Source organism: Myotis myotis, unplaced genomic scaffold (genome assembly GCF_014108235.1).
Source record: "Myotis myotis isolate mMyoMyo1 unplaced genomic scaffold, mMyoMyo1.p scaffold_m19_p_24, whole genome shotgun sequence".
Classification (NCBI taxonomy): domain Eukaryota; kingdom Metazoa; phylum Chordata; class Mammalia; order Chiroptera; family Vespertilionidae; genus Myotis; species Myotis myotis.
In genome coordinates, this window is record NW_023416329.1 from 4,649,247 (window position 1) to 4,716,427 (window position 67,181).

The 67,181-nt window shown below is 53.6% G+C and overlaps 1 protein-coding gene and 1 non-coding gene across 2 annotated transcripts; one reads left to right on the forward strand and one right to left on the reverse strand.

The window, feature by feature from the left end:
- Nucleotides 1-7,583: 7,583 nt before the first annotated feature.
- Nucleotides 7,584-7,716, reverse strand: LOC118679389. Its single transcript, XR_004975227.1, has one exon. It is a non-coding gene; the product is annotated as a small nucleolar RNA SNORA66 (small nucleolar RNA).
- A 9,564-nt stretch (nucleotides 7,717-17,280) lies between these two features.
- Nucleotides 17,281-37,311, forward strand: CUNH10orf71 (chromosome unknown C10orf71 homolog). Its single transcript, XM_036356002.1, has 3 exons — nucleotides 17,281-17,517; nucleotides 29,049-29,150; nucleotides 31,737-37,311. Exon 3 carries the CDS (start codon nucleotides 31,864-31,866, stop codon nucleotides 36,094-36,096), a length of 4,233 nt encoding a protein of 1,410 aa, XP_036211895.1. The 5' UTR covers nucleotides 17,281-17,517; nucleotides 29,049-29,150; nucleotides 31,737-31,863; the 3' UTR covers nucleotides 36,097-37,311.
- Nucleotides 37,312-67,181: the final 29,870 nt, after the last annotated feature.

Genomic DNA, 67,181 nt, shown 5'->3' on the forward strand with positions numbered 1-67,181 from the left:
TAGTCTTTAGGAGGGGAGTGTTTATGTGTTTACTGGCCAAATATTTTCTAAGTTATGTGAAAGGCATATCCATATGGCATATGTTTCATTCCATCCATTCTTGACTTTCCACATCGCTTGCAGTGAAGTTAGAATCAGGGATAAGAACCTCCTGAATACCAAGGCTGCAGGCGTGTCTTTACCTCCCCCTACGCCCTCTGGGGAAGAAGCCCCTGTGGGTGGGAATTTGGGGAGGGATCCTGGATCCAGCCCTGCCCTTGTCCACTGTCTGACTTTGGAAAGTCATGCTGTTCCTCTGGGCCCTGGCTTCCCACCTGGTGAACACGCTGTGAGGAGCAGAGGCTGCAGAGAAGCCCCGCAGGGCTTGTGAACACAGCTTTCCGGGCCCACCCCAGGCCCTGCTTGCATGGAGCCTAGGGATATGCCTTTCCAACAAGCCCCAGGATGCTGGCGCCATTGGTCAGGGGCCAGGCTTGAAGGGCATCTGGCTAAGAGCAAAGTGGCCATGATGAGAGGTGCTATCATGATGCAGAGTAGGGTCTACAGCCCTGAGGGCTCCCCTCGTCACCCTCACACTTCAAGACAGTGTTGCCTAACTCCAGACAAGTATCATCTGGGTGTTTGTTTAAAAAATAATACAAAGCAGATGCTTGGGCACCAACCCAGACTTACCAAATTAGAAGTTCCAAGGGAGAGACCTGGGAGTCTGTATTGGAACAGCCTCCAGACCTGGTCTACCATCAGAGATTGTTGGGAAGCATTGCAGCTTAACCACTAGTTCCAGATCACAAAAATTTTAGGTGAAAGCAAACGGTCCATGTCTCCTCCGAGAGGGGACATGGATAATAAGTGGCATCATCTTTTCTGTATCCTCCAGCCTGGTCCTGAGGACCTCATGTGGCCGGAGAGCCAGCCCTGGGGGAACTCTGGTGGCATCAGACCATTGTCCAAGAAGAAAGGAGCCTGTGGCGGACGTCGTGTGATCCCACCAGCAGCAGGAGGAGCCTTCCGAAGCAGCGTGCGCCTCCACTCTTACCTAGACCATGTCCCACCTTCAGCCCCAAAGATCCCCTGCATCCAGGAAACACTAGCAACAGCTGAAGGCAGTGGTTCCCAACCTACCTGCACATCAGATTCACCTGGGAGGCTTAGTAGCCTCCCTGTGCACGGCTCAGCGTCACCTCAGACGAATTAAATCAGAAACGTAAGGAATGGGACAAAGCATGGTGATGTGTGATGCTCCACATGGCCACAGGGCACAGCTGGCCTGCCTTAAAGGGAAGGGCATAGCTGGCAACCCTTCGCCATCTGCATGCCCATCCAAAACTGTAGTTACAAGCCTCCTGGCATGTTCAATACAAAGACTTTCATTTAAAATGAAACCTCATTGAGTGATGTTTGGGTAACTTTTTAAAAACTGATATTTTTAAAAAGATGCTCAACAGCATTAATCATGAGGGAAATATATGCATAATCCATGGACACAGACAATAGTGTGGTGAAGGCCTGGGGGGGCGGGGGGGCAGGAAGATCAGTGGGGGGGGGGGAAGAAGACATTGGTAATACTTTTAACAAAAGGTAATTTTTTAAAAGGGAAATATAAATCAAAACTACATAAATACTACCTCACATTCATTAAAATGGCCACTATTATTTTAAAAAAAGAATTAAAGAAAAGAACAAGTTGTGATTGGGATGTGGGAAATTGGAACCTTAAATCGGCGCAGGCACTGTGGGAAACAGGGTGGCACTTCCTCAGAAGTTAAAACCAGAACTCCCACATGGCCCAGCAATCCCACCTCTCATACATTCCCAAGAGAACTGAAAGCAGGATCTTGAACAGATGTTTGTCCAGCCATGTCCGTAGCAGTTCTATGCATATCGCCAGGAGGGGGAGCAGCCCAAGTGTCCAGGCTGGATGGAAGGATACATCGAATGGGGTAGTATTCAGCCTCAAAAGGGAAAGAAATTCCGACACCTCACACAGCGTGGATGAACCTTGAGGATATTATGTTAAGTGCCACAAGCCAGTCATACAAAGACAAATACTATGGTTCCACTATCACATTCATGGAGGTAGAAAATAGAATGTTGGTTGCCAGGGGCAGAGGGAGGAGGGTGGGGAGTTATGTTTAATGTGCACAGTTTCAGTTTGGAAGATGACAAGGTCTGAAGATGATGGTGGAGATGGTTGCTGACAATATGAATGTACTTAATGCCATGGAATTGTACACTTAAAAATGGTTAAAATGGTACATCTTACGTACTATGGACTTGCCGGCGATTTTTGAAAATTTCAATGTTAATAAACACTGATATTCTGTGGGAACGCATAGGGTCCCTCCCTCACAAACCAGATTTTATGGGAACCAGCGTAGGAGCCGGTTCGCGCTGAGAGAAGCATGGCATGCAGGTGTCCGTTTTCCAAACACCTCCCGCAGCCGCACCAGGGAACCCAGGGACCTTCCGCTCTCTCTCAAAACACAGAAATGGTGCGCTGGGGGGTGGTAACTGAGGAAAGCTGGTCACGGAAGTTCATGTGCCCACGCCGGGCACACACTCACGACTGGTTCACCCACGACCCCTTCGGGTTCCCACTCACTGCGTTCCTCTCACTGTACGAGCAGCTGCCAGGCCTGGGGCGGGAAGAGCGGGCTGGCGTGCGGGCTCCACCTGCTGAGCTCAGGCCCAGCGGGTCCTTTCCGGGAGGAGCAGCCCGGTGGCAGCGAAGGAAGAGGCCTGGCCCAGAGCCAGCGGGAGAGAAGCCGGCGCTATCCCAGGTGTTGGGAGCCCTGGAGCCGGCAGAAGGAGGCTCCCTGCGGGGTCTGGTCTGGGCCGGTGCCTGAAGGAGGCTGTGTGCGCCCAGCGCAGCCCCCGCCCTGGCCCACAGCAGGGACCCAGCAAGTCTGGGCTTGCGACCTGTCAGAGCAGCACCAGTTTTCTGAGACGTACAAAGGAACCACCATGGGGGCCTGGGGGTGAGTTCACACAGCAGAGCAAGCTGCCCGCGCCTTTTGCCCGGGGGACCCGAGGGGTCGTGGCCCTGTCCACCTGGCTTCTGGGAGGCCTGGCTCCCCCCCGCCCTCCCCATGGCAGGCATTTGCGGACACCGGCCTCCGCACGCCCATCTCCGTCTCAGCCTGGGATGGATTGTTTTCATTTTATTCGGATTGAACAGCGACACTAAACTGGGTCCAATTTTTGATCAGTGTCATTTCTCAGGCTTGCTCAGGGAAGACAGAACCCATTAAACTCCCCCCGCTCCCGTGAGGGGCACTGAGCTCCCCATGGCATCGAGATGGGAGCTCTTGAGGGTAAAGACTCATTTTATGTGGATCAGTGACTGGCTTATTGTAGGTGCTTAATAAATATTCAATCATAACAGTCTTAATTACTGGATTACATCATGTCTGTCCTAGGCTGGGATATAAATAAATAATGCCATCGTAACAACGAGGCTCTAATGGAGAGCTGCTCGGCTTGAGTTCCCACTGTGCCAGCGGTTTTAATAAATTTGGGTGGATTTCATATTTCACGAAGACGTATCTGCTCACAGCAGGTAATGCTTCTGAAGATAAGCCCGATGTAGGATTGATGCCAGCACAGCGCCTCCTGGTTTATGCCCCTCCATGCTCGGCTCAGCTCCACGTGGCACCCACTTCCCCAAGCGTCTGAGGGTGTCCAATGGCACGGAGGGTGGCGGGGCCACGGGTTCAGGGCGAAGCCCTCCCACTGGCTTGCGGGAGACATTGAGGCGGGTCAGCTATGCATCTTTAACAGCCTCACCACCCCGCTTAGAATGAACTGCAAATCCGAAGTCCGAAGTCCTGGCAGCTTATGCACAGAGTGAAATAGCTGGTGGCCAGCAAAAGGGTGCGCCCTGTCTGAAGCCCCCGCTCCATCCCCAAGCAGGATGCCACCCCGTGGTATCCCACCTTCTATTAGCAGAGCCAGAAATGCTATTACACAAAATATCTTGGTTTTTGCACTGCTACCCAATCCAGGTTATTTTAGAACAAAACCGTCCTGCAGCCTTTTGGGCCTCCTCTGGTGTGGGCTGCACTGGGCAAATCCAAGGCCCTGAGCAGAGAGCCAGGGATGTGTAAGCAAAAGTATGTGCTGGCCCCTCCAGGGAGGCCAGGAACCCGCCAGAAAGCCCTGCTCTCGTGCTTGGGCACCTCGGTGAGGCTGGCACTGGCTCTCTGATGGGCTGTGACTCCTTGAGTCCCCAGGCCCTGCTCCCTCTGCTGGGAAGTGGAGGATGGCGAGGCTGCCGCGCCCTCCTCAGAGGCTCCATGAAAGGAGTGCCCCCAAGGCGATGAGGAGCCCTCTGCCAACCAGACAGCACCCTTCATGCCACTGGCACGGTGCTCTCGGGTTCCAGGGGGCATGTGACAGTCTCGGCTCCCTGAAGTCTGGCCCCGGGAGCAGAGCTGATCTTGGGGCTTTGGGATTGGACGTCAGAGAGCAAACCTGGTGAGAAGGTGACTTGCAAAGCTCCTCATCTGAGAACACGCTGGCTCTCTTCCAACCTGGGCAGGCCCTGAGCCGGCCGCAGGCCCACTGGGCGCCTGTCCCACTCTGTGCCCTGACACTGGACCAGGGAGCTAGATGGAGCCCCCTCTAGGGGAGCCGATATGCAGGGAGGTGTCTGGAGATCCCGTTTCCCCACCAGAGGCCAGAGCTCTGATGGGACTGTGGGGGGCAGGTAGACAGATGTGAGCAGAGCAAGGACCACGGGCCAGGTACAGTCACCAGGGCAGAAAGCCCGGGCGCCTGGCAACAGGCAAAACTGGGAAAACAGGACCTCGCGCCCAGCGAGACCTCTCCTCCCCAGGGTATCGCTGCTCCTGCAGTGCAGACCCCTGACCTTTCATATCACTGGTCATGCAATTCGGACCCCCAACCTTTCCTCCCTGGAGATCACTTCTAGGCCTCAGCTGTCTTCAGCTCCAGGCCCAGAGAAGCAGCAAAACCAACAAGCCACACCTGGCTGAGCTCAGGACCCGCCCCACTGACCAATCCGACCACTCAGTGACCAGCAGCCTGGACGGCACCCTGGACGCTGATGAATCTTCTATTAAGGTGCACCCCTGGGACCGCCCTAACTCCCCACTCTTAAAGGCCCTAGGACTTAGGAGGACCCAGCAAGCTCTCCCTCCCAGGAGCGCCCCAGCTCCCCTGCTTCCCCCCCACAGACACGTTTTCCTGGCCTCGCTCTTCCTCCTAAGCACCGGGCCTTCTTTTGCCTCTGTGACGTGTTTCCATTTCTGCTGCTGCTCACTTCTCTGTGACTTTCTAAATCAACTTCTCTCACAGTGTGAGTCTTGGCTCTGACTTCTTTCCCAGCCAGAACTCAAGTACCGAGGTTGCGGACCCCGCAGATCTAACTCCCGGTGGGGATCTCCCCACCCCACCCCCCTAGGATGAGAGGGATGTGGTTGGGCAGCCCATCCAGAGCGGCGAGCACCGCCTTCCCGGGGGCCTAGGTGGCTGCGCTCTGGTGCAGAGACAGTGCCTCTCCAGGGGCCTGGGGTGTGCGGGGTTTCCAGGGAGCACTGCCCCTGACACAGTCCCCATGTCAGCGCTGGCCGGGGGCGTGACCCCGGCCCTGGGGAGAAAGTGGACACCTCTCGGTTTTCTGGAGAAACTCCAGTCCACCGGGTATTTTTAGCCCCACCAACCCACAGCCATGCCAAGGTGTTAGCGTCACGGCTAAACCAGCGCGCACCTTCGCCCAGCCCGGCGGGAGGCAGGGCAGGAGCACCGCCACTGCTCGGGGCTCGGGTTTCTCTGCGAGTTGGTCCAACTGTAACCTCCTGTCGGAGAGGAGCCGCTCTGCTCCACCTGCCACCAGTCATCTCAGTGGGAAATGCTTTACCGTTTCCCCAAACGGCAAAACCAACACGCACACGCGCGCGCGCGCGCACACACGCACATGCGCACACACAGTCACACACGCACACACATGCATGCACACACACACATGTGCGCGCATGCGCGTGCACACAGGCACACACGGACACACACAGACACACATGCCCACACAGAAACACACACATGCACACTGCTTACAAAACAGTATCTGTTGAGTTTAGGTATGCTTTTACCTAATGTTTGGTGATATATTTAAGGCCTTTTTCCCCCCCACAAAACTGCATTTTACTTTTTTATCTTTCCATGAATGGACACATTTTTCCATCAATATATAAACTCCATTTTTACATGGTTCCTCTGCTGTAGATGTTTTCTTCTGTTCTCATTTTTTGTTAAGCATAGCCTCAGAAATTAGACGTTGTTTCTGATGTTTTGCGTTCCTGCCAATATTCATAGAGATGTTGGCCTCCTTGAAACCACTTTATATCAAATAACCCCAAGTGAGGTCACCAGACAGACTGGAGTCTCAGGGACAGGCAGACAGGCCAGACCCCGCCTCTCCCTCACAGGCCCCCTCCCTGTCCCTCTCCTTCGCTGGGACTCCCAGCCCTCGGTCACTCTCACCCGCCTTTCCCTCCATCGTGCCCCAAGGAGCGCTCTGTCACAATCATGGAGCATTTCTAATCTATACAAAAGTTCAGAAGATAGTGTAACAAATGCCCAATTTTAGAAATCTTGTTTCATATACTCCAACCCTTTCCCCACACGCTGCATTACTTAGAAGTAAGTCCCAGATATCATGTTATTCCATTCCTAACTAGTGGTGTAGGTCTTTCTAAATAGCAAGCTCCCTTTGTCAGCATACGACTAGCACACCTAAGACCTAGGCGGTGATTCCCAACTATCTTCCCAGGCCCAGGAAGATATGAGTCACCTTATAAGGGTTTGCCACAGGTGGGCGTTGGCATCAGAATGCAGAGAGTATAGTGGCTGTGAGTTGAGGTGCCTCTTCAGTGTCTTCAGATGAGGCAGGTCCTCGGCCTCCATGTGAGCACCGTGGTGGTTGAAGACATCGCTTGCTGGTGCTGCCGAGTTGCCGGGCCTCGCGGAGTCATTCCCGTCCCGTCTTCCTGGCTCTTCCTGAGATCTGGGAGTGCGACCCAAGGCCAGAAGCACATTGTCAGGCATTTGAAAAAAGACAATATTCTAGTTTTACCCTTTATCCGAGAAATCTGCCTCCTCCTTGTCTCGGCTCCTGGTGCGGTGCGCGCAGGACAGCCGGGTGAGCTACGGCCCTGCGCCTCTTCCACCGGGAGCACCTGGTCCGCCGCGGACACGAGGGCTGTTCCGCTGTGCGTTTTCCCAGCATCATTACGGGCTCGTGGATGTCAGCCCTCCAGGGTTCATTCCTGCTGATGGACACACTGCTCCTTCGCTCTCTGGTGGGAAATTCAGGCTGGCTCCTCAGTTCTCGGTTTCCATGCGGTTCTTCTTAGTCGGCCTCCCTTTGGCTGTGGCAGGGCTTCTAAACTCTCCTCCGGGTCAGGAAGAGAAATTGGGCTCAGAGACAAAATCTAGGTGCAAAGGAGGGTCATTGCTATTACATTGGTTATTGTTGCAAGAACTTCCAGTAGGAAATACTTTTCTTTTTCTAAGATAAAGTATATCTTATACTTGTCTCTTATATTTGATTTTTTTTTATTTTACACTGTCCTGGGATAGAAGAAACCGCCTCAGTAGCTTCTGAGGCTAATAAATTTCTATCACCACAATTACTTTAGCAAGCCTCGTTCCCTTCACGTCTGCAACATCAAGCAGAGCTAGTGATCGAGTTTGCACTATATTTGATATTTTTATGTTTGATTTTATACACTACCTTTACCTTACATATTGATATTAAAATATAAGTATATTGATATTCAAATATACAAGGAACAGGTTTTACTTACCATTTGGATGGTCTATTTGCATCTCTTTAACACTTGCTAATGGTATCCACATACTTACTAATGTGCTATATCTGTATCTATCTATTTCTGAGAACAGCTTCCTTTATAGTTAATTGTGTGTTAGGGTAGATGTCCTTATAGAAGTTGAGTCAAATTAGTAAGTCCCCTCTGTGCAATCATGCCACCTACATATTAAGTTCATTTGTTTCATTTTGCTCTTAACTTTCAGGGCCCTCTATTTAAATTGTTTTATTTAATTCCGTGGGGCACTGACATGGCTCCACATCAAACTACCAAACCAGGACAATGCAGAGAAGAGGGGCTCCTCCCCAGCCCCTGTGCTTTCCTGTCCCCATGGGCTACAGCTTCTGGTTTTCGCTTTTTTCTTCTATTATTTCCCTTTAATATAAGCCAGTACACCCGAGTGCACACGTGACTCACTGTGAGGATGGGGAAGACCCCTTTCTCGTGCCGGCGCGCCACCCCGAGGAGCAGCCCCGCTTCCGGTCCTCTGCTCGCCGCCTCACCCCAAACTCCGGTTTCCCGTCACTGCAGACCTGCTTTGCCTCCTCCCAGTGCCGAGGCAGCACAGCAGCCAGGGGCCTGGCAGATAGCTCGCTGGCCTCTCGTACTGTCTGGGTGCAGCTACCTGTGCTAAGCACTTGCATCATCTCATTTCAGCATCTACAACAGTCACTTGAAGGGACTACCAAACTGAAGTTCAGGAAATCAGGTCACATGCTGAAGGCATCACCGCGGTGTGTGGTAGGTCTGGGAATGGAGACCTTACATCTCTGAGGCCAAAACCCACAATCTTAGCCACTCGGCTACACAGACTCTCCTGGCTGTGCCTCCTGGTGTTCTGGGCGGCTCCACCAAGCATCACACAGACACAAGTGGAAATAGATGCTGGGTCTACCTGGCACCCATGGCCCATATCTGAGGGCTTCTGCTCCCAGGAGCTCAGAGGGCAGCGGGGAGCGCTCCTCCTGCTGGGCTGCGTGCCATGTCCCTAAATCCAGGCCCAGCCTTACTTTCTCCCTGTTCCTTGACCTTGCTCAGCCCCTTGACTGTAAATGCACCTCGGAGACGCAGGAAGCACGGCGGGCGGTGCCTGAGCCGCAGAGAGTGCAGGAAACACGTGTTGTATCAACGTGAGGAGGAAGCGCCCCTGAGCAGCGCCTCCCAGTAAGTGATCTGCAGCGAGAGCGGGAGGATGGAGTCAGCCCGCTGTCCAGTCGCAGCTCTTTCTTCTCTCTGTGCGGTCCTTGCACTGCAGCATAAGCCCCGCCGGGGACCGCGTCAGAAACGCACCGTCTGAGGGCCCAGCCATCTGTCGGCACCAGTCCCCCGACGGCTCCAGGACCGCTGCTCTGAGCCAGCCCAACACTCTGAGTCCATGATGGCAGGGAGAGATGCAGGGCAGTAAGGCACCCCCCACCTGGAGGACTCCCCACCACTCATTGGCATACACTAGGTGCAGGGGAGAGCAGGGCAGACAAAGCAGAGCCCGCTTGAGCTTGCATTCGGGGAGCATCAACCCGTGATCAAAGGAGTGAGATGGTTCCTGTAGTGTCAGTGTCAGGAGGGATGTAAGCAGGATGGCGTGTTAGCTGACACCTGGGAGGTGGGGTGAGGGTCTTTAGATGGGATGGGCAGGAAAGGCCTCCCTGAGGAAGTGACACTGGTGCTAATGGTTGAATGGGGTGAAGGGAGCAGCCGGGTAACGATCAGGGTCAGAGTGCTCCAAGCAGAGTGCCAGCATGCGCAAAGGCCCTGGGGCAGGCCAGAGCTGCTGCATGAAAAGGAGCGAGGAGGGCCTCCAGTGCAGCTGGAGCCCTTGTGAGAAATGTGGCTGTTACCTTGGTGCGTCTCTGAGCTCAAAACAATCCTGCTCCGCCCGTGTCAGAGGCGGGTGTGGGGCAGGTAAACACTAGCCTCCTCTCCAGCTGCTGCTGGGTGCGGGCAGCAAAGGGCACACTTGGGCTCTGCACTCCAGCCCTGCATCAAGATCCCCGCTGCACACAGCCAGGCTGCTGTGCGTGGTGCCCCCACCCCCACCTGCGCTCTGGAGGGAGAAGCAGTTCTCCCAAGAAGGCCTTGTTTCCATGGGCAACTTAGCGATTATGGCACTCCCGGTCTAGGGAGGCAGGGAGACCTGACTTTGAAAGCAACTCTGCCGCCAATGACATAATTTTGGACAAGGGATTTCACCTCTTTGACCTTGTTCTGCAAGAAAGTGAAGATAGGAATGGCTCCCTCCCAGGACAGTTGTGAGACTCAAAGTCCACACTGCGTGTAAGACAGCTAGCCCAGCATCTTCTAGATGGTGCTTGAAAAATGGTAGCTGTCACCAATTTTACTTCATTAGCAGACGGCCTGATTTCTTAAGGTCCGACGTTTTATAGATAAAGGCAGCAGCAAGTAAGAGCGTCAGTGCTGGTGATCTAGGAACACAAGTCCCTGCTTAACATCTGAACTCCGCGCAGCTGGCAGTGGAGAAGCTGAGCCATTTCGCCACGAGCACATCGGCCTCCTGGACTCAGTGGGAGTGAGGGAGGGTCCGTGTCCGGGAGAAGAGCCAGTCTTGTGCTGTCCAATAGAAATACAGTGAGAGCCACGTGCCATTTTAAATTTGATGGTAGCCACATTAAAAAGTAAAAAGAAACATGTGAAAACAATCTTAGTCATATATTTTATTTAAATATCCAAAGCATTATCATGTCAACACAGATTCAATGTAATATTCAACACGGAATACTGGGAGATGTTTTACCTTCTTTATCTCCGTACTACCTAAAAACCCTGGCTGTGTGTGACCCGTACAGCACAGTCCAATCCAGACTAGACAGGGTTCAAGTGCTCACTATCCACATGGGCTCGGTGGTGATGGGAGTGGGCAGGGTGACTTAGAGGCAGGCACACTAGGGTCCCTGAGCTAAGTCCATCCTACCTGCTGTTTCTGTACAGCCTCCTAAGTTAAGAATGTTTTTCACATAGTTGGGGGTAAATCAAACCGGTCCCAGACGATTTGGCTCAGTAGATAGAGCTTCGGCCTGCAGACTGAAGGATCCGGGTTCGATTCTGGTCAGGGGCACATACCTCGGTTGCAGGCTCCTCCCCATCCCAGACCCTGGTCAGGCGCGTGCAAGAGGCAACCAATCACATCGATGTTTCTCTCTGTCTTTCCCTCTCTTTCACTCTCACTAAAATCAATGGAAAAATATCCTCAGGTGAGGATCCTATCTAATAAAAGAGAAACATGGTAATAAGCGTACAACCGCTACCCTTCCCATTGGCTAATCAGGGCGATATGCAAATTAACTGCCAGCCAAGATGGCGGCCGGCAGCCAGGCAGCTTGAAACTAACATGAGGCTTGCTTGCTTCAGTGACGGAGAAAACCAATGTTCCCTGCCTGCCTTGCCGGCCTCTAAGCCTGCAGTTTGAGACATAGTTACAAATATAGAAGCTAAACAAAATCCCAGAAACCTGCTTTCAGTGAGCCGGGATCTCAGAGCTGGAGTTATACATTGTTTTGATTATAGAACCCAAACAAACCAGATACCTGCTTTCAGCAGCTGAGGCCTCAGAGCTGGAGCCAAGCCTCAGAGCTAAAGCTGGCCCAGAATAAAAAAAAAAAGAAAAGAAAAAAAGGAGCAGTTGGGAGCTTCAGTCACCCACAGCCTGAAAACAGCCCTCAGCCCCTCACCCAGACTGGCCAGGCACCCCAGTGGGGACCCCCACCCTGAAGGGTGTGTGACCAGCTGCAAACAGCCATCATCCCCTCATCCAGGCTGTCCAGGCACCCCAGTGGGGACCCCCACCCTGATCCAGGACACCCTTCAGGGCAAACCAGCCGGCACCCACCCCTGCACCAGGCCTCTAGCCTATATAGTAAAAGGGTAATATGCCTCCCAGCACCGGGATCAGCGGAGCCGCGAGGCCTCCCGGCACCGCCATCAGCGTGACAGGGGGCAGCGCCCAAACCCCCTGATCGCCCTGCGGCTCTGTGTGTGACAGGGGGTGGGGCCACAACCTCCCTATCGGCCCTGCTCTGTTCGTGACAGGGGAAGGTACCCCAACCCCCTGATCGGCTCTGCTCTGTGCCTGATAGGGGGGAGCTCCCCAACCTCCTGATCATCCTGCGGCTCTGTGTGTGACAGGCTGCGGCGCCCCAACCCCCCCACCCCACGGGCCCTGCTCTGTGTGTGATGGGGTAGAGCCATAACCTCCCCATCGGCCCTGCCCTGAGTGTGAGAGTGGCGGCGCCCCAACCCCCTGATCGGCCCTGCTCTGTGGGTGATAGAGGGTGGTGCCCCAACCCCCTGATCTGCCCTGCTCTGTGCGTGACAGGGGGGAGCTCCCCAACCCCTGATGCGCCCTGCTCTGTGTGTGACAGGGTGGAGCTCCCCAACCCCCTGATGGGTCCTGCTCTGTGCATGACAGGGGGGAGCTCCCCAACCCCCTGATGGGCCCTGCTCTGTGCGTGACAGGGGGGAGCTCCCCAACCCCCCTGATTGGCCCTGCTCTGTGCGTGACAGGGGGTGGCGCCACAACCTCCCCATTGACCCTGCCTTGAGTGTGACAGGGGGCGGTGCCCCAACCCCCCAATTGGCCCTATGCTGAGCGTGACTGAGGGTGGCATCGCAACCTCCCAATCCGCCCTGCTCTGTGCATGACAGGGGGCGGAGTCCCAACTCCCCAATCGGCCCTGCTCTGAGCCCGACCAGGAGCTGCACCTAGGGATTGGGCCTGCCCTCTGCCACCCGGGAGCAGGCCTAAGCCAGCAGGGCGTTATCTCCCAAGGGGTCCCAGACTGCGAGAGGGCACAGGCCAGGCTGAGGGAGCCCCCCCTTCCCCCCGAGTGCACAAATTTTTGTGCACCGGGCCTCTAGTTAAATAAATAAATAAACAAATAGTTGGGAGTAAATCAAAAGAAGGCTATTTTGTGAATGTGAAAATTATGAAATGCGAATGTGTCCATAAACAGAATTTGATTGGAACACACCACACCCATTGGTCCTAAATCTTCTGACCACTTTCCATGGCCCAGCTGCTACGCTGTGAAACAGATGGTCTCAACTGCAAAGCTGAAACTGACCCCAGCCTTTTACAGGAAACAGTGCTGACCTGAGTCTAGAGAGCAGAGCACACCTCCAGATCCTCCTGACTCAGGAGTCTAGATCCCTCCTCCTGACTCAGGGTTCTAAATCTCTCCTCCTGGCTCAGGGTCCTAGATCCCTCCTCCTGGCCCAGGATCCTGGATCTCTCCTCCTGGCTTGGGGTTCTAGACCCCTCCTCCTGGCTCAGGATCCTGGATCTCGCCTCCTGGCTCAGGGTTCTAGACCCCTCCTCCTGGCTCAGGATCCTGGATCTCGCCTCCTGGCTCAGGGTTCTAGATCCCTCCTCCTGGCTTGGAGTTCTAGATCCCTCCTCCTGGCTTGGGGTTCTAGGTCCCTCCTCCTGGCTTGGGGTTCTAGACCCCTCCTCCTGGTTTGGGGTTCTAGGTCCCTCCCTTCTTCAGGGCTGACTTAAGTAGACACTGGACCAGCTGGTGCTCAACCTCCCAGCTGGCCGCCTTGATTTTGTTAGTGCTCAGCAGCGTTTTAATAAACGGGGTTTACTTCCTTTCACAGCACAGGCTCTGTTTTTTTCATTTAAATTAAACTTCTAAGCAAAGACTCCTGACAGGACGCCTTAAGGAGAGCCACTGGTCTGGGTGACCCTCTGTTGACTGGATAGCGGCCTCCTGGCGCCAGGCTGGTCAGACGGGGAGAGCAGCAGCCTAGAAAAGGCACCGTAACCTAGGCTGGTGGGCTGCTCTCTAACATGAGCTGCAAACAGGAACCACCATCACCACCACCACACCTAAATCCAGCCCCTCTGAGCTCAGCACTGGACACACATTGTCCTGCAGCCAAGGGGCCAAACCACCTGAAGGAGGAGCGCAATGGCTCCGGCCCCTCAGCAGGTGGCCCAGTGGGGCCTGAGCTTCAGAAGCACCTGCAGCGGCGCCATCCTGCCAGCCCTGAGTCCGGGCTCACTGTGCTGACACCCAGCTGCAGAAGGGCCTCGGTTCCCACAACAAAGCAGTCGCTAAGGAGCTGCCCTGGCCTGACTCTGTTCTCTCGCCAGAGGGAGGCAAAGAGAACAGGCGGGAGACAGGAGGTTGTGTTCCCTGGGCCTGGGCTGGAGAGTGGTTAGCGAGGGGCGGGGTGGGGGGGGGGGCGCAACAGGCCAGACGGGCAGGCAGACAAACCCCGGCCTACACCCTCAGTGCCACTGTGGCCTCCAGGACCTCCGCCAGCCTCAGTTTCCTCATCTGTAAAGAGGGGGCACAAGTAGCCAGTCTGCAAGGGCACTTGAGGCTTTGGTGAAAGAAAGCGCAGGTGGTGCCGGCACAAAGCCCGGCTGCCTGTGCGGAGGGATCGCGGGGCTGGAGTGAAATGGCCCCGGCGGGAGGTACCGTGTGCGGCGTGAGGGCTCATTAAAGGAACGCTCCGAGCAGTTCGGCACAGAACACCGGTTTCCATGTCAGCTACAGCCTTGTCAGGATGTCGTCGTCATTGTTGTTAAGCTCGGGAAACGCGCCAGCCTCGGGAGGAGGTTTACGGAACTCTCCGAAGGAGGCGGAGCACCAGTGACAGCCTCCGGGCTCCTGGCAAGCAGGCCCGAGGACCCGTCCCCAGCGGGACTCCGCAGGGGCCCCGGGGTCTGTGCAGGGACGTGAGCTTCAGGCGCCCAGGACCAGGACCTGGCCTTGCCCTCGCTGCCGGCGTCTGAGCGTGTGTAAGATCCACGCGCGGAACAGAGAGACGCTGCGGTGGCGCTGGCACGCATCCCGGCGTCCGGGGGCGGCAGCCCCTGTCATCCACAGCGAGGCCGGGCAGCGCCCACTGCGATCCCGCTGCTCCGGGAGCGGGCGGCGAGGTCACGGCCGGCGGGAGGCGCAGCACGCCGCCTGAGGACAGCTTTATTTATGCTCCTGCAGAATGTCCACGGCCTTGTTCTGGATGTGGGGAACGGCTCACATAGCGTCCGTGGTTCCACATTTAGAATCGTGTCTTCATTCACATTCTTTCCGCGCGGCTCACGGCTCCTGGGCTGGAGACAGCGGCTGCTCCGCCCGGCCGTCCCCTGGAGAGATGTCAGCTCAGGCCCACAGGCACGCTGAGCTCCTGGTCCGGAGCTTGGGCTGAGTTCTCAGGCTTTGCTTTTGCTGGAGTGGTCAGCACCAGTGCACCCACCACGACCCAACCGCACGTGGGGTCCAGGCCGAGGGCAGGAGGGGGCCCAGGGCAGGAGGGGGCCCGGGGCAGGAGGGGGCCCAGGGCAGGAGGGGGCCCGCTCCCGGAGGCTCCAGGCTGTGCAGCAGTCAGTTGTAGGACGGGCGGGCGGAGCTGCGCTCTGAGAACTCCTGAGCCCAGGACAAACCTTTGCCAGGTCACCTGTGTTTCGCTGCTCTCAACCCCTCCTCTGGGGTCCCTGACAAAGCTGCTCAGCTCCTGAATGCCCCCAGGTCATCCTCAGGGCTTTCTCTGCTCCGTCAGCTTCATGCAAAAGCCATCAGTCCTGCTGCACAGCAGAGCTCGCGGCTCCTAGGATCCTACACGGACACGAGGCCATGCTCTCCACGTGCCAGAACGAAAAGTAAGCTGGGAAGGACGGTGCTGAGGAGTGGGAGGGGACAGCTAATGCTACTCCTGCCCCAAAGCAAACTCCCCCATAAAATGAGATTGAGTAATGCAGCATTTCCCAGAGTCTCAACAACATGACTGGCTCAAATCAGACAGCATATGAGCTGCCTATAAATTTGTTTTCACATGTAATATGGAAAAATTCGACTAGAACATCAAATCCATGGTTTCGCAGGTACTGTTGTTTGCCATGAAGCTGTGTTTGTAAAATTTCTTACTTAAACAAAATAGTAAGCAGGCATTGGTTCAGATGATTGAAGATGTGACAAAAACCATGAAAAAAAATAGCAAACAACTGCCGTTGGAGCAGCTTTGTAATATACACACATATCAGTGTACGCGAACCCATTTGCACTTCAACCCTACAGAGCACAAGCAGTCTGTCCATCTTAGAGATGAGTGACTGGGCACAGAGAGGTGGAGTGATTTTGCTCGTGTCAAGCAGCTAAAAGTACCAGGGGCCAGGGCTCCAAATCCTACGCTCTGTTGTGCGTTCCTACTGCTGGCTTGTCTCAAGCTGATGCTCGTCATCTGCCAGGTTGGCTAGTGTTAGTTTTGACAAACAAAGGGGTTGGAGGAGTGGGTAACATCAAGGGGTTTATGCTGGGCGTCCCTCAGACCGTCTCTGAGTGCTGATCAGTGAGCAGGTGGTCCTAAGTTCTCAGGGCAAAAGGCAAGTTGTGAGGCTCCAAGAAAGGGGCGGGGTGGTGGTGGTGAGTACTCCTGCTGGTGGGATCTGATACTCCCTCTGCGTGGCAACAAGGAGCTCCTCTTTCTGACTGTTCTAAGTGAAGTACATAGACCCAGTCCCTGTGACCCTAACCACTAGCAGGTTCAAGGCTGGGGGTGGTGCCAGGCTGGGACTTGGACAGGGGTGGCTGGCCATGAGGGGCCCGAGGGCAGTCACGGGGACTGGGCACCTCGCCGTTCCCAGGCCAGGGGACCAGGCAGTGTCAGAAAGGGCTCTTGGAAAGAAAGAAACTCTCACTTTAACTCCTGGCAGTAAGCAGACTTTCACAGGCCAGTTTGGGGAGGGTGAGAAGGACAGATGGCACCACATGAGCAAAGACACAGAGGCTGAAAGATCTGGGGGCTGCAGGCAGCCTGTGGGCACATAACCCCCCACCAAGACAAAAATGGCCACGGGGCCAGCTCCTCCCGGGGATGGAGAGAGAGGACTCACCAGGTAGAGGGGACCTGTCACCCCACTTGGACCTTGCAAACAGCTGGGCCTGCCAGGGCCGGGCTGGCCGGGTGGGAGCCGACCTTGCCTCTTTCCTGACTGTATTTCACACTCTTCTGCGGCTCTGCCCCTGACACCCGGCCCCGCCTTCCCCAGCCTACAGCTGGGCATGTTATGTTATTTTGCTCCAAAAGCACAACAGAGCGCAGCTCCTAACTCGAGGAATGCGGCCCGTGGCCTCTGAGCGATGATGAAAGGCGCTATTTCTGCCCGGGGCATCAGCCGGCCGGGCGCAGGTTCCCAGGCACAGCTCTGGGTCTTCACTGTTCCCTACACAGGGTTTTCCTTTGCCCCTGGGGTGTTTTTATTTGGGTGCTGGAACTGTTTACAGATCATTCTGGATTGAAGTTGGAGTCATGTTAGGGTCCAGCTCAGTGGCAAGCAATTTCTCGCTCCCCAAGTTATCTGTTGCCCATGGCTGATCTGGATGTAAAAATAGCCGCTGAGGCTGTTTGTTTAATCTGACTGTTACTTGACACCACGCGGGTGTTGCTGCGCACTGTGTGCCTCGTCCCCACCGAGAGCACATTTGGTTTCCCCACCGGCTCTCACCAGGCCACTTCCCGTGCGTCCAGCTCCGTGTTCTGCTCTCTGACTTTCCCCAGGGGGAGGCTCGTGAGAAAGAAGCGGTCTGGGTCTGGAACCGCACCTCCGGGCGGCCCAGCTCACAAGGGCCGAAGTTTTGGCTGCTAAGTCGGGGTTCTCTCCCACTCCCGGGGAGGCCTGAAGAGCAAGCGGCCCGCGTGGAAGGTAGGATGCAGACGCTTGGGTTCCTTAGAGGAGGCGGGGGCGCGGGCTCCCGCAGCAGAGCGTTGGGTCTGGCCAGCGGTACTGGGGATGGAGTTATTGGGGATGGAGTTCGGGGCCAGGGTGCCGTGCAGAGCGGTGTGGTGCTGAGGGGCCGTTTGGGGGCTGCATTTCTCAGTGTGCCGGGTGTGCCGTGGGTGCGTGGCAGCTGTGTGACCCTGAGGCATAGGCCTTACAGAGTACATGGTACAGACTTGTGCGACTATCCTTGCGTGCATCTGCCCGGGCACTCTGCTCCCACACGGCTCAGTGGGTGGGCTCACGCCTGTGGATGTGCCCAGGCCGCTGTGCTGCCAAATGTGGGCGACCCCATGGTCACAAGCTCTGTGGCAGGAGAGTGACTACCTGTGTCCCCCAGCCCTGGGCCAGGCAGGATCCCACCAGCTGCAACAAAGAGGACAACTGTCCGTTCACATTCTGGCCGTGGCGTTGAGAGCATGAGTGTCCTCATCACGGGGCCCCCACAATCTGGGGTCTCTGATCAGACTCCTGCACAGCAAATCTTGACCAAATCTAAAATCATATCTTTATTTTTTCTTGTGGAGAAGAATTTGTGATTGAGAAGAACAGTACTGAGTATCTGTGGACAGCTAGACAGCCTCAGAAAGATTATTATTTAGGACTTGAAAACACACCCGTGGATGTTGATAACGGAGGAGGCTGTGCAGGTGGGGCAGGGACTACCTGGGAAGTTTTTGTATGTTTCACCCAATGGCTCAATTTTTCTGTGAACCTAAAACTTCTCTAAAAAATAAAGGCAATTTTTTTATAAAAACTAAATTATGGACCAATTTTTTAGCACATCTATCCCCATTATAATAAACTCTATTTGAAGTATTTTAAAAAAACCCTAAGTATAGAAATCTTAGAGAGTAGATTAAATAAACGTTCATGTTAAATGAGGTTCCATTTTCCAGCATTTGAGTTCCCTTTACAGAAGTGGTTGGTAGACCACAGCTATGGGTTGGGTGTCTGATTTTGTAAATAAAGTTTTATTGGCACACAGCCACAGTCGTTCATTTACATATTGTTTAAGGCCACACTAGCCCAAGCCATTTGGCCAGCAAAACCAAAACTATTTACTATTCAGCCCTTTACAGAAAAAGTTTGCTGACTCCTGCTGCACAACAGCACTCCCTGAGAGGAGTCAACTTTGGTACACACACACACGCACACGCGCACACACACGCACACACACACATGCACCTGCGCGCGCACACATACAAAGTTCTAGCAGTTAAGACAGCTAGCGCCTTCGGGAGCAGTGGCTGGCTCTGGAGCCCCCTGCCCTCGGGCCAGTCTCCCAGTCTGGCTGGAGAGGAAACGTTCCTTTGCCACTGGCTGGGAGCTTTGCCGTGGAGCGCGGCCTGGCTAAGCAGGGCGGATTATGCTTATCAGGATGGTTTATAAATAGACTTCTCCAGGTGACCTGAGTCCAGCGAGTGTCTGCCCTGAGTCTGTAGGAGGGGACAATTGTGCCTGCTGTCTGGTGACCAGGGACTCACTGGGGTGTGAGCAACTGTCCTGAGGGGAGCCGAAGGGGCTGGTGGGATGCTGGGTGCTGGGGACAGAGGGCCCAGATTCTGTGAGCACCCAACGGAGGTATGTGGAGGAGGCAGGGATAGTCAGAGAGGGTCATGGATCCTCACCAGTGTCTTGTGATTTTCCGCTTCTTTGTTCCCGAGGCTAAGGAAGCCTAGAGACCCTTACGCAAAGGGGAAGCCCCACGTCTGGAAATAGCCCCTTCCTCCGCCTGTGCCAGGAATCTCAGCTGGAACCTGCCGGCCAGTGCCTGGGCCGGGCGACCTTCCTTGTTGTCTCTGGGGATTTCACTCCATCCATCCAGGGTTATACAGAGATGAGGAGGCTGTAGGAGAAGGCTGCCCTCAGGCAGACCCACAGTGCCGGCACTCCCAGCGGCTGCAGTGGGTCTTGTTCTTATTTCCACTGGAGGGTTTAAACCACATTTCACCAAGTCCAGCCGACCCATGGCCCTACAACTCAATCTGTATTGCGTTCAGCGTGTTGGGGAAGCCCAAACACCTCTTAGTTTCTACTTGTTTCCCAGGCCGGGCGACTCGCTGGTGAGGGTGGATGGAGAGGTGAGGGCAAGGAGAGGCACATGGGTCAACACCCCAGAATGGAGCGTGTGGAGCTCTGTTGAGATGTCACCCCCGTAAGCGGCTTCCCCGTGGAGCGGTCCCTGCAGGGGCTGCATGTGTGAGTAACATGTGGCCTCGAAGCTGCTCAGCTGACCTCGGTCTCAGGTGGACGACTGCAGGCCATGTGGTGCAAAGTGCATTCCCTTGAGAGTGTGTCATGGGCCTCCCAGAGCTTGAGAATGGAGTTGGAGTGTGTGGGAATCTGTCAGCAACAGCATCCAAAGAGCCAGTCAACCAGTAATAACAGCTTCCTCCCCAGCTCAGACAGACAGGCCTCCCTGTCTTAGGAGAGAGGAGAAAGGGACCCCCCGGAACCCAGCACGTGGGAGTGGGAGGAGCCTCCTCATGACCTCTATTCTCGCCCACGGAGGACTTCCAGTCCTGCCGAGATGCTGCCACCCAGTGCAGCGGGGACCAGGCCTCCTGGGGCCTCTGCACTCTGGTCCCTGGTCTAGGGGGCCTTCTGTCCCAGAGGCCCCTGCCAGAGGGGGCCTGAGCCGCCGCGGGACGGCCAGGCTGAGCTGAGGCGGGCTTCCATCTCGGCCGTCTCCCACCTTGAGGCCCACCTGAAGCGTGAGGAAGGCCAGAGGAAAGGACACTGTGATTTGCTGGAGTGACCAGTGCTCTCCTCACACCACTGAAGGCTGGTCCCAGGCCTCCCCTCTGAGCCCCGCCTGCAGCCCCCCGGGGCGCTCCGGGGCTGCCCTCTGACTGGCCCTGTCCTGCAGCCTCACCATACACAGCACCAGCTCGCCCCTCACCTGGCCCTGTCTGCCCCTCTCTGAGGCAGGTCAGGCCCAAGGGCCACAAAGGTCAAGGGGTCAGAACTCAGCCACTTCTCGCCCTCAGGGTGTCCACCATTTTCATTAGGGCAATTGCTGGCCAAGTTAGGCCCCAGGCAGAGCACTGCCATGCGTTGCTTGGTTCTGTCCTCGAGGCCATCCAGCATGGCAGCTCGGAGGCCCCTCACAGAGAGGGCGCGGGTAGACAGGTTGCCCAGATGCACAGCTACCAAGGGGCTGAGATGTAAGTGTGGGGCCTGAGTTCAGAGCTTACATCTTTCCCCACTGCCCCATGGACCTGGAGCTCAATCAGCATCCCGGAGTCTCTACAAAGACCGGTCCACTCCCAGGAGCCAAACCTTCCTTAGAGCAGCCGCGGCCCAGGCAGGCCCACCCTGCAGAGCCTGCATCCCTGCTGCTCCCAGGAGGCCCTGGAGGCACTCAGCACCATCCTCAGGCCAGCTCTGCCCTTTCCAGCAAGCCCCTGAGCCTCAGTTTCCGGTCTGTAAAATGGGGGACCAGCAGTGTCACTGCCACCCACAGAATCCCATCTCAAAGGTCCTCTGCGCATGAAATGAGCAAACATGAAAAGCGCCAGGCACATGACAGAAATGCAAGCGCTATTCTCTCCTCCGCTGTCCTATTTGTCCATTTCCTCTCCTGCCTGGACTGCAGCTTGGGGCTCTCCTTCCAGAGGTCACCAAAGGTCAATTGCAGTGCTCCAGGGCTCCGCTGGCCATGTCCCTGCTCTGCAGGAGAGCCCTGGCGCCGTGCAGGACTGAGCTGTCCTGCGTGACCACTACACATTAACACACACCATTACTTGCCCTCTTGTGCCAAAGTGGCCATGGGTCTGGGCACCTTTAGCATTTGGGATGGAGGGCCCAGCCTAGAGGGAAGTGATGCTCCCACTACACGGCCATGCGGCAGTGCCTGGGCAGCTGAGCACACACCCGCCCCAGGGGACACCCTGCTCTGCCCCAGCCCCTCCGAGGGAGAGAAAGGAAGTGGAAACTCTAATGATTTTGCCTAATTTAGATGGACCTAACCTTCATCTTAAACCTCAAGGGCAAGGGAGGACAGGCGTCTAAATTGTCACAGAGCACGCAAGGTTCCCCCAGATGGCTTCGGGACCTGCCTCAGAGCTGCGGCCCCGGGTGCTACAGGGCGGCTGCCATCAAGTTCAAGAACGAGGCCTGAGTGGTTTGCTCAGGCAGGAAACCAGCCCAGAGGGTGACACGGGGTGGTTCCAAGGACAGGGCACCCTTTGGGTGCTCTGGTCAGTCACTGCCTTGCTGTTCTCCCCTTGTATCTGGGGGAAAGGCAAAGTCACCCTAGTGACCCCTGGGTCCCTGGGTCCCTGGGTCCCTCGGCCCCTGGGTCCCTGGCCCTGGGTTAATCAGGTTGCACGGTGGGGACAACAGTGACATTAACGGATCCTGACCAGGGGCTACCATGTCCCAGGCTGGGATCACGGGGTCCTCACGATGGCCCCACGAGGCAGGTGCTACTAGTAGTTCATGTTACAGAGGAGGAAACCGAAGCACAAAGAGGTTTGCAATGCGCCGAGGACCCTCTCAGCCAGCACCCGGGGCCACGCTCAAGGAAGTCTGGCTTTAGTCCATGCCCTTCCCACGATGTTGTACTGCCCGCCGGGGTTAGAGATGGCACGTGCCAGGGTTTGGTGAGCACCACGCCCTGCTTTCCCCGCATGAGCTTGTTTAAAGCACTGGGCGGTCAGGAGTGCCTGGGCGGCCTCGTCTGAATTCTTCTTGCCTGTGGTGCATTCCACAAGGGATCCCATGAGGGAGGCGGCATTCTGTCAGTCCTGTGACCGTGTCCCTCCCGTTAGGGAAGTTCTCTCTCTGTCCTTCCCTGGCACAGCTGGGCTCCCCTCGGCCACGCTGTTGGAGAAAGGACAGCTGTCATGGCTGACCCATCTCCCATCACTCCCAGCCTCCAGAGGGAAGTGACAGCCGGGTTCTGTGCACGTGCGCGTGTGTGTGTGTATATGTGTGTGTGTGCATGTGTGTGCGTGCCACACAGGGTCAGGGAAGAGGGTGCCTCCTGGATGCTCCCCACAGGACAGGCAGGACCAACAAGTACCTTCTCTGGCCTTATTAAAGAAGAACTCCCTGCTGGGAAGAGGTGGACCTTGGGAGATGGAAGAGAAGGTGCTAAGAGAAAGGCTGCCATGCTCCCTTCCCTGCAGAGGATGCCACACCCGACGCCCCTCTGTGCCTGGGCTGGATAGGGAGGGCAGAGGCATATAGGACAGAGACCTGGTTCTGAATCTCCACTCTTCTGCTCCCTGGCTGTGTGACCTTGAGCAAGTTGCTCAACCTCTCTGATCCTCAGTTTCTCCACCTCAGATTCCTTTAACATAAGCCCCACCTATTTTGCCCAGAGGTTGTGACCACTGAGTGAGATTATGAATATAATATTGAATGTCAACTACAATTGAAAATCTTCTGAAGATTTTGAAAAATGAAGTGCATGGCAGGTAGCACGAGCTGGATGGATACATGCGTGTGGAGGCCCCGCAGGGTTCTGATGCTCGGTGATGGCTCTCTCAGCTCTGCTTCTCTGCCTTTGCCAAGCCCCACGGCGCCCATTCACAGAGGGGAAACTGGGTCCACAGATGGTGAGGAGAACTCTGCAGCTCCCCTGCCCTCTGGGGTTCTAGGAGCCCTCCTGGGGCCTCCTTTCTCTGCTCAAGCCTGGGACACGCCAGGGCTGCATCCTCTCTCCCTCCCCAAGGGCTGGAGAGAGGATGGTTGCTGAGGGACACCCCACCTCCAACACACCCGAGTGCCTCTCCCTGGAAGCCTCTGCAGGGGCCTGCTCTCTGGACAAGGAGACCCTCTCCAAGGGACCCTCTCCCACTCCAGCAGCCTCAGGTCCAAGCCCCACTCCACCAGGCATTAAACTTCTCTGGACATCAGGTTCCTCCCCTGTTAAAGAACAACAGTAATTTCTACTTCACAGGTTGTTGGAAGTATTAGTTACATAATAATAAATATGAATCAGTAATATTGGAGTATATAAAATGCCTGGCTTATGCTGGATGCTCAGTAAATGGGAATTTCTCTTATTCATTTGCTTGTTTAATTAATGGCCCTGTGCTAGGCCCAGGTGCTGTGCAGGCACTAGGATACAGCACTGAAGCGAAAGGCAAAGCTTGGCCCGTGGACCACCATCCAGGTGGCTCCCCTCTCCCGTGTGAGTCTGGCCAGACCATGCCAGTCACTGTGTTGGGGCCTCGGGCCTCCATGTCTCCATCCAATGAAAACCCAGCATCACTACGAACAGGGCAGCGGCAATTGAGCCTGATCAGAAACAGGTTCTTCTAAACCCCTGCAGATCATATCTCATTATTGAGTACTGAAACCACTTACTAAATTGCAAACATGTTTTTATTTCTTTTTTCTCTTTTTTTGCAAATATATTTTTAACTTAAGAATAGAATAGAATAGAATAGAATAGAATAGAATAGAATAGAATAGAATAGGGATATCAGACAATACATATAAACAGGGTAGGTTTTGCTCCATGTGCTGTGCTGTGATGTAAATATATTTCTTACTGGGTGTTCAGAGAAAACTAAACAAGTGTGAAACCTCTGCTCTGGGGAGACATGTAGAGAAAGGGCATCCCTTGCTGCCAAGCACTTGCAGCTGAAACAGGACCTCCTTCTGGTCCAGGTGGCCTCCGGCTGGGGAGCCCCAGGACCCGGTGAGTCAGTGGCTCTGAGCATCTGGAACATCGGTTTTCTCCGGGACCAACTGCATGATAATTTCTTTCCTCTCCAGTCTGGGGAGCAGTCCACCCAGGGGTGGGGCGGAGCCCATGTTATTTATTTTTAAAATATATTTTTATTGATGTCAGAGAGGAAGGGAGAGGGAGAGAGAGATAGAAACATCAATGATGAGAGAGAATCATTGGTCGGCTGCCTCCTGCATCCCCGGGCATGTGCCCCGACCGGGAATCGAACCATGACCTCCTGGTTCAATGGTTGATGCTCACCCCTGAGGCACGCCAGCTGGGCCAGGTTACTTTTATTGTCCCCATTTCATAGGTGCAGGTAGAGGCTCAGTGACTTGCCCAAGATGGCGCTGCTTTGGAAGCAAGACTTCAGCAGGTCTCCCTTCTCATTTCAGTCCTACTGTTTTCAGAATCCAAGGCAATATATTCTGGGAAATGTGGAAGGGATAAAGGAATGAATGAATGAATGAACGAACGAACAAATGATGTTGCAGAAGCTGGGCTAAAGCTCTCTCCTTGATTCTATAGCAACAGTTCTCAGCCAGGGGTGAGAAACACCCCACCTCCAACACACTCTCCTCACTTTGGGCGTGGCCCCTGGACTGTGGGTTGGGTCTAACAAGAAGGCCAAGGGGCCAAAGGGCTGAGCAACAAAACCATCCCTGCCAGTCTGTCCCTGTCTTGTTCCCCAGCTTTTTGCCTCTGAGACAATTCCCCTTCGACCCTCCTGGGCAGTAGATGTGAATGGTACTCACCCAGCTCTGGGGGCCTGAGGGAGGTGAGGGCAAGGCTCCTTAGGGTCAGCTCTTTTCTGCCCCTACTTTTACCTTCGATGCCAGTGTAGTTGCTCCTGTAGAGGTAAGTCAGGCACCTCTGAGCCCACAGAAGGACTGAGGGTCCCTTGGCCAAGGGGCATCCAGCCACTGAGGCGCCTGCCAGAGCAGGGCCAAGAAGCGGGGCAGTGCCAGGCCTCAGCTCCTCCCGGTAGAGGGCGTGCCTGGAGAAGGTGCAGGCCGAGTCCATCCACCTGGCCGCCAGGAGCTCCACGGGTTGTCCTGCAGCGCCTGGCCACCAGGAATGGTCAGAAGCAGCATGAAGAGGAGCTGCTGAGAGCCCGTGCGCAGTGAGGCCACTGCCCAATAGCCTTCCGGAGCCACTACAAGTGCCTCTGGGCACCTCACCCCAACTTAGCCCTGACGCCGTCAGTAGCAGCAAATCCACCAGAGCTGCAAAGCAGGGCGTTTGCCCAGAGAGCCAGCCCCCACCCTCGGGTCTCCATGCCTTACTTATGCCCTTTCCTCCTGTGACTGGGCGCCCCCCAGGTGTGAGAGGCCAGGTGCCAGCGCCGTCCTGTCCTGGGGAGCCCTCATGTGGATCAGGCCCAGTGCTTGCTGCGTGGGCTCCCTGGCCTCTAACCGCAGACACAGCCCATGTCTGGGCAATGCTCAGAGGCTCCTGAGGAAATGTCCCCTCCGGACACAGCAGACCAGACCGGTGACCCAGGCCAGACCAGTTACCAGGCCAGATGTGGGAGTGAGGCTGGGCTGAACCCAGAAAGAAAGCTCTCAGCTGCTGAGCTCTCTCCCAGGGCCAGCAGGACGCCCACAGCAGCTGTGACTACCGCTCCCAGCCGGCTACATGAGGCCAGCAAGCCCACGCAAGCTGGTTTCTTCAGCCACATTCCCAGGAATATCCTGGATTCCGACGCGCCAGGCCTGGGCCCCTGCACAGGTAGCCTCGGTTTCCTCCTCTGTAAGATGAGCAGAGAGGCCTCCCCTGCTGTTTCAGCCAGGAAGGGGTGAGAACAGGCGCCCACAGCAGGGGCTGAGGCCTGCCACCCACACACTCCCTCCTTTGAAGGACCCCAGCTGAGGAAGTCGATTTGCCATTTTATTGTAGGACACAGACAAGGACATTGCCCCTGATACGGCAAGCAGAAGGGCTGTGGGTAATTGCACAGAGAGGTCAAGAGCTTGGCCTACGACTGACCATCAGGGCAGGGGTCCAGGGCTAGCCGGATGTGGGTGGGTGTGGTGGTGGAGGCCGTTCACAGGAGGTCTGCACAGTCACCGGCTGGAACGGGCCATCTGTCACAGCTCACTACCCTGCACCGCTCCTCAAGGCACGCCTGAGTCAATGACTCAAAAACCACCGAGAAAGAGGAGTGAGAGAAATCAATTCCAATTTGTGAGGGCCTCTGGGTGTGATAAAGCCAACCCCTGTCATCTCTGCTGGCTTCCTGCTCTCCCTTTCCTGAGAAGTGGAAACACCATTCAATTAAGGTAATTAAATTCACCCAAAGAGCTTGGGCTCAAAAACCACACCACAGGCAAGTGGTCAAACCAGCAGCAGAGCAAACCCCAGTGGCTTCCTGTGCAGGCCACGGGGAGACTGAACCACCTCCTTCAGCGCTTGAGAGCGTCCCTCCCGCTCTGCACCCGCCATCAGGGCCTCCCCACACGCCCTCCCCACAGGAGGGCCCTGGGCTTACCGGCCTAAGCGTCAGAGAAGAACTGAGCTGAGAAGATGTTGGGACGTGAATAGATATAAAGGCCCTCCTTGCCTCCACGACGCACCCTCACCTATCCTCAATCCTCCCTTGAACTCCGGCCCGCGAGCCCAAGACACACCCCTGTGCATCTGAGCCGTGGGTGGTCAGGGTTGCACCCTGAACAAGGTGCAGGGTGGTCAGGTGAATCCCAGCCCAGTTCTCTCCTTTGATGCTGTGTAACACTGAGCCGTAGTCCATACTGCTCAGTGCTTTGACTTATCCACCTAGAAAATGGTGACAATAAGGCCTGGTCACCCCCCTCGTGAAGGTCATGGGAACTAAACAAGAGAATGGGTGCTGAGGTGCGGGGTGCCCTGCAAACAAGTCGTCCCAGGGGGCACTCACTGTATTGCCCGCCCCCACTGGGATCCACCTTGGGTCCTAAAAGTTGGTGAGGACCCCAGGCTGTCAGATAAAACAGGACCTTCAGCAAAATTTGAATTTCAGATGGACAATGAATGCCTGTTTTTAGTTTGTGTAGGATGATTAATTCTATAGATAACTCTGATGAAAACTATAGTCAAATGTTGCATGGGACGCATACGAAAAAAGTGTTCGTGGACACGGAACATTCTCTTCCTCTCTCTGAGGCTCCACCATGTCATCTCGGAAATGAAGCGGACAGTGCAATTCCCAAGGATGACTATGGGGCTGGAGCTGGGGCCTCCGGAGTCACCCCCAGGACTGGTTCGTGGGCCTGTCACACGTCCTCAGTCACGGGGCTGGGCTGAGGCGCCATATGTGGAGAGCTGGGTCAGGGCTCCTAGGGGGTGACATGGACAAGTCCCCTCTCCTGGCCACTTCCTGTCCTCACAGCTGCGGCAGACCAGCAGGGGTGGGCTGTGGGGCCGGTGGCCTGGGCTGCCGAGGGCCAGGAGCCCCATGGGCAACACGGAGAACTTGGGCAGCAGAGCTCCTGCCTCCGTCTGCGCACTGCGCACTTGCAGCAAGCCTGTCCCCACATGCCGGGGCCCGGGGAGGGCACTCAGCAAGGGCAGCTGAAACACTGACCAGTGATCTCCACGCACCAGCATCCTGTCCGTCAAGGACCAACATGGAAGGGACCTCACTCCCAGGAGCTCAAAGCCTTGTTGGAAAGACAGTCACAGCAGACACCGGGGAATAAAGCAACACAAGTGATTTGAAAAGATAATTCTACTGGGAATAGGAGGACTGAGGAGGCCGTGGTCAGCACCTGGTGACCGGGCAACAGAGAGAGACAGAGGGACTACCTTCTCAAGGAGCCTGCGGGACCACCAGGGCCTGTAGCTCCCTCACCCAGTGCACACAGGCTGGAAGGAGGGGGTGGGGCGACCTCCAGCTCCCTCACCACAAGCTCTTTGAGGGCCATGCAGAGGCATTTGTAAGGGACCAGAGAGAGGAAGCATTGTTTCTGCAAAGTGCAGTCTATTCCAGCCCATGATAGTTCCACAGCATCGGCAACATGACTCGGGGAAAAGCATCACGTGAGAAGACATTTGGAAGAGTTAGAATTTAGTAGTGACCATGCAAAGGATATTTCATTGCTTGTCACGAGAAACCGTTGATTCAGGGGGCTGCTCGCTCAGATCTGGCTTGTTTGACACATCCTGATTCAAACAGACGGCCCTGGCAATGAGGAGGAGGCCATGAGGAAGGCCTTGTGGAAGCCCTGACAGTCTGCCTTTAGGATGCGTGCGGTGGATTCATTTTAATTAGTTTACACTTCATTCTCCGCACTCTTAAAACTCTCCTGGGCAGCTTTTTGGTTCTTTTAGCTGTCAAAATAGATAGTCAAGCCTCCTGCCAACAATAAATCGAACACTGTGCTGCTGCGTGACGAGTGGATTAAAGTTCGGCGGCTCTGATTTCCTCCACTGCAAAGCCTGCGTCATTAATTCACATGGGAGAGAAAGGGCCTGTGGTCCGGTCCGACTAGCAGAGCAATGCACAGCCGGGCCAATCATATTAGAAGTCCCAGGGGCTTACAACAGGCTCCTGGAGATTTTTGGACCACAGACAAGTGGATGAATATTGGAAGGAATATAAGTTGGTCTCATTGGTTTTCACCGAAAATAACTATGCTTGGAATTTTGTTGAGTTCAAGTGCAGATTTTTTTAAAAAATGAAGGCCAAGTGCATGGCTGCTGTTTAAAGATATCTTTTGCACTGAACATGTGCTTGACCCTTTGGTCACATGGGTTCCACTGAAATTATGTTTCCTCTTTTTTCTAGATGGGCAGTGAGGACAGCAAACATAAGCATGAGAAGAAGTTTTAAAACTACGGATCCCAAAACCCAGCAAGGCAGCACCGGCAGTCCTCACTGCTGTGACAGGTATGGAACTGATGGAACCGCCAGCTCAAGAGCCAGCACCTAGAAGCACCTTTAGTTGTTAGGGGGGCCGGGGGGGCGGGGGGCGGGTGGTGAGGCCAACCATGGGACTAAACCCAGGTGAGTCAGATCGGGACTGAAGAAATGATCTGAGTGAAGTTCCCAATGGGGGTGGGTCTCCTCCTGCCTGAAGCAGAGGAATGGGTCATTTTCTCAGTCCTCTAATCAGTGAGCTTCCCTCATTCCTACGACTCAAACCCAAGGGCAGCTAGGGTTTGTGGCCACACACAGCAGAAACAGACACTGGACAAATTCAGCAGAACAGGTGACTACTGAACGGATATGGGAGCCCTTATAGACTCAAGGTGAAGGTTCGGTTCCAGGCAGGGGAAGGGCAAACAGGGTTCTGACGCTGCACAGGACGCCCGAACACATTCCCATCCTGCAGCTCCAGGACAATGCACAGTGGGCTAAGCTGGTCTCACCCTGCACGGGCCCAGCGAGGTCTCAGCAGGCGCCTTGACGCTCAGCCCCACCAAGACTGAACACGTAGAGGGAGGGACTTCTGACACGTGCTACAGCATGGATGAGCCTTGAGGACACTATGCTGAGGGAAATAAGCCAGTCACAAAAGCACAAATACTGTATGATTTCACTATATGAGGTACCTAGAGTAACCACGTTCATAGAGGCAGAGCGTGGCTGCAGGGGCTGGTGGGAAGGGAGAATAGGGAGTTGTTGTTTAATGGGTACAGAGTTTAGTTTTGCAAGATAAAAAAGTTCTAAAGATGGATGGTGGTAATGTTTGCACAACAATATGAATGTGCTTAACACTACTGAACTATACACTTAAAAATTGTTAAGATGGCAAATTTTATGTTATAGATATTTCACCACGATTTTAAAATAAAGAAAAGCTGTGGCTAGTATAGTTCAATTGGCAGATCAAAAGGTGACAGGTTCAATTTCCAGTCAGGGCATATACCCGGGTTGTGGTTTTGATCCCCAGTTGGGGCAGGGGTGGAAGGCAATGGCAATGGATCTCTCTCTCTCTCTCTCTCTCTCTCTCTCTCTCTCTCTCTCTCTCTCCTTCCTCTCTCTAACATTAAAAAAAAGAAGGAGAGAATGTAATGAAGGGACAGAATTAGGGAGATCCAAAATGTGGAGTCGCTTAATCAGAGTGAAGCCACCCTCTACAGCCCCAGCGGGGAGGGCAGCAGGCTCCCCTCACTGGCACCTCCATTGGCCACACCAAGGGCAAGGCAGAGAGTGAGGGAGCCAGATGTCAGCTCTGGAGGACTGGGCCCTCTTGGGCGGCTGTGGGACAAGGTCAAGCAGCGAAAAGACAGCTTACTGGCCCCTAAGCTCCATCTTACCTCTAATGATGGAATAGGCAACAAAGAAGTGAATTTAATTTTAGGTTGTGCTCCGTACAACCAAGGAAATAAGCCAGCCACTGTGCGAGACAGTGAGAAGGGATACCCCGTGGATTGCCAGAGAAGATACCTCTGCAAAAGTGACCCACCTGGACGCCCAGCGCGACATTAGTCCCGGCTCCAGGGGACCAGACCGACAGGATGTGCACACCCAGTCATGCGCTGCCTAGCGACGGGGTTATGTTCTGAGAAACGTGCCATTAGGCAACTTCGTCATCGTGCGAACATCACAGACAGCACTTATCTGAACCTAGATGGCACACGCTGGGCTGCACGGCATAGTCTCTCGCTCCTGGCCTACAGCCTGTTCAGCATGTTACTGTACAAAACACGAGGTTAAATCAAGCGCAGGAGAAAGCGACGCGCTCGGTAAACACGAGATGCTCGAGGCTGCCGCTGGTGTGGACCGCATCCTTTTTTCAGCAAGCCTGTTCTTATTAGTGGAAAGAGTACACGCTAAAACAATGATAAAAAGTACAGCATAGCAAATACAAAGACCGGTAACATAGTCGTTTATTGTCTCATCCAGTATCCGTGCTGAGCATAACTGTACGTGCTGCACTTTTACACGCTGGCAGCACGACAGGTGTGTTTGCACAGCATCTCCACACGCACGTGAGTAATGCGTTGTGCTGAGCACTGTGATGGCCCCTCGGTCAGTAAGTGGTGGGAATTTCTCAGCTCCATTATAACCTGTGGGACCAGTGTCATATATGCAATCAGTCATTGGCCAAAGCGTCATCAGAGAGATTTATTTTAAGGAACTGGCTTGTGCCATTGTGGGGGCTGGCCAGCCCGACATCCGCAGCCAGCAGGCTGGTACCCACAGAGGTGATGCTGCAACCGCCATCCAAGGACTGGAGGTAGCGTTCCCTCTTCCTCGGGGATCTGCCCTGTGGCTGTGACCCACAGTATGGAGGGCAGTCTGCTTTACTCAAAGTCTATTGATTTAAGTGTTAATTACATCTAAAGAAAATACCTTCAAAGTGACAGCTAAACTGGCATTTGACCCAAAACTGGGCACCAGAGGCCAGCCAGGCTGACGCATAAAACTAACCATGGCAAGCACCGTTGCCGCCTGGACCCGTGTGCGGTCCTGCATGGCCACCAAGCTGGGTAACCCCTTCACACCCTGCTCTTCTTCCTTTTGCAGAGAAAGCAGTTGCATCTGACCAACGGGAAGCTAATTTTGTGGGACGAGGGATACCCCTAGCCCTTCCAGAACCATCGCCCGGAGGAGCCCGCTGACTGGCCAGGGACAGGCTTCCCAGCTGGCGACGATGCAGGGGAACAAGAAGGGCACCGACGGCTTCAGCGACACCTCGAGCATCGGCAGCGTGCTGGACGACGCCGACAGGGAGGTGAGCAGCCTCACAGACCGGGCCTTCCGGAGCTTGTGCGTCTCAGAAGACACGTCCTTCAGTGACTCCGACCTGGCCCTGTCCCCAGACGCCACCCGCCAGGTGTTTGGGAACTTCCACCCGGGAACGGTGAGCCACGCCCGCAGGAAGAGTGGCATTTGGAGCCAGTTGCCGTCGCAAGGCACGGAGCATGCCGGCTGGGCAGCCACGTTCCAACAGCTCCCCAAATACGTTCAGGGAGAGGAAGAGTACCCCAAAAGCAGCCCCCCACTGACACCGGCCCAGAGGAGACTGGAGGTGCCCATTTCTGGCCTGAGGAGCAGCAGCAAGCCAATTTCCAAAGTGTCCTCACTGATTAAATCTTTCGACAGGCCTGAGAGCCAGCAATGCGAGGGCAGGCCTCCGACCAACAAGCCTCCAACTATCAAAACCACCCCCAAATTCGCTCCTCTTCCAGAAAGTGGGGTCAACTTCTGCTTTGATTCTGCCTTTCTGACGGTCAGGAGGGTGCCCGCGGAAGTCTCCGGCACGCAGCCCGGCAGGAAGCACGCGGAGCAGGAGGCCCCCAGGAGCCCTGAAGCGGCCTGTCAGGGCTCCAGCAGCCTCCTCCCAACACCCGAAAGCGGGGCCAACTCATCGGAGCCCACGTTCTCCTCCCCACCCCACAGACCGGCCCTGGGGGAGCCGGGGAGGAGCCAGGAGTGGGCTCGCAAAGGCACCTTCCTTCACAGCGAAAACAGTGCTTTTGAGTCATGGAGCAGCCGCCAGCCACGGCTGCTGGAGCGGAGGGAGCCTGCTGAGGCCGCCCCTGAAAACAAGCCCCCCAAACCTTATGAGGAGCCGCCCTTGTTAAGAGAGTCCCAAGCCCCTGAGAGCAAAGCCTCCCCCTGCCAACCCCGGGCCAGCTGTGGGCGAGAAGAGAACAGGCCGACCACGGGCACTCTCTCCACATCTGGACCCTGGAGGTGTAGGGACCCGGGAGCTCAGGTGTTCCCCACGGAGGAAAAGGCTCCCAGCTCGCAGCCGGGCCTCCAGGCGAAGGCCACCCAGCCCCCGTGGCGGAAACCAAAGACTCGAAAAGGCGGCAAAGAAAGCGTGCAGGATGCTTCGGGAGAGAGGCAGGCCGGCCGGCCAGGCCCAGCCTTGTACACAAAGCACCACCCCCAGGAGCAGTTTCCAGAAAGTGATGCTCTTGACAGTGTGGACCCCGGTGACTGCTACAACCCTCCTTTCAACATCAGCAAGCTGCTGACCCCCATCATACCCACCAAGCACGTCCTGGATCCGTCCCACAGCCCACCCGCGGAGGGCACCCCCCCACCCCCAGGGCAGCTAAACGGGTACCAAGAGGAGCCCAGCGAGTCCCGGGACAGCTACAAAGCCAGAGCCCCCAGCCTGCTGTTCAACCTCAAGGACGTGCGCAAGCGTGTTAAGAGCACATACAGCCCCTCACCTCTCGTAAGAGGGCCCGAGGAGAAAAGCAGAAGCAAGCAGGAGCCCCTGAGCAATGGCGTTGTCCTTCCCAATGGGCTGGAGGAGAGCCCCCCACAGGAGCTTCGTAAGGAGAGACCAGCGGACACACCTTCTCTGTCGCACGTCAGTGCCCAGAGCGACCCTACGGCTGATCCTGGTGCAACCTCCGCGGACAACTACCTGACGCCTGGCTCACCTCCAGCCGCCGCCACAGCCCCCTTCTGTGTCAACGGGGAGGCTGCCGACCAGAGCGGCTATGAGGACGCCACCCACGGAGAGTCCGGTGTGGGCGCCGCCAGGCGCAGCTGGTCTCCGGACGCCCGGGAGCGCTGCCCCAGGAAGCACCTGGCCCTGAAGCTCTGCAGCAGCGGGGAGCCCGAGGCGGGGCGGGCGGCGCAGCATCTGCGGGCCCCCAGCCTGGAGAACCGGTTCTCCAGATCCGTGTCTGCAGAGACAGAACCCGAGAGAGAGGCGGGACTTCGGGATCCGAACCTCAACCAGAAAGTCTCCCCGGGGCCCCTTTCTCCCGAGGAGGAAGATGTGTTTTACAGCGACAGCCAGTCTGACTCTGTGCCAGGCCTCAAAGGCAAGGCCAAGTTCAGCACCAGCTCTTCAGATCAGTCGTTTGCCTCGTTCGAGGATCAGCAGAAGACGAGTCCCGCGGAGAGCCCGCGGGAAGACGGGAGGAATGAGGGCAGTGCAGGTGACAGAGAGAAGGAGAATGGGCTGGATGAGCCCCAGCACAGCGCCCCTGGTAACGGGCCCACGTGCGCGGAGCAGCAGAGCGGGAGGGAACCGTGGCGAGCGGCAGGGGAAAGTGTGAGTGGAGAGAGGCCCAGGAAGGCGTCGAGGGAGGAGGCTGACTTCAGAGGCGCTTGGATCGGGGCCAGTAAGGACACAGCCCTTTCACCATCGTCCACGCCCAACAGGCACAGGCTGTTCGCAATCAAAGACAACACCCTGCGGGCCACCCCCGTGATAAGGCCCATCATGCTGCCCCTGCTGAGGGCCTTGTCCTCCGACGACCCGCTGGGCGGCGGCCACAAAGAGGAGGACGTGCCGAGGCCGGGCTGGGGCGAGGATGCCGGCCTTCGGGCCCCCAAGAGCCAGGAAATGCCCAGCACCCCAACACCCACTGGCATGAGGGGGCCCCCCTTCAAGCATGTGGCCCACAAAGGAATGGAGGACCAAGGCTGGGCGTCCGGTGTGGCCAGGAGGGAGGCCCAGGGGAATGTCTCGTCTGTCCCTCTCGCAGGAGAGGGTGAGGGGCTGAAGCCACCCCCGGACGCCGTGTGGAAGGTTGTGGTTAATGAGGGCAGGCGCTATTCCACAGACCAGGGCGGGGCGGAGGCTCCAAGGGGCATCCCCACAATTGCTTTGCCCGAAAGTGACTTACAAGGCCAGCCACCCCCACAGCAACTCAGAACCTCCTGGGAAGAGCAGACCCAAGATTTCAAAAGTCACTTTTTGTCTACACCCCGAGCAGGGCCCCCGGGCAGGAGACTGGCTTCTGGCGAGCCCACGGCTTCCCCCAACAGCAGCTTGCTGGAGGGCAGCAGCACGCACTCCCCTGCCGCCAGCAGCCTGTGGGACGATGCTTCTCAGGGCCCCTGTGAGCTGGGCCTGGTGCCGGGGGAGCCTTCCGGCCCGGGGGAGCCTTCCGGCCCCAGCCCCTGGGCCACCCCCAGCCCTGCCAGGGTGGCCCGGAGGGAGGACCTGACGCACGCCTTCACGTGGGAGGCCAGCACCGACCCCCAGCTGGAGCCGTCGGCAGAAGATCTCAGGACACTCTCTCCAGGAGGCTCGTTGCTGGACGTGGCCTCCGGCTCGGCCGTCCTCCCTGAGAAAGCACAGCCTTCTGCTCACCTAGAAAGGGCGGCGGCCAAGCCACCGGCGGTCCCGCCCAAGACAGAAAAGGCCCTGCGGAGGGCAAAGAAGCTGGCCAGCAAGAGGAGGAAGACTGACCAGATGCAGGACATGCCGGGCGGCGCCCGGGAGGAAAAGCCACCCCTGGAGGACGCGGCGCCCAGGCCCTCGTCCCCCGGAGAGAGGCTGCTGCCCAGGTGCCCCGCCGTCCGCGCCCTGCCCCCTCCCGTGCACCGCCACTCGGTGGCCACCTTCTCAGAGCCTGACAAGAGGCTATCAGGGGGGCCCCAGTCCCTCAGGCCCCTGCTCCCTTACCCTGCCACCCAGAAGGTCCTCCAAGACCCCCAGTCTGGGGAGTACTTCGTCTTCGATCTGCCGCTTCAGGTGAAAATGAAGACCTTCTATGACCCAGAGACAGGCAAATATGTCAAGGTCCCCATCCCATCCTCTGAGGAGGGCTCCCCGGAGCCACTCCCGCCGGATGTGTTTGCTGCCCCGTACGTGCTGTACCCTGGCATCCGGCCCCTGTCCGCCATGGCTTTGATGCCACTGCGCTGCTCCTCTCAGCTGTCTGCCCCCACCTTCCTCGAGGGCCCTGGCGCCTCAGAGGCAGCCCGTCCCGCACCCCCCAGCACCTATAGCGCTGACCTACAGCCAGCCCCCCGGCCTCCTGGTGACCCCGCCCAGCACACTGCAGGTCCGGGCTCCCGGGCGCCCCCAGGGACCCCAGGGGAGGGCGCAGTAGACGCTCCAAGCCTGGGTATCATCTCCATCAACGATCTAGAGGACTTTGCCACAGAGGGCATTTCCTGAGAATTACAGCAGACAACACCCTCTGCCCCCCATAAACTCCAAAGAGTTTATTTCCCTCCCCCAGACACACCCCCCCACACACACACACACACACTCTCACTCACCACATGCCTAGCCACTTGAGGTCCTTAAGGTCTCAGAGAAAATGGGATTCTGAAAACACCCACCTACAGGGCATCTGCTCGCTCCCTGGGAGGCCGCTGCTGGCCTGACCTGGCCCCTCTGAACCCCTTTCTGGACCCCAGACCCGCTCCCCTTCTTTCCTCTTCCTTCCTTCCTCTGGGTCCTTCTCCCCTGGCCTCAGGGCTGTTCTCTCTGCACCAGATCCCCTCCTTCTCAAGGGCAGGCTGAGGCCACCCCCAGGTCAGCCAGCTCAGCTGGGATGGAAATGGCTGAGGGCCCCGAGGCAGCCTTGCAGAAATGTTCATTTGCATAGAATGGGTTTTCGTAACTGAGGACGCTTTCCTCTGAACGCTGTTTTCTGATAAAGAAAAGGCTGCCTTTCACAGCATGGAGCAGGTCTGTGGTGTGGTCTGTCTGGAACTCCTGTCTCTTCTGGGGGCCTGAGGGGTCTCAGCTGGTGAGTAGGAAAGGGCCACCTGCCCTCCAGCCCTCCCATTGCCGCCTGTGGGCCGGCAGGGTCTTCCCTGGGACAGAGCAGCAGCCCAGGGCGCCCTGCCAGCCTGTGTCCAAGCTTCCTGGGCCAGGGCTCCACTAGTGTGGGTGGCAAAGACAAGAACCCAAGACCACCATTGTGGGTGGCCTGGCACCTGAGTCAGGTCCTGACTGTCTGGTGCTGAGCTCTGTGCGCTCAAGGGGATGGTCTCTGGGCCTGGAGGGGAGCAGCTGAATGCACTCAGGGGAGCAGAGCCCCAACCACCTCTCAGCTTGGAGAGCAGGCGGTCTGCGAGGAGATGCCCACAGGGCACCTCTCTGGGAGGGGCCAGGCCAGTCCTTAGGGCCCCTGCTGGGGGCTCCCACTGAAGCCCTTCATTCCTGTGATGTGGGAAAGACGGGACAAAGGCGCCTCCCTCCTAGATGGCAGCTGTGGAGGCACCACACAGTGTGTGTCCTTGGGTTTGCTTGGGGCAGTGGTTAACCGCGGCTCGCGAGCCACATGCGGCTCTTTGGCCCCTTGAGTGTGGCTCTTGCACAAAATACCACGTGCGGGCACGCACGTACAGTGCGATTGAAACTTCGTGGCCCATGCACAGAAGTCGGTTTTCGGCCTGGGCCAGTCTATTTTGAAGAAGTGGCGTTAGAGGAAGTGGGGGGTGTCGTCGGGCAGGCGCAGGCAGGCCGCGGGATACGCAGTGCGGGGGAGGTACATTGTTTTGAGGTACATTCGCTGAGGTCAACCCCTTCCAACTCTCCCATCCACACTCGTCTATCTGAAACAAGCATACAAGACGAGTGTGGATGGGAGAGTTGGAAGGGGTCGACCTCAGCGAACGTACCTCAATCAGATTGAGGACGTTTTTAGCAAAGGCCAGCTTAGGAGGACCCGAATTAAGTTAATAACAATGTACCTACCTATATAGTTTAAGTTTAAAAAATTTGGCTCTCAAAAGAAATTTCAATTGTTGTACTGTTGATATTTGGCTCTGTTGACTAATGAGTTTGCCGACCACTGGCTTGGGGGATGGGGGTTTGGAGGGGGCGGTTTTGCACAGATGCGTTTCCAGGTGGGAAGGTGGGAGGCACCCAACTCAGTGAGCCCCTGACTCCCACACACTCAGGGCTCGAGCATATCCCAGGTCTGTGGGGTGGATTCAGGGCTTTATGCCTGTTTTTTCCCCAGCAAGTGCAGCCACACCTCAATTTCACTGTGAAAATACCACACAGATCCCCCCGCTGATGCCCATGGCTCTGTCTACACCTGTGAGTGGGTTCAATGGGGAGCCGGAGGGCGGGCAGGCAGGTCCGTGAACCCTGGTTCCCACAAGTCACACCTCGGGCTGCAAGCGAACAGGACAAAGTTAGGATTTGAGCTCCGCCACCAAATTGCCAAATGTCCTCTCCACCTGTCTTCATCTTACTCGAGTAGGTAAAGGAATGTCTCATTTTAAAATTCTCAAGGTCCAAGCAGAGCATTGCCTAACAAAAGAAGTATCCCTCAGTTAAAAACTGCCAGGGTCACAATAACCACGTCCCGCACAGAACAACATGCTTTACTTAAGGGGCTCTGTGTGGGGAGCAGGATGAGCACAGCCACTGGCAGAGCTGGAAACACAAAGGCCAACATTTGGAGACCAAGGTCAACTTTCAGGCCTCTTCACCCAGTGGATGCAAAAGAGAAACCAAGCATCTGGTTCATGTCAGAGAGCAGGGACCTCTGGCTGCCCAGCCTCTGTCCACGTCAGGGAGCAGAGACCTCTGGCTGCCCAGCCTCTGTCCATATCAGAGAGCAGGGACCCCTGGCTGCCCAGGCTCTGTCCACGTCAGAGAGCAGAGACCGCTGGCTGCCCAGCCTCTGTCCATATCAGAGAGCAGGGACCCCTGGCTGCCCAGCCTCTGTCTGGGGTGTCTCAGCATCACCCCAGCAGAGCCACCTGTGCAGAGGGTTCCTCCCTTCACGGGACTCTGGGTGGGCCCAGGTCCGGAGCTGACTCAAGGGGTGGTTCTTGCCCTCACCTGCCCGCTCCCGACAGGGTGCCAAGCCTGCCTGGCTTTACAATCACCTGGGCACTTGTTAACAAGATAGTCCGGGCCCCACTTCCAATTCACCTACTCAGATTCTCCGGTGTGGAGGAAGGGCAGCTGCATAGGAAAGCTCCCCGAGACTGGCCACCCGGTTCATAAACACCATCTGGAGCAGCGTGCCTGCACCGGGGCCAACACATGGCCAGGCACTGCCCATCCCCAGAGTCTGCCCGGGGGAGGAGACCTCAGCAGAGGAACACACAGCTGGGTTTGCCTGTGGACAGGGAGAGCACAGAGGAGCCGCCTGCTCCAGTGGGAAGCTGCGAATGAGCAAAGCACAGCCAGGCTTTAGGACTGTCCAGCGAGGCCACCAGCCCTGCCCAGAGCCAGACCCAGGCGTGCCCCAAAGCCCCAAGGAGGCCGGGGACTGACCTTCCTCACAGGGAGGGGGTGTGGTGCGGAACGAAGGCTCCCTCTGTCCCTCTGACAGGCGAGCTGTGCTGAGACTGCGCAGTAGATGCTGGAGGGTGAAGGCACTACACCACCACCATCCCCACGTAGAGCCAGCCTCTTGGTGCTCATCGCTTGTCCAACCGCAGTTTAATGTTTAAGTCTTCTTACTGCTCCAGCACTGTTCTCAGGCCCTAGATCAGTGGTTCTCAACCTTCCTAATGCCGCGACCCTTTAATACAGTTCCTCATGTTGTGGTGACCCCCAACCATAAAATTATCTTCGTTGCTACTTCATAACTGTAATTTTGCTACTGTTAGGAATCATAATGTAAATATCTGATATGCAGGATGTATTTTCATTGTTACAAATTGAACATAATTAAAGCATAGTGATTAATCACAAAAACAATATGTAATTATATATGTGTTTTCCAATGGTCTTAGGCGACCCCTGTGAAAGGGTCGTTCAACCCCCAAAGGGGCTGCGACCCACAGGTTGAGAACCGCTGCCCTAGAAGATCTTGGTCCTGCCACCTTAACCTCATTTTTCCAGGTCCTTCCATGTCGTTGGTCCACCTCTGGGACCCAGCCCTGACTCCATCTCTCATGTCCAGCCGCCCCAAGCTCGCAGGCAGGCACTCCTTGCTGCCTTTGAGCCATCTCATGGCCTCGCAGCCATGTCTCTAGGATGGCATTGTTGGTATCTTCCATGTGAGTCTCTATTTTCCTCTGACTTTAGAAAAATTTAGGCTGATGTACTCTTTCTTCATTTTTACAAACACTACATTGCATGGTCAGTCTTACTCAATATTCCTGTACTTTCCCAGCTCATTTTCCTTACTGACCAAAACTGAGTGTCAGCAAGCCAAGCCAGTTAACCAGATGGCCCACGCCAGTGCTGGCTGGGCGTTGTCCTGTGCACCAAAAGGTTGCTGGTTCGATTCCTCATCGGGGCACGTGCCTGGGTTGCGGGCATGATCCCTGGAAAGGGACATGCAGCAGGGAGTCAATCATTGTTTCCCTGGGACATTGACGTTTCTCTCTCTGTATTTAAAAAAATCAAAAAAAAAAAAAAGAATGAATCAAATTCAAACGGTATATTAGCAAAGACTCCCAGCCGACATCGCCATAAGTGGAGTCCCTGTCTCTGCCCTTCCTTGCAGAGGAAGCTGTCATATACCTGTGTTAAGAGTATATTCAAGGGCCTGCGATCTGACCAGGTGACCCACTGGACGGGTGATTTCACTGGCCTCTGCACCTGCCCGCCCACACTTGTTTACTGTGACCCGCCCACACTTGTTCACTGTGACCCGCCCCGCCCACACTTGTTTACTGTGACCCGCCCACACTTGTTTACTGTGACCCGCCCCGCCCACACTTGTTTACTGTGACCCGCCCCGCCCACACTTGTTTACTGTGACCCGCCCACACTTGTTTACTGTGACCCGCCCCGCCCACACTTGTTTACTGTGACCCGCCCCGCCCACACTTGTTTACTGTGACCCGCCCCGCCCACACTAGTTTACTGTGACCCGCCCACACTTGTTTACTATGACCCGCCCCGCCCACACTTGTTTACTGTGACCCGCCCCGCCCACACTTGTTTACTGTGACCCGCCCACCCACACTTGTTTACTGTGACCCGCCCCGCCCACACTAATTTACTGTGACCCGCCCACACTTGTTTACTGTGACCCGCCCACACTTGTTTACTGTGACCCGCCCCGCCCACACTTGTTTACTGTGACCCGCCCCGCCCACACTTGTTTACTGTGACCCGCCCGCCCACACTTGTTTACTGTGACCCGCCCCCCCCACACTTGTTTACTGTGACCCGCCCCGCCCACACTTGTTTACTGTGACCCGCCCCGCCCACACTTGTTTACTGTGACCCGCCCCGCCCACACTTGTTTACCATGACCCGCCCCGCCCACACTTGTTTACTGTGACCCGCCCACACTTGTTTACTGTGACCCGCCCACACTTGTTTACTGTGACCCGCCCCGCCCACACTTGTTTACTGTGACCCGCCCCGCCCACACTTGTTTACTGTGACCCGCCCCGCCCACACTTGTTTACTGTGACCCGCCCCGCCCACACTTGTTTACTGTGACCCGCCCCGCCCACACTTGTTTACTGTGACCCGCCCCGCCCACACTTGTTTACTGTGACCCGCCCCGCCCACACTTGTTTACCATGACCCGCCCCGCCCACACTTGTTTACTGTGACCCGCCCCGCCCACACTTGTTTACTGTGACCCGCCCCGCCCACACTTGTTTACTGTGACCCGCCCCGCCCACACTTGTTTACTGTGACCCGCCCACACTTGTTTACTGTGACCCGCCCCGCCCACACTAGTTTACTGTGACCCGCCCACCCTTGTTTACTGTGACCCGCCCACACTTGTTTACTGTGACCTGCCCGCCCACACTTGTTTACTGTGACCCGCCCACACTTGTTTACCATGACCCGCCCCGCCCACACATGTTTACTGTGACCCGCCCCGCCCACACTTGTTTACTGTGACCTGCCCGCCCACACTTGTTTACTGTGACCCGCCCCGCCCACACTAGTTTACTGTGACCCGCCCACACTTGTTTACTGTGACCCGCCCACACTTGTTTACTGTGACCCGCCCACACTTGTTTACTGTGACCCGCCCCGCCCACACTAGTTTACTGTGACCCGCCCACACTTGTTTTCTGTGACCCGCCCACACTTGTTCACTGTGACCCGCCCCGCCCACACTTGTTTACTGTGACCCGCCCCGCCCACACTTGTTTACTGTGACCCGCCCCGCCCACACTTGTTTACTGTGACCCGCCCCGCCCACACTTGTTTACTGTGACCCGCCCCGCCCACACTTGTTTACTGTGACCCGCCCCGCCCACACTTGTTTACTGTGACCCGCCCCGCCCACACTTGTTTACTCTGACCCGCCCCGCCCACACTTGTTCACTGTGACCCGCCCCGCCCACACTTGTTTACTGTGACCCGCCCCGCCCACACTTGTTTACTGTGACCCGCCCGCACTAATTTACTGTGACCCGCCCACACTTGTTTACTGTGACCCGCCCCGCCCACACTTGTTTACTGTGACCCGCCCCGCCCACTCTTGTTTACTGTGACCCGCCCCGCCCACACTTGTTTACTGTGACCCGCCCACACTTGTTTACTGTGACCGCCCCGCCCACACTTGTTTACTGTGACCCGCCCCGCCCTCACTTGTTTACTGTGACCCGCCCACACTTGTTTACTGTGACCCGCCCCGCCCACACTTGTTTACTGTGACCCGCCCACACTAGTTTACTGTGACCCGCCCCGCCCACACTTGTTTACTGTGACCCGCCCCGCCCACACTTGTTTACTGTGACCCGCCCCGCCCACACTTGTTTACTGTGACCCGCCCCGCCCACACTTGTTTACTGTGACCCGCCCGCCCACACTTGTTTACTGTGACCCGCCCCGCCCACACTTGTTTACTGTGACCCGCCCCGCCCACACTTGTTTACTGTGACCCGCCCCGCCCACCCTTGTTTACTGTGACCCGCCCACACTTGTTTACTGTGACCCGCCCACACTTGTTTACTGTGACCCGCCCGCCCACACTTGTTCACTGTGACCTGCCCGCCCACACTTGTTTACTGTGACCCGCCCCGCCCACACTTGTTTACTGTGACCCGCCCCGCCCACACTTGTTTACTGTGACCCGCCCCGCCCACACTTGTTTACTGTGACCCGCCCCGCCCACACTTGTTTACTGTGACCCGCCCCGCCCACACTTGTTCACTGTGACCCGCCCCGCCCACACTTGTTTACTGTGACCCGCCCCGCCCACACTTGTTTACTGTGACCCGCCCCGCCCACACTTGTTTACTGTGACCCGCCCCGCCAACACTTCTTTACTGTGACCCGCCCCGCCCACACTAGTTTACTGTGACCCCGCCCACACTTGTTTACTGTGACCCGCCCGCCCCACACTTGTTTACTGTGACCCGCCCCGCCCACACTTGTTTACTGTGACCCGCCCCGCCCACTCTTGTTTACTGTGACCCGCCCCGCCCACACTAGTTTACTGTGACCCGCCCACACTTGTTTACTGTGACCCGCCCGCCCACACTTGTTTACTGTGACCGGCCCGCCCACACTTGTTTACTGTGACCCGCCCCGCCCACACTTGTTTACTGTGACCGGCCCGCCCACACTTGTTTACTGTGACCCGCCCCGCCCACACTTGTTTACTGTGACCCGCCCCGCCCACACTTGTTTACTGTGACCCGCCCCGCCCACACTTGTTTACTGTGACGCCCGCCACTTACGTACCCCCCGCCCACACTAATTTACTGTGACCCGCCCACACTTGTTTACTGTGACCCGCCCCGCCCACACTTGTTTACTGTGACCCGCCCCGCCCACACTTGTTTACTGTGACCCGCCCCGCCCACACTTGTTTACTGTGACCCGCCCACACTTGTTTACTGTGACCCGCCCCGCCCACACTTGTTTACTGTGACCCGCCCCGCCCACACTTGTTTACTGTGACCCGCCCACACTTGTTTACTGTGACCCGCCCCGCCCACACTTGTTTACTGTGACCCGCCCACACTTGTTTACTACGCACCCGCCCCGCCCACACTTGTTTACTGTGACCCGCCCCGCCCACACTTGTTTACTGTGACCCGCCCCGCCCACACTTGTTTACTGTGACCCGCCCCGCCCACACTAGTTTACTATGACCTGCCCCGCCCACACTTGTTTACTGTGACCTGCCCGCCCACACTTGTTTACTGTGACCCGCCCCGCCCACACTTGTTTACTGTGACCTGCCCGCCCACACTTGTTTACTGTGACCCGCCCCGCCCACACTTGTTTACTGTGACCCGCCCCGCCCACACTTGTTCACTGTGACCTGCCCGCCCACACTTGTTTACTGTGACCCGCCCCGCCCACACTTGTTCACTGTGACCCGCCCCGCCCACACTTGTTTACCATGACCCGCCCCGCCCACACTTGTTTACTGTGACCCGCCCCGCCCACACTTGTTTACTGTGACCCGCCCGCCCACACTTGTTTACTGTGACCCGCCCGCCCACACTTGTTTACTGTGACCCGCCCCGCCCACACTTGTTTACTGTGACCCGCCCTGCCCACACTTGTTTACCATGACCCGCCCCGCCCACACTTGTTTACTGTGACCCGCCCCGCCCACACTTGTTTACTGTGACCCGCCCGCCCACACTTGTTTACTGTGACCCGCCCCGCCCACACTTGTTTACTGTGACCCGCCCTGCCCACACTTGTTTACTACGCACCCGCCCCGCCCACACTTGTTCACTGCGTCTCTGCTGCCAAGTCTGCTGCTTTTCCAGCAGGGGACGCCTCCTGGTTCAACATCACTGGTCTTCAGAGAAACAAATCAAAACCACAATGAGTATCACCTCACTGCCATCAGGATGGCTGCTAGTAAACAAATAGAAAGCAAGTGTTGGCAGGACGTGCAGGGGGAATCTTGGTGCACTGCTGACAGAACACGAGATGGTGCAGCTGCTGTCCAAAAAGGCCTGGTGGTTACCCAACAAGTTACACATCGAATTACCATGTGATCCAGAAACTCCACTCCTACGTAGATACACAAAGGAACTCAAACAGGTATCGGTACACCCATGTCCATAGCTGCATAGTTCACAATGGCCAAAAGGAGGATGCAACTCAACTGTCAGTCAACAGAAACGAGAATAAACAAGACTCTGACACAGGCTAAGTTGAGTGCAATAAGCCTGTCACAAAAGGATAACACTGTATGATCCGCTTTGTGAGATAGCTGAGTAGAAAATTCGTAGAGAAAGAAAAGGGAATGCTGGCTGACGGGCTGGGAAAGGTTGGATGAGGAGTTGAATTTTCATGGTACAGAGTTCCGGTTTGGGAAAGATGGCGGTGACTGTACCTAAAATACACTTAGATATGGTTGAAATGGTGAGCTTTATGATCTGTATATTTTGCCACAATTTTAAAAAGAGATTCCCAACAACACCTTTTGAGCAGCACAAACAACCCATTCACCCCCAGGGCACAGCACAGCGCTTATGTTTATGGGAACTGGCCCTGTGGGAGGAGCAACGGGCCTCACCTCCCTGGGACAGGCACAGGGGCCATGGAGGTCAGGACCCAGGACAGGTCAGCACCCTGGACGTCAGCACCTGGGACAGTCAGGACCTAGGACAGTCAGCACCCGGGACAGTCAGCACCGGGACAGTCAGGACCCGGGACAGTCAGCACCCGGGACAGTCAGCACCCAGGGCAGGTCAGGACCCAGGACAGTCAGGACCCAGGACAGTCAGCACCCTGGACAGTCAGCACCCAGGGCAGGTCAGGATCCAGGACAGTCAGGACCCGGGACAGTCAGGACCCAGGACTGTCAGGACCCGGGACAGTCAGGATCCAGGACAGTCAGCACCCGGGACAGTCAGCACCCAAGGCAGGTCAGGACCCAAGGCAGGTCAGGACCCGGGACGTCAGCCCCGGGACAGTCAGGACCCAGGACTGTCAGGACCCGGGACAGTCAGGATCCAGGACAGTCAGGATCCAGGACAGTCAGCACCCGGGACAGTCAGGACCCGGGACTGTCAGGACCCGGGACAGTCAGAATCCAGGACAGTTAGCACCCGGGACAGTCAGCACCGGGACAGTCCGGACCCGGGACAGTCAGCACCCAGGGCAGGTCAGGATCCAGGACAGTCAGCACCCGGGACAGTCAGGACCCGGGACAGTCAGCACCCAGGGCAGGTCAGGATCCAGGACAGGCAGCACCCGGGACAGTCAGGACCCGGGACAGTCAGCACCCAGGGCAGGTCAGGACCCGGGACTGTTAGCCACAGGCCTGCTCTGCCCCACATCCTCCTGAAGGCAGCGTATATACTACACCTGCCTTCACAGAGAAAAGTGGAGGGAGAGGAAACTCCGGGGCTGTGTCTCCAACCAGGCCCTCTCCTTCCTGGCTCCCATGCGTAGCAGCGCCCCCTAGTGGCCCAGGCCTCAGTCCTTGGCACCATCCCCACTGCTCCCAGGCTTCTGACTCCAGTGCAGCCAGACCCCAAGCCTCCAGGAGCCTCTCCATGCACCGTTCCTGGGCACTCTGCCCTCACCCCTCACCCAGATCACTGCCTCCTCTTATATGATCCCCTTCCAAGCCACAGCTCCTCACAGGGCTCCGAGGCCCAGAGTGATGCCCCACCCTGACCTTGAAGGGTCCAGTTTCCTGCTCACTTCTTGAGTGCGAGGCTGCCACGTGCTGGGTCCTCAGTCCACAGTGGGCATCACCTTCCTCTTCCTATAGCGCCCTGTGACTCCAACTGTCCTGGGCATCTTTGTCTTGACCTAGCGGGCAATTTCAGCCCTTTGCGCAGGAGGTGGGGGTCTGTGTCCCTTTGCCCACAGGCCTGTGCCTAAAAGAATGGACTCAGGGTCCAATTCTCCTTCCAGGCCAGAAAACGCCATGCAGCTCCCACCTGTCTCCTCAAGTCCCCAGCCACCTGCTCACTCTGCTGTAGAGACACCAACGGGGGCCCTTATGGAGATGGCCTGGAGAGGCCCTGACACAATATGAAAGAGAGGGGGCGACCCCAGCCTCCTGTTTCACAGCTCTTGCCAATGACAACCTCACCAGCCGCTCCCAGAACCCTGACCCCCAGAGCCGTGAGAGGGAATAAAGTGACTGTGTCAAGCCATGATGCTCCAGAGTCGTTTATTGTACAGCAGCAAATGGCCAGCACCTCTCCTTCTCCCACCCTCTGTTCCCTCTTCACTCTCACCTTCTCCCTGGGCCTCACCCTCTCTTGTCTAATTTCTGTCCTGAAGGTCACGCCATTAGACCCACATCATTGAAGTCAGTGGAATTCTTATTTTAAAGCAAAGTGTTGAAGCCAATAAAAAGAACTCTTTGGAAGAGCAACCAATGCCAGTTTGACCTTATTTTTTTACTTTCCCAACTAGCTGTAGACACCATGTAGATGAGTCAACCCAGGCCAGGCCAGAGCAGGCACTGCTCTGTGGCCCCCCAAATGGGGTCTCAGGAACCCATTGCCCAGGAACAGATGTCCCATGATGTAACCAGTAAGTCAGCGTTCACATTTCACTAATGGTCTTTGATGAGAAACTCATACCTGCCAACCAAAGGAGGCCCGAAAGCTTGCCAGCTCTCACAGCAATGGCCAAATCCCAAATTGGAACCCAAGTATTATTGGGTTTTGTGATGATGGAATGATGAGGACATTAGACAAATTATATTAAGTGAAAGTAGTGAGTGCACCTGTGTTTCTTGCCATGGGCGAGCCTGGCATCAGACCACGTTCTCCTGAAATGTTCCCCCATGTTCGGCTGCCAGGGGGAAGGCCAGGTCCGTGTAGACAGGGTTTCACTCCTAAGTCACAAGGAAGAATGAGGGGGCTCTCCTTAGGACATGGAGGGAGAATGAAGCTGGACATCTCTTCTCATGTCCCCTTATTCCAAAGAAACTGTCTCATTTTGGTTTTATAAATGGAGAAGTAAATATTATTACAGGAAAAAAAATGGCTCTTCCTTTGAGCACGTTCTTGAGGCTTCAAAATCGTAGACCTAGTTGACTCTAGTCAAGCGCTTTTGCTAAAGGAACCCTGACCACACTGTCCCCAGCACACCCACAGCGTCTTGCTGACCTCGCCAGCCCACCCAGCCCCGGGAGAGGCCCTCCCCTCTTGTACTCTGCATGGCAGTGAGGGAGGGAAGGCAGAGTAGAATACACCAGAAACAAGGAGGGAGGACTGAAGCAGCTATATGCTGTCCCCTCCAAAAATTGCTCACAGCATGTTTTAATCTAATCTGAATCCTCCCAGCTATAGGCAGAAAAAGGGTTCTTCTGTGTAAATCTGAGCCCCATGGTGATGGCCCTGGAGGTTTGTCAAACTGATTCTCAACGCAACTCTCCTCCCTGCCACTCCAGCAAACCAAAGAGATGTGTTGCTCCAAGGTGACTTCAGCAGGCCCGTCCAATTTGGCCACTTTTATCTAAATCAGGAGTCTTTAGGGTTTTTAATGAAAACATGGTGTCAACAGGAATCTGCTTAAGAATAATTTTATCACATTTCATAAATAAGCTTTTACAAAACGTTTAAATTATAGCTGATTAAACTACACATGGAGAAAGCATGCCTCTACTGCCTTCCCTGAGATCCTTCTGCATTAAACAGCAGATGTTAGATACTCAACAACTAGCATAAGATTGGGACTCTGAGGAGAAGGAAAGCAAACAAGGTAAGTCCTATGGTTTACCAGCTATTGTCTGGAGGTAATTTCCAGGCTGCAGTACAGGAAGGAGAACCCAAACAGAGCTCAGTGGTCTGACTTGGTGGATATAGAGGTTAGAGTTTGGAGAGGCCAAGAAAATCAGAATTTTCAGGGCAGAGTAATGGAGGAGGGCACTATACAGAGGAAAGCTCTGGAAATCTGCAGGGGTGGGGGGGTCCCCTCAAGTGTTTTGCTTAGTTACACACATGTTTAAAAGAAACCCCAACACCAGGAAAAGAAACACTGGAAATGCAGAGATGGAGCAATTCCGAAAGCTACACAAAGTTGAGAATAGTTCATGCCCTAGCAATCAGAATGGCGACACCTCGTAAGACACGGGCATTCGGTAGACTCTTCAGAAGGGCATCACCTTAATTGTGGGTCTACATAAATCTTGAGATAAAGGCTCACTAGATCTGCCCTTACAAAGCTTGAAAACAAGCCTCTACAGCTGCAGTGTCCAATCTGGCAGCCACCACCCACGCATGGCTGTTTAAACTGCACTAGCCGTAGAGAACTGGCTGCCATTTTGAACAGCACAGATTACACAACATTTCATCATCAAAGTAGTTTCCAAAAGATCCAACTGATTACAATAACTGAGCTGATCAGCAGACAAAACTCACCTTCATTTCAAGAATACAACAAAATCCAGCAAACAGTATAAAACTCACAATGTTCAATTTGCAATCAGATACTACAATCATGCAAAAAAGTAGAAAAATATGATTCATAACTGGGAGACATTCAATAGAAACAGATCCTAAAATGAAAGAAAAAATGGATTAGCAGATAAGGATATTAAAACAGGTATTTTAAATGTATTTTATACATTCCAAAATGTAGAGGAAAACATGAGTGTAATGAGGAAAGAAATTTAAGATATAAAAAAAGCTAAGCTAATGGATGAAAAATATAAAAAGTTAAATAAAAAATATACCGAGTTATATTTTTATAATCAAATTATGTAATTTGATTTTAATAGTGAACTAAAAATATAGCAATAAAAATTATACAAAATCAGACACACAGAAACTACTTTTAAAAAGTTAACTGAGCATCAGCAACCTTTGGAACAGTATCAAGATGTTTAATGTATACTTAATTGGAATATTTAAAAAGCAAAGAAAGGGGAGAAACTGTATTGAAAAAAAATGATTAAATTTTCCCAAATTTCACAATAAAAATAAACCCAAAGATCCAAGAAATTCCACAAACCCCAAGCAGAACAAACATTTTTAATAAACAAGCCAACTAGTGCCAAAAATGTTTTTTTTTAACAAAAAAATAACACATCAAAAAAACAAAAAACAAAATGGCACTAAATTAAGTGGAAGCTACACTGACACTCTCCCAGCACCAAACCAGAACTACAACTAAACTATAGAAAAACCATCCTGAATAATCAACTGAAGATTAGCTACAGAGAACCTTTATTACCAAGGACATAAAGTGGAGACCGCATAGAGACTGGTAGGAAGTGCAGAGGCTCAAGAGTGCTGGTCGGGCTCCCATAGGCAGCAGCTGAAGTTCTGGAGAGATATCTCAGCTGTGGGGGGCTCCCACTGAGAACTCTGAGGTCTGAACCCCAAACTGGGATCCCCATCCCAGAACACCAGAACTGAGAAAGGTGCCCACATAACATCTGGTTGTGAAAAACAGCTGGGTTGCTGTCAGGCAAGGACAGACAGATGGAAATGCAAGAACTCTCTTAAAGGGCCAATGCACAAAATTTCCTGTGCAGGCACTCACCTTGGGCTCTGGCAGAGGGAGGGCAGGGTGGACTAGAGCTGTGTGAGGAGAATGCAGGGTTGGAGGCTCCGGGGTTAGAGCTCAGAAGGCAGCTGCACAGTTTCCTGTGCTGAGTCATTCCCTCATTCTGCAGAGGACACCTTTCTCAGGCAGACCTTTACCATTCAGGTAGCTTTTGTCTGGGTAGCTTTTGTCCACCCTGTTGGAAAATCTCTTGCCCCACCCTGAGGGGTTTCTGAGGCTCATCAAGAGACAGAAAAACAATCAGCCTGCAGGCAGATGCGGATCTCTGGATGTTTTGAGTCTTTGCCTGACCTCCTAGTGGACCTGGGGCTAGGAAAAGCAGTCCTTGGTGCACAGCTTGGTCCTTTTCAAAGGCACCCAGCCCCAGCAGAGGAAGCCAAAAGCTGTGGATTCCTGATATCTCCAAACAGGGTATTCAGGGCCAGCCAAAAACAGCATCTGACTACCAGAGACCCTCCAAAAAGAATGGAATTCATAGCAGATCTACCTAATACAGAAAAACAAACCCAAACAGGCAGCCAAAATGGGGAGATAAAAAAAAAAATAAGCCCCAAATGAAAGAATAATATAAGTCTCCAGGGAAAAAAGTGAAATAAAATGGAGATAAGAAATTTATCAGATATAAAATTCAGAATAATGGTTACAAAGATGCTTAATGGCATGAGGAAAGACATAGACCATTTGGAAATAAAGAATGACTTACAGTAATAAAGAACACATTGAAAGGAATAAACAGCAGATCCAGGGAAGCCAAGGATCGGATCAGTGAATTAGAAGATGGTAAAAATAAAAATAAAAATAAATCACTTAATCAGAGAACCAAAAAGAAAAGAAAAAAAACAATTAAAAAACCGGAGGACAGCTTAAGGAAGCTGTGGGACAACATGAAATATAACAGTATTCACATCATAGGATGTGAAGATGAACAAAGTGAGCAAGGGATAGAGAATCTGTTTGAGGAAATAATGGCAGAAAACTTCCCTAATTTGGTGAACAAGTTGAGGAGGCACAGAGAGCCCCAAGCAAGAAGAACCCAAACAGGCCCACACCCAAACACATTATAATTAAAATACCAAAAATTAAAGACAAAGAGAGAAACTTTAAGGCAGAAATAAAAGCAATTAGTTATCCACTAAGGAACTCACATAAGGCCATCAACTAATTTTTCATCAGAAACTATACAGGCCAAGTGGGAATGTCATGAAGTATTCAAAGTAATGAAAAGCAGGGATCTGAAACCAAGACTACCATATCGAGCAAGGCTATCATTCAAAATGGATGGTGAAATAAATAGCTTCCCAGACAAAAAAAAAAAAAAAAAAATAGGTAAAGGAGTTTATCAACACCAAACCATCATTGCAAGAAATGTTCAAGGGACTATTGTGATAATAAGAAGAAATATATAAGAGAAACAGAAATACAGAATTAAAATGACAATAAACAAGTACCTATGCTATATAATAAAAGCCTAATATGCTAAGTGTCTGGTCAACTGGTTGGCCATTCAACCAATCAAAGTGTAACATGCTAATGATATGCTAAGTTCACTCAACCGCTCACTATGATGTGCACTGACCACCAGGAGGCAGACGCTCTGACCAGTAGGTTAGCTTGCTGCTTGGGTCCGGCTAATTGGGATTGAGTGAGATGGGCCAGACATGCCCTGGAGCCCTCACATGGTCCCTCCCCAGCTGGCCAACCTTCCGCATCTCTCCCCAGCCTCGATCATGCACCAGTGGGGTCCCTCAGCCTTGCCTGCACCCTCTCACTATCCGGGACCCCTCAGGGGATGTTGGAGAGCCAGTTTCAGCCACAGTTTGCCGACCACTGCCTTAAACTATCCTCATTTTTTTAACTTTTTCCTTTTTGCTGATAAAAGCAAAGACTTTTGATGGCAGATTTATCACCAGAAACTATGAAAGCAAGAAGACGGTGGAGCAACATCTTTAAATTATTAAAAGACTAAAAAAAAGACTCTGTTGAACTAGAAATCTTTGCAAAGCAAGAAAAAACTTTTAAAAATGAAGGTCTAATAAAGACTTTTAGACAAAAAGCTGAATGAACTCATTTCCAGAAGATTTGTACCTCAAGCAAATTCCTTAGGCAGAATAACAATGTTTCCCATTGAAAATCTGGGAATCTGTGTTTAATCTAACAAACTGTAACCCCTAAAAATTATAAATATGTGGGTAAGCTTAGAAGACTTTTTAAATATTTAATATATTTGAAATATATGTGTGTGTTTTTTATCTTTATTGTTGGAAGTATTACATATGTCCCCTTTTATTGACCCCTTTTAGTCAACCCCTGCCCCCTGCCCCAGGCCTTCACCACACTATTGTCTGTGTCCATGGTTTGTGCATATATGCATACAAGTGCTTTTGTTTTCTTTTCTCACCCACCCACCCATCCCAGCCTTTCCTCTGAGATTTGACAGATAATATAATTGTTTAAAACAAAAATAATAGCAATGTGGTATGGAATTTATCACATAAACACAAGTAAAATATATGTCAACAATAGCACAAAGGATGAAAGATCAAGGAAAGGGTGCTATTGCAAGGTTCTTATGTTATAAAAGAAGCTAGAGGTCCAGTGCATGAAATTCATGCATGGGGTCGTGGGGGGGTGTGGTCTCTCAGCCCAGCCTGCACCCTCTCACAATCTGGGACCTTCCTCAGGCCTAAACCGGCAGTCGGACATCCCTCTCACAATCTGGGACCACTGACTCCTAACTGCTTACCTGCCTGCCTGATCGCCCCTAACCACTCTGTCTACCTGCCTGATTGCCCCTACCCACTCACCTGCCTGCCTGATTGCCCCTAACCACTCACCCCCTGCCTTATCACTCTTAACTACCTCTGCCTGCCTGCCTCATCTCCCCTAACCACTCACCTACCTGCTTAATCGCCCCTAACCACTTTGCCTGCCTGCCTGATTGCCCCTAACCACCTGTTGTGGGGGGCTGGGCTGTTCTGGTCGTTCTGCTATTTTGGTCGCTGGGCTTTTATTATATAGGATAGGATGATATTATGATAACTTAAAGATTAAATTATAAACGTTAGAGCAACTAGTAAAAAACATGATATATAGTTAATAAGATAATATGGAATAAAATTATGTTATGAAAATAACTCATCCAAAATAAGGAAGGGATGGACAAAAAAGAAAGGAGAACAAAGAGGGAATAAGACAAATAGCAAAATAGTGGATTTAAACTCAAAATAGATAACTATATGAACCGGAAATAGCCTAAACCTCCCAATTAAGAGAGAGATGTTTAGATTGGATTTAAAAAGAAAAAGCAGACTCAATTATAATCACCAATAGACATTCAGTTTAAATATAAAATCACAGTTTAAAAAAATGCCCACTGGTACTGACTCAGTGGTTGAGTGTCAACCTATGAACCAAGAGGTCATGGTTCGATTCCCAGTCAGGGCGCATGCCCAGGTTGTGGGCTCATGCAGGAGGCAGCCAATCAATGATTCTCTGTCATCACTGATGTTTCTATCTTTCTCTCCCTCTCATTTCCTCTCTGAAATCAATAAAAATATGTTTTTTAAATGTAAGAGCATAGGAAAATATATATCATGCTAATGCTAATCAAAATAAAGCTTGCATATCTACATTAATATCAAAAGGAGCAGAAAAATATTGCTAAGAATAAAAAATTTATTATATATCATGATTAAGAGACCTACTAAAAAATAGAGTTTCAAGACCCCTAGCTGGGTAGCTCAGTTGGATATTGTCTTGACATGCCAAGGTAGCAGGTTCAATCCCCAGTCAAGACACATACAAGAATCAACCAATGAATGCATAAATAAGTGGAACAATAAATTGATCTCTCAATCTCTCTCTCTTCCTCTTTCTCTAAAATTAATAATAATTTTTAAAATAAGTTTTTAAAAAGTACTAGCTGAAGAACATATATGCATAGCCATGGACACAGATAAGGGAGCAGGGGCTGGGTGGAGGTGGGCAAAGGGAAGGAATGGGGGCATCTGTAATAGTGTCAACAATAAAAAATTAAATTAAAAAAGTGAAATAAAATAAAAATAGTTTCAAAATACATAAAGCAAAAACTGATACAATTATGAGAAATTTAAAAACATTAATTACAATTAAAGATTTCAATATTTATCTCTTAATAATTCATATAATTAAACAGAAAACTAATAATGATAAAAAGACTCAAAAGACAATATGAACCAAATTGACCTAATTGACACGTATATAGCACTTCATAGATCTAAATATATCACCTAAAATCATAAAACTTCTAGAAGAAAACATATAAGAGAACATATGTGATCTTGGGGTAAGCAAATATTTCTTAGATTCCACAATAAATGCACATTCAAGAGAAAGAGTTGATAAACTGGATTTCATCAAATGACATGATTAAAAGAACAAAACCACAGGAGGAAAGAAAATATTTGCCTAGTATGTATTTAATAAATGACTTGTATCCACAATTTCTCAAAAAAAACGAGAAAACAATCCAATTTTAAAAGTGGGCAAAGAATTTAAACAGAAGTGACATGGATGGCAAATAAGCAAATGATCAACTAGGTTAGTCATTAGAAAAATGCAAATTAAGACAACAATTAGAAAAACTAGAATAAAAACTGCAATAAAAATGGCGAGGATACAGAACAGCTGGAGCCCGTGACATGGTGGCTGTTGAGTACAAACGGTAAGATCACTTTGGGAAGTGGGCTCAACATTCCTCATAAACACACACTTACATTTGACTGAGCGATCCCACCTCTGGGTATTTCCCAAGAGAAATGAAAACTTACGTTCACACAAAACCTGTACCTGATGCTTATGGCAGCTTTATTCACCCCCAAACAACCCAAATGTCCTGCTACTGATGAGCAGATAGCAAACTTGGTGCATACGCACAATGGAACAGTACTCAATGACAAAGAGGAATGAACACCATTCATGAATTTCAAAAGTACTCTTGCCAAGAGAAAAAAAGCCAATTGCAATAGACTTTAAAATGGAATATTGCATGATTCTATTTATATGACTTTCTAGAAAAGCCAGAAGTACAGGAACAGAGAGAGCAGCTCGGTGGTTGCCAAAAACTGGTATTTAAACAGAGTTAGACTATAACGGCCACAGGAGAATTAGGGGGGATAATTGAAATGTTCTATATCTTAACTGTGGCACTGGCTACATAACCATACATTGTTAAAACTTGTAGAAGTGTGCAATAAAAAGGATGATTTTTTTACTGTAAGTTAATTAATCCCTAAAAAACCTGACCAAAAATGAAAAAGACAGTTGCCCTGGCCAGGTTGCTCAGTGGTTGGAGCATCACCTGTGCACCAAAAGGTTTTAGGTTCAATTCCTAGACAGGGCACATACCAGGTTGTGGGTTCAATCCCTGGTCTGGGCACATAGAGGAGGCAACCAATCCATGCTTATCTTCTCTCTCTCTCTCTCCCTCTCTCTCTCTCCCCACCGCTTCCTCCCTCTCTAAAAATCAATAAAACATACCCTTGGGTGAGGATTAAAAGAAAAAAAGATAGCTAAAATTTAAAAACTGCCAATGGCAAACATTGGCAAAGAGAATTTTTTTTTATCCTCACCCAAGGATATTTTTCCATTGATTTTTTAGAGAAAGTGGAAGGGAAAGGGAAAGACAGAGTGAAACATTGATGAGAGAGAGGCACATCGATTGTTTGCCTCCCACACTGGCCCCAACCAGGACCAGGGATCAAGCCTGCAACTGAAGTATATGCTCTTGACTAGAATCAAACCTGGGCCCTTCAGTATGTGGTCCGAAGCTCTATCCACTGAGCCAAACCAGCTGGGGTGGCCAAGGGAACTTTTATGCACCGATGGTAAAAGTGAAAATTTGTACAGACACTTTGAACAACCATTTGACATTATTTGCTAGAGTTAATCACATGTTTATCTAAGATCCAGTCATTCAGAATCTTAGGTACATGCTAACAGAACTGTGCATGTATGTTCACCAAGAAGCAGATGAAAGAATATTCCTAGCAGCACCCTTTAGGTAACCCCAACTTCATAAGAATGCAAATGACATTTATTAGTGGAATGGATAAACGTGAAATATTCAATCATTGGACACCTACAAAGCAATGAAATCCTAGAAACTACAGCTACAATCAATGCAATGGAAGAACTTCACCGACCACACTGAGTGAAAAAAGCCAGACTTGAAAGAGAATTGTGATTTCATTTCTATAACCTTCAAAATGAGCTTACAGTGTCACCCGCTAGGACAGTGGAAGGAGGGGCATGTCGAGAGGGAGCCTGCAGAAGGAATCTGGCGGTGGTCATGCAATTCTATTTTCCATGGTTAGGCAGTGCCTACAAAGATGTGTCCATTTGAGGTGATTCATTGAACTTTACCTTTCTGTGTCATGCACTTTGCTTTCATGTTTTACATTTTTTTGTTTGTTTTGTTTTGTGTTTCTTTGTGTTTTTTTGTTTTGTTTTTTAACTTATCTTTGTTGTTGAAAATATTACAGATGTCCCCCTCCCCCCTCCCCCCTCCCATTGCTCCCCACCTCCCTGGTCCCAACCGCTTCCCCAGGCCTTCTTTGCACTATTGTCTGTGTCCATGGGTTATGCACACATGCATATAAGTTCCTGGGCTAATCTCTTCCCGCCTCACTCCACCTTCCCTCTGAGATTCATCAGCCTGTTGCATGCTTCCATGTCTCTGGATCTTTACATTGTCAAAGAGCCTTACCAACTATAATGAAATCATGCTCATCACTTTAGTAAAATATCTAGATATCAAGGTAGGTAGGTAGGTAAGTAGATAGGATAGATAGATAGATAGATAGATAGATAGATAGATAGATAGATGATAGATAGATAAATAGATAGATGATATAGAAAGATAGATGATAGAACTGAAAATACCTTGTTTAGAGAACATATGGGTAAAGAAGAGATTTTGACACCCTTGGTAGAGCTTTCAATTGATACAATTAATTTGGGAAGCAATTGATGCTTTCTAGTAAATTTGAGATGTTAGCAGCTACACAACAAATCTAATTGTTAGGCAAATATCTGATTAAACCCCTTTATTCAATGAGTGCCTTCAGACCACGTGTGATCATTAGAAGTGGCCAATGTGTGCCAGGCTACTCACTATAGAGACGGCTCCCAGCATATCCACACTACACTATTCTGTACCGGTTGGGCCTCTCATATGAACGTTTACTATTCAAAAAATTAAATTAATAAATATCCATAGAAATAATCCTATGCTTAAAACTTGTTCTGTTAGTACAAAAGTATTTTTCAAAAGTTGGCTGTAATTGCAAATAATAACAAAGTTATAAATCAATAGAGGAATAGAAATATGGGATATTCCTACAATTGAGTGTCATATGGCAAAAAAAAAAGAAACATGAATAAACTTAAACTACACATAGAAACACTGATGACTTACAGGTTTAATGTTCACAGGGATAAAATCAAGTAGCAAAAAAGTAAAAGAACTTTAAAAGAAAGACAACTGGAGCAGCCATATTAATGTCAATCAAAGTGGATTTTAGAACAATGAATAAGTAGGGACATTTGTAATGATAAAGGGGCCAATTAATCAAGAGGACAGAGCAATCCCAAATGTGTGAGCGCTGAATAGCAGAGCTCTAAAGTGCTCTGGCCTTAATTCGCTCTCGAAGCAAACTGAAGTCACAGTAAGTAGTATTACCTACCCATCAGATTGGCAAAACTGTCAATTCTAACAAGGCCAAGTGTTGACAAGGATACAGGGCTGTAGACATTCTCATACACTGCTTGTGAGGATATAAATCAGTGTGAACACTGCATTAGAATCTATTCACGTGTAACAAAATGCCACAAGACTTCACTTAGTGGCTTAAAACCACAACCTTTTTTTCCCCCACAGTATCATGGGTCAGGAATGCTGGAATGGCTTAGCTGCTTGTCTCTTAAGAAATTGAGTCAAGATGTCTGTTGGGGATGCATTCATCTGGCCTTCGTCCATCAAGGAGTCTGAGAGAGGTCGAGGCTGCTCCTTCACCCTCTGCCCCAGGAGAGCCCTGAAGCCTCTAACCAAGCACAGCAGGGTGGCAAAGCACTACCGCCCCACCTCACAGAGGCAAAGGCATTGCTGAGAAGAGCCCTCCTGTAAGAGCTCAGGCCCAGGCCTGGAATCAGGCTGCCTGGGTTTACATCTCCTCTGGACCACCTAGTCAGTGATTGCACAGGCCACTCTGACCTTCAGTAGCTTCATCTGTAAAAGGGAGATCATTCTAATCCTGGCCTCATCTTATATAATAAAAGCCTAGTATGCAAATAGACCAAACAGCAGAACAACCGAACAACTGGTTGCTATGACGTGCACTGACCACCAGAGGGCACTCGCGGAACATGACAGGCATCGGCTGTGGCAGGATGGTGGAACAGGTGGGGGAGGGGGCGCCAGACCAAGGCAGGTGCTGGTCACTGTCATCAGGGCGAGCCTCTGGTGGTTACTGAAAGTTCTTTGCTCCCACCCATGCCATGGTCCCGCCCTGCGCTCACACCCGCTGCTGGCACCCAGTGCAGGCCCTGATCACTCAGTGCCAGTTGCGAGCGGGGCTGGTGCCGTCAGCAGGTGGGAGTGGCAGCGGCAGGAGCGGAGCTGCCAGCAGACAGGAGACTGGGTGCTGCAGCAGGACCTGCCCCTGTGCCCACCCCAGTCTCGCGGCCCACAGTTCCTTTCAAGGTGCATGAATTTGTGCACTGGGCCCCTAGTATGATGATAATGAGCACTAGGTGAGTTGGTGCATGTAAAGCACTCAGCCCATTCATCGCTCAGCTCATCACTAATAGCTCCTCATCTGGTTCCCTTCGCTACCGCCCCTCACTGCTTAGCAGAGGCCCTCTGGGGGTGTCCTGGCTGCAGATGACTCCAGAGAGCCTGGCTGGGCCCGGGTACCCACAGTTCCCATTCCTGAATGCTGAGGAGGTCGCTGTTCACTGGCTTCCTCCCACCAAGCAGGCCTGAAACAGCTGCAAGAGGGGAAACCCCCCCCCATCCTCCTCCCCCCTGCTGCCTCCTCCCCCCACCCTCACCCCCCACACACAGCAGCGCCAGGGGTGGGGGTGGGGTGGGGGCTCCAGATTGCCCTGCTGCTGCAGTTTGAGCCTGGCACACACAGGGAAGGCCCAGTTTAATAAAGGATAATTCCTAGGCTGAGGGACTAAAGGGGAACTGGATTCAGATGACAAAGTGAATGCATCTTAATTGGAAAAAGTTACTCCCTCCTTCCCTGTGCCAACTCCAAGACCGGAATCTGAGAAGCAAGCAGCTAAGAGTGGCCACAGCCTCCCGGAGGACCAACGCGCTCTGCAGGGCCCCAGGACCGGCCTCCCCGGCCAGTGAGGCCGCAGGGTCAGCCCACACGCCTGTGGTCAGATCAGGACCTCCAACCAGAGGGGCTTTCCTGCTGTCAATCATGGGGAAAGAGGCAGGTCCCCAGACAGGAAATGAATCTTAAAAGGAAGGCCTGCCAGGCTCTCAGACCTCCTTGGGCCTCAACCTCCTGAAGATATGGACCGCCCCCATGCGATGACCGGGCTGCTGCCTGTGGTGGAGGCCCTGGGGCGGGACAGAGGGGAGAGAGGCGATCATGGTGGCCTCCAAGCTGAAGACGGTGCGACACCCTGTGCTCTGAGGCCCCGGTCTCTGGCCTCTTTGCAGTCCATTTCCCTGTGTGATAAATGTGACAGATTGTAGTTCCCAAAATGTTGCAAAAGTATTTTCCTTCCCATGGGCTCTCCTGAAGCTTGCCAACCCCCATTAAGAGGTGCATCTGTGTCCCTCCCCCTGCCCTGGGTGGACCACTGCCGCTGCCCCACTCATGGAGCCGGTGTAAGTGACCCTACGCTGCCTCAGGGACCGGTCACCAAAGTGGCCGCTTCCACCTAGCTCTCTCTGGACCGTTTGGAGCCCAGGGCTGCCAAGTGAGGAGCCTGAGGCTACCACGTGGTGCGGAAGCCCAGGGTGCTCACATAGCAGACCACGTGGGAGGCCACACGAGGACAGGCTGCCCAGCCAACTCCAAGCCACCCTGGCCCTTGACCGGCCAGCTCCAGCCACTGCCTGTCCCAGGGCAGCCACCTGAGAGAGCCAGAGCCGGAGCCACAGCCAAGCTGCTCCTGAATCCCCGCCCCACTCAACCCTGAGACCAGATGTCAGTGTCTTGAGCCACTAGTTTTGACCAATAGACACCAAAACAATGAAATATTCCAGCTGTCTTTGCCCTGTTCCTTGGTGCTATAGAGAAGAGGGGAAGATAAAGTGCCTGTGCTTCAGTTAAAAGAGAAGCAGCCCTTGGAGCAGGTATGGAGGAGGCAAGTGATCATAAGAGCAACCAGGGGAACCTCAGGGGCAGGAGCTACGGCCTTGAGCTCAGGGAATACGTGCTGAAGAGGAAAGGGAGGGAAGGAGGCGGGGGGGGGGGGGGGCTCACTTACGGGAGGTGGGGCGCTCCTTACAGATGAGCTATTATCATCGTCACTGCTGAAGAGCCCGAGGTCCAACAGTTCCGAGCACGCACGGAGAGGAGCCGGAATCTGAACCCCAGGCCTGTCCAAGCGCAAAGCCCGAGCTGCTTCCCCAACACCGTGGATCCTCGAGGAAAAGCCCAGCCTTGCGGGGAGGCTGGGGAGGGTCCTGAACGTGCAGCATGAGCCCAGCTCCTCCACTGCCCCACAAGCAGGCATGCCCCGCAGGCCAGCCAGCTGCAGAAACCTGCTCCCTCCTCGCCCCCCCACCCACCTCGCAGAACCCTGCAGCTCTCCATTCACCTGCTCCACAGAGCGGGGGCTCACTTTAGGACCCAGCTAGGTCTTAGGAACCTGCAGGGAACAGTGCATCAGGAAAGAGGCCCTGCCTGGGCAGGTTACACTGGGGAGAGATCCCCACACTTTGGACCTTGGCCTTGGGTTCAATAGGTCTGGGGCAACGCCCAGGCATGGCTGTCATCAAGGGACGCTCAGCAGAAGGTCAGGTTCACCCAGAGTTGGAAACCCATCCCTGGGCCCTGGGTGGGCCGGGCAACAATAGAGGGTCGGGGAGAGGAGAGTCTCCCCACCTCCCCCACCCCCAACCCGCCCAGGTCTGCTGCAAGGCCCCTATCAGCTTCAAGCCTCCTGAGAGTGTGATGGAGATGCTGCTGGGGGAGGGGCGTTGGGGTTCTGCGTTCCCCTAAATAGGGACGGGGGAGAAAAGCAGGAGGCTGTTCACACCGTCTGCCTCCCAAGGACAGCGAGGCAGAGCCGAGCTCGCTTCCAGGGTCATGGAGGCCCAACCACGAGGGGCAGCCCGGGCCGTGGAGGCACCAGGGGCCTGGGCTGCGGGGGAGCAAGCGGCTGGGGGAGAGCCTCCTGCCCCCCACCAGCCTGCCCACCACAGGTTCATCCCGCTCGTAAGCAGAGATGAATCTTCCCCATAAAGAGGGACTCCGACTGATGCCATTACTAATCACTGGCAATAAAACTACTAAATAAAGAACAGAGAGAATGATAAATCTACGGGAGGGATGCCCGACTGAACAATTAGACTTGGGAGATGAGCATTTGTTCAGACATCGGCACCTGGCATGCATTATTAATAAAATAGACATTGAGTTCGGTTGGTAATAAAAGGACCCCGGCCTCTCCCACCCCAAGAGCCGTCCGCCTTCCCTAACCGTGGCGTTGAGCTGTAGCGGACATCAGCTCAGACTGGTGAGGCTGCCGGAGGAGCCCAGCCCTGCCCGGAGGCGCCCCTCCCGGCCCCCCACCCCTGGAGAGGCCCGCGGACTCCGGGGTTCCTGCTGCCAGCGCTCCGGGCCCAGCTCCTCCTTCCCCTGGGTCAGCGTCCCCCTCCTCTGCCGCATAATACACTATCCCCAAGCACAGGAGCCAGGACCACTGTTGTTCTCTCGCAGTTCCGAGTCAGGAACTGGGCGTGGCCTGGCTGGTGTCTGGCTCCAGTGTCCCCTGAGGTTGCGCCAAGCTGTCCCTCCTCGTCCTTAGGGCTCACCCTCCCGGCCCCGCACAGGGCTCGCCCGGAGCAGTGGGCGCTCTTCCTGGACCCTGGGAGGAAGGCGCGCAGAAGGAAACAGGCCTTGGTCCCGGACCAGCACTGGAGCCAGCTCGGAACAGACATCTAGAGAAAGGGGGGCGGACGTTAATGAAAGCGGGGAAGCGGACGTGCCATTTGTTTTCATGAGTAATTGATGACCACTCAGCCACAAGGGGCGGCAGAGCACAGCCGAGCGCTGACACTGACAGGGCCAGCATGGCAGGCAGCCTCAGTGTGCCCCAAAGAGGGACACAGGAGCCCCAAAAACCCTCATAAATCTGCCCGGGACTTCCCCAAAGTCCCACACTTTCTGCCACATTTGTCCCCATTTGCCACCTACCCCCAAACCTACAGGGAGGCTGGGGCAGGCTGGCTGGGTCGGGTTCTCCTTGCCTGTTGGAGTAGCAGAGGGCCAGCCAGGACAGCCCAAGGCGGACACGCATGCCCATCCCCAGGCCCCAGAGGGAGGGTGCCGTGCCTAGCTCCAAGGTGACCTCCCACATCCCTGCCCATGTCCTCCAGCCACTCTGTTCCCAGGCTCCCTTGCCCTCCGGCTTCTGTCAGGGCAAGACTGGCTGGAGTCAGAGCAGGAGGAAAGTGTGCAGGACCGTCTTACCCTCTGCTCCCGCATGGAGACTGGGGCTGGCAGTGCTGATTCTCTGCCAGGACTGCCCTCCTGTCCAGCAGCCCCCACCCACCCCCGCCAGTGCCCTCCCAGCAGGCCCAGCGCAGGAAATGGTTTCCAAGGTCACCAGCCCCGGAGCTTTGTCACCTCTTGTTGGCCTCCCTTCCCTTCACCCCATCGGCATGCTTGAGAGTAGCCCCTGTCAGCGCTCCTGGGCACCCAGGGGAGGTGCCTGCAGGCTCTGACTGACAGGCGTGAGTGGAGTGGCCCAGAGCTGGGAACCGGGGCGCCAGGGTGGAGTGAGCATGGACACCGAGGAGGAAGGCCGCAGCGACACAGGCCGAGCCCCCAGGCACATCTGATGGCTGTGCAGAGGCGTGCAGCAGCCCCCACTCCAGGCAGCTCCGCTCCAGCCCCGTGCGCAGGCCCTGGCTCCCGGGCCGGGGCATGATGCCTGCAGCAGCCTTGGAGGGGTGGGAGGTGGGGTGCCTGGCTTTCCATGTCAGGAGACAGAGAAATGAGCCGTCTGCCATGCAGTGGGCACGGCGGAGAGCCTGCCTCTTCTTGGCCGCCATGGGGAAGGCACATCGGTCCGCCAACCAATGCAGCCAGCAGGACACTCTTGTCCCTCCACCGAACGAGGGTGCTCGCGGCAGCTTGGTGCTCACCACACCCTGGCCTCCACTCGGAGGCAGTGACGGCCGGGAAGGGGTGTGGTAGCAGCAGGCCAGGAGCCAGGGCACCTACATCACATGCCCCGGGAAAGCTCTGCCCCACTTCCCTGGCTGGGGACTCTGGATACGTCACTTAAACCCTCGAGCCTCACTTTTCTCAGATGTAAAGTGAGAAAACCCATGCTGACCTTGTAAATGTACGTGGGCATCAGAAATAATATGTGAGCAGCACCCGGTAGAATGCCTGGCACATAGATGGCTTCCACAGATAATCACTATTTTATAATAAAGACAGCGTCAACCCAGAATCCCTTCACAGCCCATACTTCCCAGCGTCACCTACCGGGCGAAGTCACGCTGGCTCACAGGCCCCCTGGTCTGCCCTTGGCCTGTGTGCTCTGCTCCGGGGACCAGCCGCGTGAGGAGTCAGCGTGGAAGAGCGCAGGCCAAACCCTGGGAGGGGAAACGGAGAGAAGCTCCTGGAGGCCAAGTGCGTCGATGGAAGGAGTGGGATTGAGAATTAGCTTCAGAAGAACATTCCAGAAGCAGAACCATACACATTAATACGAAACTCTTCCCAAAATATGTATTCAGAAGAAAAAGCGAAGACCAAACAGTGTGTATGATGTGCAGCTACTTATGTGGAAGCAGGGACATCCGCGTGCACTTCTCCGGGCAGACCAGCAGGCCTGGCGCAGCGGCGTCTCCCGAGGAAAATCAAAGTAGGGAAGGTCAGCAATAGGGAGAAGATATCATTTACCCGCGTCCTTCCTTCTTACCCTGAGCTTGTAGGTCCTAGTATAACGACCCAAATGCAGAGAGGATTCCAGCGCCCGTGTGGTGTGCTCAGAGCCTCCTGCAGATTCCGGGCCAAGACAAGCACCTGGCGTTCCATCTCCCCTGACAAATTATTCCTAAGAGTTAAGAAGACATCATCAACTTCACTTTCTCCTGCTCAGTTCTCTCCAGAGTCCCCATCAGCAAGACGTTTTCATATTAAAAACAATTTTCTCCAACAACAAGCACATGAAAAGATGATCAGCGTCACGAATCGTTAGGGAAATGCCAATCAAAACCACCTCATTCCCACTAGGATGGCCTCTAGCAATTAGACAAAATAACAAGTGCTGGTGAGGATGTGGAGAAACTGGAACTCTTGTGCACTATTGGTGGGAACATAAAGTGGTGCAGCCACTGTGGAAGACGATATGGTGTCTCCTCAAAAATTAAAACTAGACCTATATGATCCGGCAATCCCGTCTGGTTATACACCCAAAAGAAAGGAAAGCAGGGTCGTAAAGGGATATTTGAACACCCATATTCATAGCAGCATTATTCACAACAGCTAAAAAGTGGAAGCAACCTGTGTTCATCAACGGATGAATGGATAAACAAAATGTGGTCTGTCCATACAACAAGATATTACTCAGCTGTAATACAGAAGGAAATTCTAACACATGCTACAACATGGGTGAACCTTGAGGATACTATGCTAAGTGAAATAAGCCCGTCATTAAAGGATAAATATTCGCCCTGACTGGTTTGGCTCAGTGGATAGAGCGTTGGCCTGCGGACTGAAGGGTCCCAGGTTCGATTCCGGTCAAGGGCATGTACCTTGGTTGCAGGCACATCCCCAGAGGGGGGTGTGCAGGAGGCAGCTGATCGATGTTTCTCTCTCATCGATGTTTCTAACTCTCTATCCTTCTCCCTTTCTCTTTGTAAAAAAAAAAAATCAATAAAATATATATTTTTTAAAAAGGATAAATATTCATGACTCACTTACAGGAGGTACCTAGCATAGTCTATGGAAACAGAAAGTGGAATGGTGGCTGCCAGGGGCTGGGAGAGGAAAAACGGGGGAGTTGTTGTTTAATGGATACAGAGTTGCCATTGTGCAAAATGCAAAACTTCTGGAGATTGCATAATAATTAAGATGGTAAATTTTCTTATATGTGTTTAACCACAATAAAAAATAAATAAGTAAAAGTAAATTCCCTCTGTCTCGTAAATGTCATCATGTGCTATCTGGCAGAGCCCCTGAGAAGTTATAATGTATATAATGTGTTCTCTCTATACTCAATGTGCTAAACCATTGTGAATCGCACATCATATTTAACCCTGCTTTTTTAAAAAGCGTGTAGCCACGGCATGACCCCATGTACTAGTATGTAACAGTCTTAAAATGAGAAAAGTTCAGAGCAGGGTGCAGGGTTCGGGGTAGGGAGAGTCTAGGTGTGTATCCTGCCTGTATGTGGTTCCACAGATGTACATGGGATGATGAGGTTTCACCATCCACCCCCATCCCCTCCCCGAGAAATACAGTAACACATGTGAAAACTGGTGGGATCCACATGTCCAAGTGGCAACTTCCTGTTTCGATCACTGTACTAGGCTTATGTCAATGTTGCCTTCAGGAGCTGGGGGACAGGTACACAGGAGCCCTACTCTTTTTGCAACTTAAATGTGGATCTAAAATTATTTCAAAACTAGAGGCATGGTGCACGAATTCATGTATGGGTGGAGTCCCTCCGCCTGGCCGGCGATTGGGGCCACGGGAGTTTGGCTGGTCATGGGAGCTTGGCTGTGGGAGTGCACTGACCACCAGGGAGAAGCTCCTGCTTTGAGCGCCTGCCCCCTGATGGTCAGTGCATGTCATAGCTACCGGCTGGTCATCTGGTTGTAACGGTCGCTTAAGCTTTTATATGTATAGATGAAAAGATTTTTAAAAATGTTCTAATATTTGAAGAATGTGTGATAGTTGTAGCTCTCTGGGGACAGGACCCACTTTGTAAGGTGCAGCTGCAGCTCCATCTCTGTACGCAGGACTTTCGCGCTATCCCAGGTGCCCCCGGGGTGGCACACACTGTCTGCACGGTGCCCAGTTTACCACGCACTGGCATCCCTTCCACAGGTTCTCCTGCCCTGTGGGCCTCAACCTCTCCGTCCCCCATCACCTGGGAGAGCTCAGGGCCTCCGGCAGTAACCGCCGAGTGCAGGGCACGATGCCCGCCTCATCTCATCCCACCTAACCCTCGCTGCCTGCGCTTTACAGATGAGGAAACTGAGGCTTGGAAAGGCAACGAACTTGCCAAGGTCCCAAGGCCAGGTCTAGTGACGCCCCCAGCCAGGCTCCTGTACCCCGACCAGCCACCAGGGCTGCCACCTGCAAACTGGTCTCTGGCAGCAGGTGGGAGGCAAGCCAACGGGGACAGGGCACTAATTCAAGCTGTGGGCAGAGCAGCTGCTCGAGTCCCTGCGCCCGGGGCCACGCTGCTCTTACGTTCCTGGTAGATAAAGTGCTCCACTTAGAGCTCTCTCCGCGGCGGGGCCATTAGCTCGCTGACTCCTGGAGAAACCATTTGGCCAGCGCTGACAGATGTGGCCATTACACAATCACTTAGCCCCTCCAGCTGCCCCATCCCGACCTTGGGAGGGGGAGGGCCTCGAGGCCTGCAAAGCCCTGGGGAGGGTCCACAGACTCACTTCCTGGCCACGCCTCCCCTCTGCC

Bases quoted from the DNA above. Each gene is read 5' to 3' on its own strand.
- CUNH10orf71 (XM_036356002.1), top strand. From the start codon at position 31,864: ATGCAGGGGAACAAGAAGGGCACCGACGGCTTCAGCGACACCTCGAGC.